A 72,089-nucleotide genomic window follows, 5' to 3' on the forward strand; every position below is an offset into this window, starting at 1 on the left:
TATAAAGTCGCACATTCTTATCTCAATGCCTGCGAACCGCCCCGTGATTAAATGGGTGTGATATGCCTTGACAATTGTACTCCCTCTCTCATTCTCAAAAAAAAAAGAAAAGAAAAGAAAAGAAAAGAAAAGAAAAGAAAACAAAGAGAGAAAAAGCCACAAGGAAACAAAGACAAGGTGACTGGAGAGAAAGACAAGAGCAAAAAATAGCAAAGTTGAAAGATGAATCTACTACTAAGCAAATTAACAAGGAGAACACTTCACATGTGCTTGCAGTTTCCCTTCATTGTTATTGTGCACCACACTCACTGCATCTAGGGTTCTCCCTAGCCCCTTCCCCACTTCACACTTAGGGCACATCAAGGGCAGGACTTTCAGACCTGCTACCCTAAGTTTTGCACCGCACCTCCAACAACGCACGAATTGGGTCCTCAAGTGTGGGACATTACCAAAGGCTTGCCCAAGGTTAGACCCATCTCCCAGTTCTGCTGGCACGGGCACCATGCACTACACAGTGAGACAGACACACCCCCTAGGAAGTGCACAACTTTTATTGCAGGTTATGTTCGTGTTTCAAGAACTGGTTGCTTGGCTGAAGAAGATCATCCACTACATCCTCCAATGACAAGGAATTTTTCCATGAGTCGGACATGACTCCATTACTGCAACTTCAGGAGCTTCGCTGCAAAGGTTTAAATCACTCAACAGATTTCATGTTGCCAATCATCCGCCTATTGATGGCTACCATGACTGAACCAAATCAAGCAGAAGGAAAACCCAGTGATGGATCTACCATTGGCTTAGATTTTGGAACCTCATCTTCCAAAGATGCATGCCTGCCGCCTCAAGATCTACGGATCGCTTATTGATTCCACAAGCTTGAATATTTTCAATGCAAGTTTCAAGATCTTCAGCTCAGTACTGAAGATCTTGAAATCAAACCTGAAGATCTTGAAATCAAACTTGAAGATCTTCAAATTGAAGACAAGGATCCTCAGGATAACAAGATCTTCAAAACAAAGACAAAGATCTTCCATGCGAAGACAAAGCAAACCTTTGTCAAGACAGAGTTCAGGGGGTTTCTCCAGGATAAATCCCTCCAACACCATTCTCCTAAGGGACTGCTTATTGATCAAGCGTTTCTGTTGACCAAAGGATAACCGACTACCTATTTTCCACCAACCAATTGGAACCTCTATCCGCCGTCCGCAGAATGGGAGCCACAACTGTGTGTGAAATCCCGAGCATTTTCATGAAGTCTAAAGCACACCGGAATCTCTCCTAGTCATCGTCATCAAAATCCATCACCTCTCATTCATAAGCATTAGTGTCATCTACCCACCAGTTCCACCTAGCAACAGCATCATCTATCCCACTACTTCCCACCACAGTGCCATGGGACTGGCACTTGGCTAGGAGGGGGTAATGTTTACCGCAGCACAGAGGAGAGGAAAATGGAAAAAAGGAAATAGCAAAAGGCGCATGACAAAAGGAAGAAAAAGGCACCTTAACCGGTAACCAGACCCTGAAAAAATTAAAAGCACGGGCACAACCCTCAGGAAGTCTTAGAGTCGCCCAAGGAAAGTAAAAGAGTAAAAAGCGCACCATTAAGTGTGAAAGCACTCCCGAATCCTTGTAAAAGAGCTCCAAGCTCACTCCTGTGCAAATTGTATGCATTAGTTGGGAATAGGATAGATTAGAACAGTGGGAAATGAGAAATGGGCCTAGGCTAATGGCCAGCCATGTAAAAAAGGGGATGACAGCCCATGAAAAGCAGGGCATGTATATAAAGTTCAAAAAGTGAATGAGAAGATCATTCTTGTGTGTGGCCAAAGCTTCTTCTTCTTCTTCTCTTGTTTCTTGCCTTCTTGCTTGTGCTTGAGAGAGGGATTGAGAAAGTGTGAGGGAGTGAGGGAGTGATTGTGTGAGAGTGAGGGATCTTGGAGAAGAAGCTCTCCATGTTCTCTCTTCATCTCCCCCTCCTCTCTTCTCTTCTCTTGTCTCACGTGTGGCTATGGAAGAAGCTCATGGGAGAGGGATTGAGGTTGCTTGAGCTTGTCTCAAGGATCATGGAGCTACCGGTGTGCAAGAAAGAGGAGGGTACTCAATCGAGCATCAAGGTAAGCTCACTACACCCGTAAGGTAGGCATTGCACGTCGGCTATGCGAGAGGTAGCCATGGCTGCTTGGTTAGAAACACTTGAGCAATAAGTGGTCCGTAGGTCTCGGGGTAGAGCTTGTAGTTCCCCTTCATGGGGGAAGCATGGGGGGGGAGGGGACATTACAATTTACCACTCTGAATATCATCCTTCTTAGCATAACAATTGGCTGCAATATGACTTGTTTTGCCACAATAATGGCGAACAATAGAAAAATTCCCAGAACCTCTATTCTGCCATCCACCTCTTCCTCTAGAGCTCCCCCTACCTCTAAAGTTTCCTCGGCCTCCTGAAACCTGCATTTTACTGAATTGCTGATTGAACCTGTTTTGCTGGTTATCGCCAGCACATCCCATACCATGGCCTCTCCAATAGGATCTACCAGGTCCCCTTCCTGAACTTGAGTAAAATCCTTGAACCTGTTCACCATTTTTTTCAGATGAGTTACCCTTCATATTGATCTCTTCAGTAATCATGAGAGAGATCAACTCATCAAAATCTGGAAATGGCTTCCGAATATATACTGAAGTAACAAATGATTTCCATGCCTTCTCATTGTTAAGGCCACTCAAAGTGGATGAAACCAAATCATCATCATTAGGCATTGCATCAATTGCTGCTAAAGCATCTGCAATGCTCCTCACCTTCAACACATACGTATTGATAGACATTTTCCCTTTCTTCAAGGTATTCAACTTTTGCTTGAGTTGAATCTTTCGTGCCTTTGTATTTATTGAAAACATGTTCTCAAAAATTGTCCAAGATGCATGTGAAGTTTTTGCATTCTTGATATGTCCCAACATCATATTATCAATGACTGCAGATAACCAGTATATCACCTTTTTGTCTTTCGCATTCCATTCTTTCTATGCTTTTAATTCATCTGCAGTTGGAGGGATACCTAGCTCTAGCTCCTTTTCTTCACCTGAAACAAACTCATAAAGGCCCTTTCCAATGAGGAAGTTTGTCACACGGAACTTCCATGAAGGGTAGTTTTTCTTGTCGAGCTTCTGAATAATGGTATTTCCACTGTTCTCTGCCAGTATCACAAACAAGGATACAACACAACAAGCTAGTTCTCTACAATCTTTCACAACACGTGTACATCACTACAGCAAGCAAACATTTTCATTGACTACTCAATAGTACATGTAATCTGCAACCTGTTTATAGATAAACCTTATGTTTGCTTCCTGCAAACACCTCAAAAATTATAGATTCGCAATCTGTAACCTGTGCACCCACTTTTGGTCAATACAGCCGAAATCACAATGTACCCCAAAACTGTTGTCCACAACCTTGCGGCTCTAAAACGGGGCCTAAAATGGCCTCAGGCACCCAAAATAACTGCGAATAAGCCCTTGCAGAATATACAATGCTCTACTCACACACCATATCTCACAGCAATCTGAGATTTTTGCTCTACCCTACTTCTAGTGCCTCCACAGGCACTATCCAAGAGAGAGATTGGAAGAATGGGAGAGCTTCTTACCCATTGCTTGCTTGGTCAAACCTTGCTTCTTCTCCTTCACTTCAGCCTTCAAAGTTAGCCTCTCTTAGTGGCATGGCTTGGATACCATGTCAAGAATCACGTGGTGGGGGGACTTGCTTGAGCTATTGCACCAAACACACACTGTATACGCAAGAGGAAGCTCACTCAAAAACACAAGAAGAGAGATGCAGGCCAAAACGTTTTCTTGCTGATTTCTTCTTCTTCTTCTATACACTATATAATATACACAAAGTATAGATAAGATACAACATAAAGGAAAGTGGCCTTCTAAGTCAAACAGTGCATAATCGACTACACTAATCGACTGCCGTTATGTCTTTGCAAGCTATAGGTAGGTGTAACAAAACTAAATATAATAAGTGATAAGTCACTGACCCTGTGAGTATCATAATGACCACCAATGTGATAAGTGTAGATGCTCAGACTCATCTAGCCAGGCAGTCCATCATCAATGTCCACACGTGTTGAGCTTTCCATCTCAACAATTCTCATTTGAGAACTGATGTCTACTAAATGTATAGATTGAGTAGGACTAAGCTAAAATAGCTGCAAATACATATGTGTTACTTGGATGTTATACATGCATTGTAATTAGTGAAATATCAACTTAGCTTGCAAGGAGTCAAGCACTGATAGTTAAGCACAACATTAATACATAGAGTTGTGATAATGGAAAATGCTGAAAAGACTAACAATATCACTCAAAGGGTGGGTGAAAAGCTAGACAATAGTAATTATGCTATCTAGAAATTCCGTATAGAGAACTTTCTCATTGGAAAAGGCTATTGGGATCTTGTGATAGGTGATGAAGCTGAACCTAAGCTTCAAGACAGACATCCAACTCCAAAATAGAAAAAGGCACATCGTGCCTAGCCTGAACGTGCTCATAGAGTCTTGCATTGGCTCTCATTCGGCATTACATATGCAATGGTCATGCAAATAATGAACTACAAGTCTCCTAAAGATCCTTGGGAAATCTTGATGAAGTAGTATGGCACTAGTTCTAGTGCAAAAAAAATTCAACTAAAGCAGAAGTTTAGCACCATGGGGAGGAAAGGTTGCTCCATTCATAATTATGTAATAGAGATAAAGGCATTGCAGATTAGTTCGCAACTATTGGAACTAAAGTAGAGGATGAGTATTTGGTTGCAGTAACCTTGAATGGTCTTGGGGTTGAATACAAGTCATTTGACACATCTATATCAATGAGATTTGAAATGTCTAATTTTAATGAGCTAGTTGCATTGCTTATTTATAAAGAGGTTAAATTGGGTTTAGATACTAGCTCCAATAGCTTGAAAGGAAGATATGCAATGTTTTACACAAATCAAAGAGGCCATGACAACCATGGTAGAGGGCCCTTTCATGGTAGAGAGACTTAGAGACATGCATCTCAAAAGATGAAAAATTAGCAAGGGCATCATGCTTGAGGTATACTCCCGAGCAATAGGGAGATCTAATTCCAGAGGTAGAGGATCTTTGTAGTCTCATAGACTATGCATGATAATTCCATCAAGGACAAGGACTGTCATTATTGTGGGGTGGTAGTGAATATGTGTCAAATGTCAAGAATCGCGTGGTGGAGGGGGTTGCTCAAGATGCTGTGCCGAACACACACAGAATGCACAAGGAGAAGTTCACTCAAGAGACAAGAAGAGAGATGGAGGCCAAAACGTTTTCTTGCTGATTTTTTCTTCTTCTTCCACACACTTTACAATGTACACAAAGTATAGATAAGATACAACATAAAAGGAAAGTGGCCTACTAAGTCAAACAATGACTAACCGACTACACTAGTCGACTGGCACTATAACTATGCCAGCTGTAAATAGGTGTAACGACCTGAATATAATAAGTAATGAGTCAGTGGCCATGTGAGAGTCATAATGACCACCGACGTGCTAAGTGTAGAAGTGTGGACCCATCTAACCAGGCGGTCCATCATCCATGTCCACATGTGTTGAGCTTGCCATCTCAACACTCCCCCTCAAGCTCAACTGCATCTCTGTAATTCCAAGTAAGCTTCGAAACTTTTGAAGCTTCTCTGTACCCAATGCCTTCGTGAAGATATCAGCTATTTGATCCTGTGTGCTGACATACACCAAGTCAATCTCACCTGCTAGTACCTTCTCTCTCACAAAGTGGTAGTGTACCTCAATATGTTTTGTCCTGGCATGGAACACAGGGTTCCTAGCCAACTGTATACTGCTCATGTTGTCACAATAAATGACAACTGGACCTTCCACCTGGACATCCAAATCAGCCAATAGCTTTTGCAGCCATACTACCTCACATGCTGCAACAGCAGCACCTCTATACTCAGCCTCTGTACTCGACAAAGCAACTGTAGATTGCTTTTTGCTGCTCCATGCAACTGCTGCACTACCAAGAGAGAACATGTATCCGCTGGTAGATCTTCTATCAGACATACTACCAGCCCAATCTGCATCTGTGTATCCAAATACCTATACATCTGTACCTGCCTCATAGAAAAGTCCATAATGTAATGTGGACTTCACATATCTCAATATGCGTCTGACTGCATCCAAATGTGGCTTTCTAGGTACTTGCATAAACTGACTCACAAGACCAACAACGTAGCTCAAGTCTGGCCTTGTAATGGTCATGTAGATCAAACTCCCCACTATCCTCATGGACATAGTAGGGTCTTCTATCTCATCCCCAACATCAGCACTTAGCTTTACATTCTGCTCCAACGGGACTGAAAGTGGTTTGCATGTAGTCATACCATACTTGGACAACATATCCAAGCCATACTGTCTTTGGGACAGCCATATACCATCATCACATCTGATCACCTCAATGCCAAGGAAGTACCTTGGCTCAACTAAATCCTTCATCTCAAACTTCATCTTCAAACAACCCTTAACTTCAGCAATCCCACTATCACTATCACCTGTAATAATCAAGTCATCCACATAGATGACTATGATGACCAAACCTACATCTCCCTTTCTCACATAAAGTGAGTGATCAACATTAGAAACATAAAAGCCAATATTGACAAGATACTCTCTAATCTTGTCAGACCATGCTCTAGGTGCTTGCTTGAGCCCATAGAGTGCCTTCTTGAACCTGCACACATACGTGGGATGCTCTAAATCTTCATAACCTGTTGTCTGATCCATATACACTTCTTCCTGCAAATCACCATGCAAGAAGGCATTCTTTACATCCATTTGTTGCAACCTCCAACCTTTGGCTGCTGCCAAAGCAATCACACATCTGACAGTTGCCATCCTAGCAACTAGACTGAAGGTTTCATCATAATCTATGCCATATGTCTGGGCATAGCCTTTTGCAACCAGCCTAGCTTTGTACTTGCTAATAGAACCATCTGCATTGTGCTTAATCTTATAAACCCACTTACATCCAATAGCTTTCTTTCCCTTTGGCAATGATACTAAATCCCAAGTCTTATTGGCCGCTAATGCAGCCATCTCCTCATCGATTGCTGCATCCCAATGAGCATGACCAACAGCCTCCTCAAAACTTGTAGGCTCAACATCCTCAACTAGTTTCACCATATAAGCATAATGGTGAGCTGCATAACCTTCAAAACCAAATCTTTTAACAGGGTATCTCACCCTGCTAGACCTGCGTACCACTGGATCACTCAATGGAGTCTTTGCATTAACGCGTGCTCTCTGCACACCTGGAGTCCTCACTGAAGGAATGCCAAGCTCATCATCCAAGCTCTCTAAGCCACTGAAGTCTCCATCAAGAACTGCATCAATGCCTTCTGACACTTTATTCTTTCCTTTGTCTTTACCTGTAGTGCTACTAGATGCACCCGAAGATGTAGAGCTACTCCTTAGTCTCCCAGACCAAGGACTACCAGATGATGTCTCTGGTTCACTAAGAGTTCGTGATTCTTGCTTTTCAGCCTGCACATGAGTGTCATGATCATCATCATCATCCAATGCATCACCACTAGATGCATACCAACTGCTTATTTCATCAAAGATGACATCCCTGCTCACTCTGAACTTACATGTGACAGGGTTGTAACAGCGATACCCTTTCTGCTCTAAAGAGTATCCAATAAAGACACACTTTTCAGCCTTTGGATCCAGTTTCTTCCGCAACTCATCTGGCACATGAACATACGCAATGCAGCCAAATACTTTCAAGTGTGAAACATCAGGCTTCTTACCTGTAAAACATTCTTCGGGGGTCATACCATGAACTGCAGCTGTGGGAGTTCTGTTCATAATATAAACAGCAGTATGAACAGCCTCAGACCAAAAATGCTTAGGTATATTCTTTTCAGCCATCAAGGCGCGTGCAACTTCTGCAATATGCCTATTTTTTCTTTTTGCAACCGCATTTTGCTGTGGGGTATATCTGCATGTGAACTGTCTCTTTATCCCATGAGACCTCAAAAAATCATTGAACTCATTTGAGAGGTACTCTCCCCCTCCATCTGACCTCAGGCACTTTACTTTCAAGCCTGTTTCTCTTTCAACTGCAGCCTTGAAAGTTCTAAAGTGCTCAAAAGCTTCACTCTTTTCCTTCATAAAATATACCCACAGCTTTCTAGAACAATCATCAATGAATGTGACAAAGTATGAACTACCTCCAAGAGATACATTTTGTGTAGGCCCCCAAATGTCTGTATGCACAACATCAAGGATATTTCTGCTTACATCTTTGTCATGTGAAAAAGGTTGTCTTGCCTGCTTACCAAACTGACATGCTTCACATACCTTCTGAAATTCTACAACTTTAAATGTAGGCAAACCTGTAACCAACCCTTTGGACTGCATTAATTTCAGCCTTTGTACATTTGCATGTCCAATGCGTTTGTGCCAAATTTCAATGTCTGCAACAACACCTTTTCCTTTGGCATACATAGCAGCATTCATAGTAGGAATTCCAATATCTAGAGTGAACATACATCCAACTCTACTTCCCTTTGCTACCAATCTACACTTGTCATTGAAGTCTTCTACAAAGCAGCCCTTTGCATTAAATCTGACTTGCAGCCCTTGCTCTACCATTTGACCGGCTGACGCCAAGTTCTTTGTAATAGATGGCACATGTAATACATCTGAAAGACTCTTTGTCTTACCATCATGCAAAGACAAGGGAACTTTTCCAATGTGTGAAATTGGGTGGCATGAGTCATCACCCGTCTGCACATAACCTGCATTCTGCAAATCCTGTATCTCTCCAAACCATTCTTCATGGCTGGTCATATGATTGGATGCACTTGAATCAACATACCAAACATCTTCATGTGTTCCCTTTCCTGTAACAGCATTCAGCATATGCTGCATAACGAACAAACGTTCATTTTTGTCTTATTCTGTCGTGAAGACGATGCATAGTTTCCTTGCTGCAACTTACCACTGCGGATATCATCTCTCTTAGCATAACATTGGGCTGCAATATGACCTGTTTTGCCACAGTAGTGGCACACAATACCAGAGTTGTTAGAACCTCTGTTCTGCCATCCACCTCTTCCTCTAAAGCTCCCCCTGCCTCTAAAGTTACCATGACCTCCTGAAACCTGCATATCGCCAAATTGCTGATTCAATCTATTTTGCTGGTTATCATTACCACGTCCTGTACCACGGCCTCTTGAAGAGAACTTGCCACGTCCCCTTCCTGAACTGGAGTAGAAAGCCTGGACCTGTTCACCACTTCTTTTAGATGTCTCACTCTGCATGTTGATTTCTTCAGTGATCATTAGAGAGACCAACTCATCGAAATCTGGAAATGGCTTTCTGACATATACGAAAGTTACAAAAGACTTCCAAGCCTTTTCATTGTTAAGTCCACCCAAGGTAGATGATACCAAATCATCATCATCGGGCATTGCATCAATCGCTGCCAATGCATCTGCAATGCTCCTTACCTTCAATGCATACTCATTGATAGACATCTTCCCTTTCTTCAATGTATTCAACTCTTGCTTGAGTTGAATCTTTCGTGCCTTTGTATTTACAGAAAACATACTTTCAAGTATGGTCCAAGCTGCATATGCATTCTCTGCATTTCTAATGTGTCCCAGCATATTATTGTCAATTACTGCAGACAACCAATACATGACCTTCTTGTCTTTTGCATTCCATTCCTTTCGTGCCTTTGTCTCTTCTGCAGTTGGAGGATCACTCACCTCCGGCTCCTTTTCTTCACTTGAAACGAACTCGTAGAGGCCTTTTCCAATAAGGAAGTTCGTGACACGAAACTTCCATGATGGGTAGTTGTTCTTGTTGAGCTTCTCAATGATGGGGCTTCCACTGTTCTCTGCCATTATCACAAAACTAATACCAAACAGCAAGCAAATCTTCTACAACCCTTGACCTGTAGTGCACAGCAATACACCAGACAGCCTTTTTCACTGTCTGCTCAACAATACATGCAATCTGCAACCAGTTTGCAGATAAACCTTGTGTTTACTCACTGATAAACACCTTTGAACTTACAGATCTGAAATCTATAACCTACGCACCCACGTTCGGTCGATACAGTCGAAGTCACAGTGTACCCTGAAACTGCTATCCGCAACCTTGCGGCTCTAAAACGGGCCCTGAAACGGCCTCAAATGCCCAAAATAACTGCGAGAGAGCCCTAAAGGGCCAATCTGCAGAATATACAGCGCTCTTCGCGCACACCAAATCTCACTGCAATCTGAGATTTTTGCTCTGCCCTGCTTTTGGTGCCTCCACAGGTACTATCCAAGAGAAAGAGTTGAAGGATGGGAGAGCTTCTTACCCGTGGCTTGCTTGCTCGAACCTTGCTTCTTCTCCTTTGCTTCAACCTTCAAAATCAGCCTCTCTCAATGGCGCGGCTCTGATACCATGTCAAGAATCGCGTGGTGGAGGGGGTTGCTCAAGATGCTGCGCCGAACACACACAGAATGCACAAGGAGAAGCTCACTCAAGAGACAAGAAGAGAGATGGAGGCCAAAACGTTTTCTTGCTGATTTTTTCTTCTTCTTCCACACACTTTACAATGTACACAAAGTATAGATAAGATACAACATAAAAGGAAAGTGGCCTACTAAGTCAAACAATGACTAACCGACTACACTAGTCGACTGGCACTATAATTATGCCAGTTGTAAATAGATGTAATGACCTGAATATAATAAGTAATGAGTCAGTGGCCATGTGAGAGTCATAATGACCACCGACGTGCTAAGCGTAGAAGTGTGGACCCATCTAACCAGGCGGTCCATCATCCATGTCCACATGTGTTGAGCTTGCCATCTCAACATCAAAGGAGTTTGAGAGGGACTTGATTAAGCATGGAATTAGGAAATAGTCGACATGCAATTATACTCCACAAAAAAACAGAGTGGTTGAATAAAAAAATAGGGTCATTATGGAAGTAGCTAGAGCAATGTTGAATGACAAAAAATAAGTCTCTTTCTTATTGGATTGAAGTAGTTCTAATTGATGTTTATATCATGAATCAGACACCTACAGCTGGCATAAATGATAAGACACTGTATGAGAAACTTTATGGATATAAACATGATATTAGACACTTGAGAGTATTTGGTAGCATTGCATATGTCCATGTACCCAATGAGGAACCAAAGAAGCTTGATCCAAAATTAGTGAATGCTATCTTTATTGGTTACTCATAGGAACATAAGGCTTACAAGTGCTATGTTCCATCTACTCATGAGACTTTGGTCAACTGTGATATTGTATTTAATGAGCTAGCATCCTATTATAGTGCTAAGTAAGCAACAAGTCATGATGACTCTTCACAAAGTCCATGTGCTGAAAATGGAATGCAAAATACTACTATTGCTAGTTGGCCTATGCATAATGTATTTGCTAGTGTGAGTCCGTAGATAGGTAGACTACATAGTCATGGATCTCAGTTCACTAACATGGATATGTCAATGAGGGGGAGATAAGATATGGATAAAGGAAAAGAGAAGGCATGATGATGTAAAAATTTTGTTGAAATTTGGACATGAATCCACTGATAGCTTGGATAGTGAGCTTGGCATACCTACAATTGTTACACTTGGTGTTAAGCAGAGGTACGTGCAACCTCATGAGAGAGTAGAATCATATAGTGCACCACAGTTGGCAAAGATCATAGACAGAAAGAAAACATGTTGAAAGATTTACTTGCAGTGGATACTCAACTAAACATTATGCATACATAACAGAAGTAATGAAGTACAAAGAACCCACGTCATTTGCAGAAACAGTTAAGGATGAGAACTACTGCAAAGCAATGGATGAACAATATGATGCTTTGTTGAAAAACAAAACTTGGGATTTGGTCAAGCTGCTTGAAGGCAAGATGTCTATTAGATGCAAGTGGGTTTACAAAGTCAAATGAAAAATAGATGGCTCACTTGAAAGATACAAAGCCAAGTTGGTCATGAAAGGTTATGTTCAACAACATGGGCTGGACTATGAAGAGACTTTTAGTCTTGTTTGCAAAGATGGAAATTGTATGGGTTGTTATTGCATTAGCTCCATCCAAAGGATGGAACCTATATCCAATGGACACAAAGAATGCTTTTCTGAATGGTGATTGAATGGAATAATTCTATATGGATTAACATGAAGGATAAATATATTCCGAATATCCATCTTATGTTTACAGATTGAAGAATTCATTGTATGGTTTGAAAAAGGCACCAGGGCATGGAATGCAAAAATCAACTCGTACTTATAGATTGAAAAAAGCATTGTATGGTTTGAAACATGAACCATGGGCATGGAATGCAAAAATCAACTCGTACTTATAGAGACTTAGTTTTTAGATGGAAAAAGCTGATCATAGCTTGTTTACTAAGAAGACAGAGAAAGGCTATGTGATTTTGGTGGTTTATATAGATGACTTGGTCACTATAGGTGATGATTCATAAGGGATTGATGAGATCAAATTTATGTTGCAGAAAGGGTTTCAAATAAAAGATTTAGGAGAGCTGAAATTTTTCATTGGTATTGAGGTCATATGGACACCTCAAGGAATCTGAATGTTACAAAAGTAGTATGCACATAATATGCTAAAAAAGTAGGATATGTTGGAGTGCAAGCCCATGGATACTCCATTAGAGGATAATGTCAAGTTGACAATTGATACAAGATATGAGATTGAGAATGTGGCTATGTATAGATAGATGATTGGTAGTTTGATTTATCTTACTATCACTAGACCTAATCTTAGTTACTCTTAGTTGGCTTGATCAATCAGTTCATGTAGAAGACAAGGAAACCTCATTTAGATGATACGAAAATGATTATGATGTATGTAAAGGCTACACTATATTATGGGTTATTTTATGAGTATGGTAAGCCTCTTGAGCTTACACAATACAATGATGCAGATTAGGCTAGATGCACATATGATAGAAGATCAATAAGTGGATATGCATTTGGTCTTGGTAGTAGTATGATTAGCTAGACTAGTAAAAAGAAACCCAATGTGGCTCTCTTGAGTAATGAAGCAGATTACAGAGGTGAAATCTTAGCTACATGTGAAGTTTTTTGACCGGTTAAGATGTTGGATGACTTGGGCATATGGGTGGATGAACCAATCAAGGTCTACTATGACAATATGAGCAATATGCTTCTTGCCAGTAATCTTGTTTATCATGCTAGATTAAATCACATAGAAATGCATTACCATTTCATTAGGAAAATGGTACTTGGAGGTAGGTTTAACCTCATCCATGTGAAGATAGAAGAATAATAGGTAGTCGACATCTTTACCAAATCACTTGGTAGAGATAAGTTCACTCATTTTATATTGCTACTACAAGAGGTGACTTGACCTTGAGGGGAAGTGTGAATAATCAAGCTCAGCTGTAGGTTATCTATCAATCATGTGTGCTTCAATAAGTGAGTCGAGACCTAACTATGGTTAGGCAGTGTGGTTATGAGTTAGATCCTGTAACGTGTCCCCCTGTCCACTTGCAGGACACATCTTAGCAGCCCATCAGGAAGAGAGTCTAGAAAGCGCTGCCCAGCACTCCGAGTATGGGATTTCTCTCAACCCCGACAAATGTGTCTTTGGTGTCTCCTCGGGAGTTCTGTTGGGCCATATTGTCTTTGCGCAAGGGATTACAATAGACCCGGTGAAGATTGAAAAGGTTGCCGCCTTAACAGCACCAACAACCCTCAAGCAATTAAGAGGATTTATTGGCCATGTGGGCTACTAAAAAAGATTTATTACACATTTTGCAACCAACGCAGCCCCTCTGCACAACCTTCTAAGGAAAGATGTGGATTTCCTTTGGACTGATGACTGTGAAGAAGCCTTTCATACCCTAAAATAGTGCCTTATCTAAGCACATATTTTACAACCTCCTAATTGGACGAAGAAGTTCCATGTGCACACAGATGCATCAGAGGAATGTCATGGGGTTTGCGATCTAGGTCTTCCCGAGTTTGTCATGAAGCGGAAGCATTCCGGCCGTTCCCACTTAGGACCGACCTGAATCAAGGTTTTCCTAATGGTCAAGTTCTTAGAAGGTAACTAGCGTCAAGCCCCAGATGAACTACTTGTGCAGAAACATCAGGGTCGAAGTGGATTTATGCTGCACTTGGTTCAAGGAGAATGGGAAACGAGAGGGATGCGAAGCTCGACCTCTCTGCCCGTAAGGCACATTCCCATTCTGTTCCCCTAAAACAACACAAACCGGGACTCTAACTCTAAAGATTCTAGGTCATTGTTTACCTTGCTGTCAATTCCTTTGAGAAAAGTTCCCGGCTAACCGGGACCACCCTTCCGTAGGACAGACCTAGGGTCACATCCTTTGCACTTTCCTCAGGTTGCTTTAGTTATCTAATTACCTACCACATTTAGTTTGACAAGCAAAAATAGCTTTCTTAATTAACCAATTAATCACTGGTTCCTTCACGTAACTTAGGACTGACATAGAAAAACAATGTCAAGCAAGTTCCTTTTCAACATTTGATCTTTATTTATCGGTCTTTGGAATACATCATATAATCCAGCTCGAAGGCTAATCCATAATCTGTCCGAAGGAAATTCCATAAATCCACACAAAGGTAATTCCAACAATCCTCAGGGATCACTATTCCAAGTTCTGTTCGTAGACTAGTATGTGAGCCTCCAGATCCAATCTTGAGTCATGACGGCCTCTTGTGTAGGGTCCAAAGGCAAGGGATTTACGTCCAGAGCCCCCCTTGGCACCCAAGCATCCTCTTGCTCCAAGTAGCATCCACAGAGAGACCTCTCGCGGCGGGTTCCGTCCACATACCCGGTGCGACTAACAACCCCTTGGATAGGGTCAAGCAGATAGTCAGGGGTAATTGATGCTGCCTCTCCCTCTAGACTTTCAACCTAAAGCATTAGCTATTTTCCAGCATTAGTTATTTTTCGGTGCGGCTAACAACCCCCTTGGATAGGGTCAGGCAAACAGTCGGGGGTGATGATGCTGCCTCTCCCTCCAAGATTTTAACCTGAAGCATTAGTTGTTTTCCAGCATTAGTTTCTTGAGCAAAGAAGAACAAACAGTGCTCCTAAGTGTACAAACACAAGCACTCTAGTGGTCATTTATATGGCCAACTGCTAAGGTGTGAATCCTTCTCTCCGAATACATCCAACATTCGATCTGGGATCAATTACAACTTGGCAAGATCCCAAGGGTTTCATAAGCTAAGTTGCTTGTTTATCCTCTTTCCTTGGGTTAGGGTTTATACCTTGTTAACCCAAATTGACAATACCTTAGGTTTCCTTGAATTAAGGTCAATACATCTTGGACAACCCCGTTGTCCTCACTTGATTGGTCAATTGCTTGCTAGGCAATTCATAAATACCCTAACTTGGAAAATTAGCCCTAAGGAAGGGTGATGTAGCAGGATGACTACTCATCCTCTAGAAAAATTAGACTTGTACTTAGAACTCGCCAACCTTGTTCTAAGGAGTGGCAATACTATTTTGTGATTTAGACACAAAACCATGCCACGTTGCACGAGATAGGTGTCACACCTAACTTGTGGGATTATTTCTCGCATCACATGGTATTCCTTGGTCAAGAATACCTTTGACCAAGATATAGGGTTTGGGAGTCCTATTGACCCAATCCAACCCTAACCCTACTAGGCCGATAACGCTTTGGCCCTAGGGTTCCTAAGTTCATATGGAAGTCTAGTATTTGGCCCAATTGATCCTTAGGGTGAGAACCTTAGATCATTCTTGCATGGGCGTTCAGATAACCCTAACATTTTCGGGAATGTAGGTAGGATCTTTGGGATCGAAAGTCTTAAATTGGCATCCCAAGTGCGATACTAGGCAAAATTTTAACGTAACTTAACCCTACCTAACACTTTGAGGTGATCGTCATATGCAATCTAATCGTACCTTTATGATTTTCATGAGCTACTCAAATATAAGTGGATTAATTAGTTAATCCATCCAACCCGCGAGTAAAGATGATCTCAGTTTAAAGATGCAAATACATTCTTCTATAATTAGCAAGTACTTTCCCCTAAAAGATGCAAGTAACTAGGAGATAGGCAAGATGCATCATTCCATGCGAGTATGCAACTTCAAACCATAGACCTTCTATTTCATGGAACTTAGAGATCATTCTTTTCCTTGCCCTAAACTATAATGATTGACATTCAGAACTAACTTGTATAAACCCTTCATTGATACAACAAAGTCAAAACTTTAATATTTTTAATGAAGATGCATTCAAACTTTGATAAAAGGACTCCATGCATGAGCGAATACCATGAGTCTGTCATTAAATTAATCCTTCCTTTAACACTTAAACCGACTCAAAATGAACTACCATCGCATGCAATTTGCAAGGTACATAAATCCTTTCCATGCATTGCAACTATTTGGACAACATTTGTAATATCCCCATACGACCCCCCTTAAGGGAATTTTCAATTTCTTTTTTCCTAAATTTTTTTAAACCCCTTCTCTTCCCTGCCGACTGCATGGTGGGCAGAGAGAGAGAGAGAGAGCCATGTGGTAAAGGGAGGGGGCATGCAGCCCAGGTGGCGGGTGGTACCACTGTGCCACCTCTCCCCCCCTCCACCTATAAATTTTCCCTCCTTCGCTGCAAGTTGGGGGCTCGGCTCCTCCTGGCTTTCACGAGACTCTTCTCCTCCCCGTGTTGGGTGCGGTCAGAACCATGTCCTTTGCACCTACGGCAGTGGCATACCTCACCAGCGACATGCTTTTTCTCCCCCATCGTCAGAATTTTTCCCCAATCGGGTTATTAAAGCACACCACCCCTATCTCCCTTTATGTCAGCACTTCCATTCTTTGTTGACTTCAACGAAACCCCCCCTAACGTGATTCGCGTAAAGGAGGTGCAAGAAGGATCGGTGGTGGCTATCCCGTAGTTCCACCCGGCCATTAAGGTGGCTGGCGATGAGGGGTTGGAGAGGTATTGATGGGGGATGGTGAGACATCTTTCAAGAGGAGAAGGAGGGTGAGAGAGAAGAGTGAGAAAAGGAGGAGAAGAGAAGAAAGAGAAGGGAAAAGAAAGGGTGAGAGAGAAGAGTGTGAAGAGGAGGAGAAGAGAAGAAAGAGAAGGGAAGAGAAAGGGTGAGAGAGAAGAGTGAGAAGAGGAGAAGAAGAGAAGAAAGAGAAGGGAAAAGAAAGGGTGAGAGAGAAGTGTGAGAAGAGGAGGAGAAGAGAAGAAAGAGAAGGGAAGAAGAGTGAGAGAAGGAGAAGGAGAAGAAGAGAAGAAGAAGAGTGGGAGAGAAGAGGAGGAGAAGAGAAGGAAGGAAAGGGAGGAAGAGTGAGAGTTATTGGGCCAGCTACTTACCATGGCTCCCAAGCGCAAAGTAGGAGTGAAGACCGCGGGAGCTACCCTAGATGCTCAAGGGACAAGTATAGATGGAATTCATGGTACAGTTGGAGCTGTTGGAATTGTGGCCAATAATGGAGCACCGAGTATAGCCAACGCGGGAATTAGCGCAACTCCAGACCCTGTCTCGGAAAACTAGGTTCTCATTGGCCCAAGGAAGATCTATTGATTTCATTCCGCCACATGAAATGATAAGGTTTTCATAATATGTCACATAAAATGATAGACTTTCACTTAGTTTGCTGCATGATTTGTTAAATATAGTCCATGGTTTACTCCCATGATTAAAATAAATACATGAAATATTAGTTTCCATTCATAGGATGCAACTGCACAGAAGCATAGAGGACTTGTCATCTATCTTGTGTTCCACGTGGAAGATAGATCCTGATCTTGTATACCACGAATAGTTTATCCTATCCTATGACAACCAATGTTTATGTTTGGGGACCGCATGAAATATTAGGGTAAAATTGCATTTAGAATACTAGCAGGTTCTTAGACTTTTATGGATCGCTTACAAGGAAAGATTTTTATACATTATATGATTATCTTTTACTTATGTTAGAGCATAGAGGCGATAAGTGAATTGAGTTTAAAATTTATATACTCAAGTCACATGAGACCCTGCATTCTAGGAACAATTACTCATTGCCAAATATGAAAAGAGTTAAAGGTTGTTTAGGTTGTACTAATATACTAAATGCACCTTGTGCATGCGAGATAAGTTTGATTAGAAAATTTTGCATAGTATCGCACTAAGAGAAGATAGAAAGAATGTATGACAAGTCATGCAATATATTTAACGTGTTTTAAACAATACCAAGTATGTTAAAAGATGTGCAAGAAAATCAAGGATTCACAACTTGGATCCTTAGAGAAAAACCCAAGGGAAAGAGGGATTTAAAAGAAGTCGAGTGATTAAACACACATGCTTGTGAGTTGTTTTCAATTATTGGAAGTGAATATCCTCCAGGCTTAAGCCAAGCTAATAAGCTAACTCTAAATGGAACATTAATCAAGGCTTATGCTTGGACGTTTCGAGAAGAATATTTCTAAGTGAATTGATTGGTTGCCTTGGTAAGAAGAGATCCCTATTGAGGACAAGTGGTTTATAAGCAAGTGATTTCTTGATGTAGAAAAATGATATTTTTTTTCTTGATTGGAAATGAAAGGGATGTTTTCCTTAGTAATTGTTTGTAAGCTGGGTGCTTCAGCTGTGATTGATTCCCTAAAGGAATAATTAAGGAAGAATGGCGCTAGCTTCCCCCCCCCTGAGTGCTGCCAAACCCTAACCAAGGGGGTTATGAATCCACGCCAGGAATGTGGACCAAACCCGCCATGAGAGGTCTCTCCGTGGAGATTACTTGGATTAGGAGGACGCTTGGGTGCCAGTGGGGGCTCTGGCCGTAAATCCCAATGCCTCGGGGTCCTAGACAAGTGTTCTACGTAACTCGAGATGGGATCTCAAGGCCTTGATACTAGTTACAAGGAGGAATCTTGGGATAAAACCTTCGGGGTTTATTACCGGGAAACGGAAGGATTTTTCTGTGGAGGCAAAAAGGAACACTTAATTCTCCTATATGGGCAGGAGGCAAACATTAATCTTAAGATAAGTTAAGGAGGTGTTTGATCTTGTTTTATCTTGTCTTCGTGTCAGTGCCTTAACTTATCTTAAAGGAACCTGTGACTATCGGGTTAATTAAGGAAGCTGCTTTTATGTGTCAAACATAACGTGGTAGGTAATTAGATAACTAAAACAAACCTAAGGGAAGCATGGTGCATGTGACCAATAGGTCTATCCTACGGAAGGGTGGTCTCGGTTAGCCGAGAGCTTTCCTCAAAATGAAATGTTAACAAGTAATGTTAGGGAAGGACGGATGATGACCTTAGAAAATGTTGGTTAGAATCCTGATTCATACCGTTTTAGGGGACCGGAATGGGATTATGCCCTACGGGTAGAGAGGTCAAGCAATACATCCCTCTCGTTTCCCATTCTCTTTGAACCAAGTGCGGTATGAGTCTACTTGGGTCCAGTTGTATCTATGCAAAGTGGAGCGGCTGACGCTAGAAAGCTGTTAAGAAGATTCGACTACTAGGAACCTAGACTTCAGGTCGATCCTAGTGGGAACGGCCGGATAAGTTCCATTGCGGGGCAGACTCGAGAGACCCTAGTTGGCAAACCCCGTGTCATTCCTTGGGAGTGTCGGTGGTATCTTCTAGATTGATCTCTCGATGGGCTGCTAAGACGTGTCCCACAAATTGAGGGATATGCACATTACAACATTTAATGTCCGTCTATGATTACCTTAATCACGAGACACAACCAATAATTAATTACATAAATGCGTTATGAGTTATATGTCCTATCCTTTGTGAGGTGCAACAAGGATGCCTTTGCACAATTCTGTCTTTTTACTTATGCATCATGCGTTCAGGATTGCAACTTGACCATGGAAGTGTAAGCAATTTCAAATGCAAGACATGCAACTAAATCTTGTAAATCGGAGAGCAAATAAATTTCCCAATGTGTTTAAACTTACCTACGAGATTCAAACATGCTTAATGCATTCTTTTCATGCGAGACTATCTAACGGAACCTGGGCATTAGAACTCGGGGCATTGTCCACTCGCGTGCTCAGGGTGGAAGCTCCCGCGTGTGCTCCTCTTGCCTTTTGCTTCGAAGCCATTTATGCAGGGATTTTGTTTCAACAACTCTCCCTTGGGTCACTTTCGTGTATCGGATCCTCTCTATCTGAGATCCTATCTTTCGCGTAGGACACGACCCTTGCAGATACGGTTTTAAGAAGAACCAGGGAAGGCACGGGAGAACAAGGCTTATGGAGGCTTTAATAGAAGCTTCTAATTAGAAGCTTCCAAGCTTCTGTCACAGGGAAGTGACGTGGAGAGAGAAAATGATGAGGGAGATGATGAGGGAGGTGATGTTGATGACGATGAAGACGACAATGATGATGATTATTATGATGATGGCGGTGATGCAGGCATCGTGGTGCTGTAGCAGGCGGCATGGCCTGGCAGTGTGAAGGCAGCGTGGCGGCGGCCTGGTTCCATAGGGGGGGCAGCAGCCTATCCTCTCTCAAGCTTGGCGAGGGGGGTGTTCTTATAGCACTAAGGTGGGGGGGTGGGTAGCCACCCAAGTGGCGGGTGCATGATTCCCTCCCCCATGCCCCTCCACCACTTAACTCAAGTATTCCTCTCACACTCCCTCTCCCTCGCCATGCAATGGCTGAAGGGGAGGGGTTATTAAAAAAATTTGCCAAAAATTTATCTATTTGCTTTTCGCGTGAAGGTTGTTCCTACGTGGAACTACGGCTTTTGAGCCACGGCCTCTTATGAACAACACGGGCTGGAGTTTGCTAGTGCACGTGGAGGGAGCACTTAGCCCAAAATTTATTGTTGCGGGAGATTGCTTTAAGTTGCTCTTGCACAGGATGTTCGGGGTCTAGGATCATTAATATTTTGTGCAGAAATATTACATTCTCTCCCCCTTAGAGGAATCGAGATGTCCTCATCTCGAGAAGATTTGGGGGTATTGTTGGTTGAGAGTACTTTCTTCCATCCAAGTGGCATCCTCTTCAGGGTAATCTTTCCATTGGATGAGGTATTCTCTCAAGGTTTTGGATCTCAAATGCCTCTCCGTAACATCTAAGATCCTGTCAGGCTGTAGCTCAAGGACTCCTTGGCTAGGCATTACAACTTGTTGATCATCAAGCACGTGACTAGGGTTAGGTACATACTTTTTCAATAGACTGATATGGAATATATTATGAACTTAGGTACATACTTTTTCAATAGACTGATATGGAATATATTATGAACTTTTAGGTTCTCAGGGAGTTGTAATCTGTAAGCATTAGGCCCTAGGCACTTGAGAATCTTGTAGGGTCCACAATACCTTGGACTTAGCTTTTTGCATTCTCCCAAGGATAGGGAACTCTTCTTTGGGCGTATGTGAATGAAGACCATATCACCTTCAGTGAAGGATCTGTCTTGATGTTTCAAGTCCACGTAAGCCTTTTGTCCATCCTTGGTGGCTTGGATGTCCTGTCTTATTGACTTGATTTGGTCATCCATGTCTTCCAGCATATGCTTTGAAGCTTCAACCCTCAAGGTTGGATCCGAAAAGCTCAAAGGACTATGACAATCGTGCCCATACAATGCTGGAAAAGGGGTCATCTGAATGCTTTGTTGGTAAGAAGCATTGTAGGCAAACTCAACCAGTGGCAAATATTGAATCCACTTTTTGGGTTCGCGACAGCAGTATGCCCTAAGCATATCTTCAATGACTTGGTTAACTTGTTCTGTTTGACTATCAGTTTGGGGATGATAAGCTGTACTGAAACATAGTTGAGTCCCAATGGCCTCGAAGATAGCCCTCTAGAAGTGTGATGTGAAGAGAGAGTCACGATCACTAATGATTCTTCTGGGTAACCCATGTAATTTGAAAATCTCCTTGATGAATAACCTCATGATGTCTAAGGCTTTATAATTTTTCTTAACAGGGATAAGATGTGCAACCTTGGTGAGCATATCCACCACAACCATAATGGAGTTGTATCCTCCCTGAACTTGGGACAGGCCAACAACAAAGTCCATACTAATGAATTCCCATTTCATTTGGGAAATATCAAGTGGTTGCAATTTCCCTGGCATTTTGACATGTTCAGTCTTAAGACATTGACAAGACAAACATTCAGTGACGTATTGGAGAACTTCATGTTTGAGTCTATCCCAATAATAGCTCTTTCTGACCGCATTGAGGGTCTTGGCATAGCCAGGATGTCCTGAGAAAGGGGAGTCATGGGCTTCCCAAAGTATCTTTTGCTTGAGTGATTGGCTTGCCGGTATACATAATCTCGTCCTATAGTAGACAAGTCCGCTATTGATAGAGAATTCTTGATACTTTGCCTATGGCTTCGGGTCTTTATCTTTGATGGGGATCTCCCTTAGCAATTTCTGATAGGTTGGGTCATGACATGCCCCTTCTCTGGTTAGCTCAAGAATTGGGTTGTTTGGCATGGATACCTTTGCTAGAGATCTTGTTGTTGATGTCTTGCAAAATTAGAAAATTTAGAAATACCTTGCGAGACTGAGTGCATCGACAACTACATTCTTCTTTTCAGGCCGGAATTTGATTTCAAAATCATATTCTTCCAGCACTTCAATCCATCGATGTTGCCTCATATTGAGCTCATTCTGGGTGAAAATCCACTTAAGACTCTTGTGGTCCGTCACTAGGGTAAATTTGTTACCCGTCAAGTAGTGTCTTCAAAGTTTGAGAGTATGGATGATAGCCAATAGTTCCAGATCATGGGTAGCATAGTTCTTCTCATGGCTCTTTAGTTTCCTTGAAGAGTATGCTACGGGATGACCTTCTTGCATAAGCACACACATCCTAAGGCAAGTGTGCTAACATGAGTTATCACTTCAAACTTCTTACTAAGATTTGGAAGTTTTAGGATGGGTGCTGATACCAAGCTTTGTTTTAGTTTGTCAAAGCTGGATTGTTGAGCAGGTGACCATACAATTGATACTTGCTTCTTTAGTAGATCAGTCAGAGGTGCTGCAATCAAAGCATAGTTTTTGATAAAGACCCTGTACCATCTTGTCAATCCAAGAAAACTACGTATTTCTTTGAAAGTTGTTGGAGTTGGCCATTCTAGAATGTCTCTGACCTTGGCCGGATCTACTAAAATTCCTTCCGTTGATACAATGAATCCTAGATATTCAATCTGTCGCTTGAAAAATGCACACTTCTTCTTCTTGGCATAAAGCTTGTGCGTTCTCATTGTTTCAAGAGCAATGCAAAGCTGGGGTTCATGATCTTCTTCCTATTTGTAGTAGACTAGGATATCATCAAAGAAGACGAGTATGAAGTCATCAAGATAGGGCCTAAAGATATCCTGCATTAACCTATTGAAGGTAGCAGGTGCATTTGTTAACCCGAATGACATGACTAGAAATTCAAAGTGTCCATACCTTGTACTGAATGCCATCTTTGGGATATCTTCTTCCTTGATCCTTATTTGATAGTATCCAGACCTGAGATCAATCTTAGAGAAGATCTTAACACTTTGAAGACGGTCAAGAAGTTCATCTATTCTTGGAATAGGATATTTTTTCTTAATGGTTGATTGATTCAACCCTTTGTAGTCAATGCATAGCCGAAGAGTTCCATCTTTCTTCTTCTGGAACAACATTGGAGCTCCCCATGGAGAACTGCTAGGACGTGGTCTAACAGTTGCTTAAGTTGCTCCTTCAGCTCAATTGCTTCCGGCATGGACATCCTATATGGTCTCTTTGCAGGTCCTGGTGCTAGCTTGATTTCATGATTGTAACGTGTCTACTTGTTCCCTTTCAGGACACGTCTTAGCAATCCATCGAAAAGAGAGTCTAGAAAGCTCCGCTTGGCACTCCCATGGAATGTTACGGGGTTTGCAATCTAGGACTTCCCATGTCTGCCACGTAGCGGAAGTATTCCGGCCGTTCCCACTTATGACCGACCTGAATTAGGGTTTCCCCTAATGGTCACTTTCCTAAACGGCAGGTAGCGTCGAACCCCAGGCGAACTATTTTACGCAGAAACGCCAAGGACAAAGCGGATTCATGCTACACTTGGTTCAAGGAGAATGGGAAACGAGAGGGATACAAGGCTCGACCTCTCTGCCCATAAGGCATAGTCCCATTCTATTCCCCTAAAACAACATAAATCGGGATTCTAGTAACCTAAACTCTAGGTCAGCGCCCTTGCTATTCATTTCCTTTGAGAAGAGCTCCTTCTTGTCCATTTCGATTGAGAAAAGTTCTCGGCCAAGTGGGACGACCCATCCGTAGAACGGACCCATGGCCACGTCCACCACACTTTCCTGAAGGTTGCTTTAGTTGTCTAATTACCTACCACATTTAGTTGGACATGCATCAAGCAACTTCCTTAATTAGCCAGTTAGGCATTGGTTCCTTCACGTAATCTTAGCACTTGACATAGAAAAACAATGTCAAATAAGTTCCTTTTCAACATGTTATCTTATTTATCTTTGGAATACATCTATAAAGTCCAGCCCGTAGGCTAATCCATAATTTGCCCAAAGGCTATCCATAATCCTCCCAAAGGCTATCCAGCAATCCACAGGGATTACTAATCCAAGATTCTGCCTGTAGACTAGTATGCGGGCCTCGACATCTAATCCCGAATCACGTTGGCCTCTTGTGCAGGGCCCGGAAGGCAAGGGATTTACGGCCAGAGCTCCCCTCGCACCCAAGTGTCCTCCTGCTCCAAGTAGTGCTCAACAGAGAGATCTCATGCGGCGGGTTCGGTCCACGTTCCCGGTGTGGCTAACAACCCCCTTGGTTAGGTTCAGGCAGACAATTGGGGGTAATTGATACTGCCTCTCCCTTCTGGACTTCAACCTGAAGCATTAATTAACTTTCCATCTTTTAGTTCTTTGAGAAAACAATGCAAACAGTGCTCCTAAACTGTTAGAAGCACAATCAATCCAGTGGTCGTTTATTTGGCAAACTGCTAAGGAGTGAATCCTTCTCTCCGAATGCATCTAGCATTCGATCCGAGATCAATTGCGACTTAGCAAGATCCCCCAAGGGTTTGTTTGTTCACCCTTTTGTCCTTGGGTTAGGGCCATACCCTGTTAACCCAACTTAATCAATACCTTAGGTTTCATAAATTAACAGTAAATCCTGGTGACCATATCACTCTAACTTGATTGATCCTTTGCTTCTAAGCAAATACATAACTTCCCTTAACTTGGAAAATTTTCCCAAGAAAGGTGATATAACAGGATGACTACTCATCCTCTTGCATGTTAAACTTGCGCAAGAACCTGCCAACCTCATTCCAAGGAATGGCAAAACTCTCTTGTGATCAAACCATAAGGCCATGCGACGTTGCAACTTGTTGCACAAGTGTCACATCTATTCCATGGGATCATTTCACCCACCAAACTGAACGGCGTTTCTTGGTCAAGGAATTATGTTTAGACAAGAAGCAAGGTTTAGGGTGTCTTCTTACCCAACCCAATCCTAATTGCACTAGGCCGTCAACATTCGGTCCTAGGGATTCCAACTCAATTTGAGTTTTAGCATTAGATCGAATGATCCTTAGGGTAGAAACCCTAGATCGTTATTTGCATGAGCATCCAATTGACCCAACATTCCGTGAATGTGGGTAGGACCTTTGGGTTTAAGGGTTTCAACTTGGTAACAAGTGTGAAACTAGGCCGAATCCTTAATGTGCTAAACCCTAGTTAGCACTTGGGGTATTTATCGTATCGACTGAACCATGCCTATACGAATCCCTTGCGGGTTAGGTGATTTAGATAATTCAATCTACTTGTCTTGCGACAAGGACGAACCTTTCCTAGAGATGACAAACATGATCTAAAGGAGAAAAATAGTTGCAAAATGTCACAATACATGTAAACATGCGATTCATTGCTTCTACGTACCACTACATTCACAATAATCCTATCCAAAACGCATGATAATTTGCAGAATAAATTTCATGGGGCCTACTAGGACTTTTATCAAAGAATCATGCCTACAACCCTTTTTTCCAAGCTTTAGAATTTCATGCTTTGACAAGCCAAGCAATCTTTTCCAATTGCAACTTGATGAAATGAAATTTACGAATATGTAACATGCGACCCTTTTCTAAATACAACTTTGTTAATAAAGTTGATGCAAAACTAAAGCTAGTGTTAACTTATTCCATTTTACAAGCACATGCCACATGCAAGTCCATAGAATCATTTTTATACTTTGCTATTTCTTTTTGGATAACATCCTATAGGTGTTAACGACTTTTCCTCATGAATCATTACAAGGAAGATATTACCTAAAATGTGACATACGCTTATTCTTTCCATGTCTAGTCAAAAATGCGCTTAATAATTTCAACCTTATAATGATAGGTAATAGGTGTTTTAGGCTTGTGAAATGCACGAAAAGGCAACATGCTAGTAAGGTCGTAAGATGGATAGACATTTGCATTCATTACGTTGAAAATGCCAATAACCCAATTGCATGTCATGAATTAATTCTAGTAATCATTCAAATAGGCAATTTTTCCTCAATTGCATTTTTGCTAGGCTAGGTGAATTTGAACATGCGTAGGTGCTTCCTATTCCATGAAAGTTATCTTGCTTAATGCATTATTTTTGCATGGAATCAAAATCATAAAACCTGGGCTTGTGGGTTCGGGGAGATGTCCACGTGTAAGCTCGGGCAGGAACCTCCCACAGCTGTGCCTTGCGATTTCTTGGGAGCCATCGTTGATGACTTGAACTCGCGGATTTCCCTCTCTTGCCCGCGTTCTCCAAATAGCCTCAAGAATTTCCTTCTCCCTCGTACGCAGGAGATTCCTTCATCAAATTAGGATCTTTAAAGTGCCGGGGGCTTGTGGACTTTGGGATTATGGAAAGGCTTGTGGGAAGGGAGCTTTTACAAGCACGGTTTAAAAACTGGGGAGGGTGCATAGGAACAAGGCCCAAGCCTTATCCCTTTAGAAGCTTCTAAATAGAGCAAGGCCGACGTGGAAAGAAGGAGGCTAATTATTGGATAGAAGATCTTGTTGACGAAGGGGGGATTATGAGGACATTGGAAGGGGGAGGAAAATGACGGTAGCAGCAGGCTGTGGAGGCGGCATATCCTCATGGTGGCGGCACAACAGTCCATCATGGCAGCAGATGGTCGGCGACAGCAGGGCTCCTCCTCTCTTCCCCCTATCCCCCAATAAGGGGTGTTCTTATATGGGCTTAAGGGGGGGGAAGGAAGCCACCACGTAGCTGGTGCATGGCTCTCCCCCCATACACCAACTTCAACACATCATCTCCTTCTCCCATTCCCTTTCCTCCAGCCACGCATCGGCTGGGGGAATTAGTAAAAAAATTTGCATTATTTTGATCATGATCCATTTTCCCCCCTTCAAAAAGGGTGTTTCCCTGCGGATATGTAATCTTGAACCCCCAGGCTTGATTTCACAATGCGAAGGCCTCTTTTTGCGCGTGCGGGGTATGGATTAAACTGCCAGTAATTAGAATGTGGGAGATAACCTTGCACAGGTTTTACGCGGCGTGTGGGGAGTTAGGTTTAGTAATATTTTCGAGTGGGAATATTACATTCTCTCCCCCTTGGAGGAATGGAGATGTCCTCATCTCGAGAAGAACTGGGGGTACTGTTGGTTGAGAGTGCTTTCATCCATCCAAGTGGCATCCTCCTCGGGATAATCTTTCCACTGGATGAGGCATTCTCTTAAGGTTCTGGATCTCAATTGTCTCTCCCTAACATTTAAGATCCTGTCAGGCCGTAGCTCAAGGACTCCTTGGCTAGGCATTACAACTTGTTGGCCATCAAGTACATGGCTAGGATTAGGTATATACTTCTTTAGTAGGCTGATGTGGAATACATTATGAACCTTTAGGTTCTCAGGGAGTTGCAGTCTATAAGCATTGGCTCCTAGGCACTTGAGGATCTTGCGTGGTCCACAATACCTTGGACTTAGCTTCTTGCAATCTCCTAAGGATAGGGAACTCTTCTTTGGGCGTACACGAATGAAGACCATGTCTCCTTCCTTGAGGGTTCTATCTTGATGTTTCAAATCCACTTATGCCTTCTGTTCATCCTCTTGGATATCCTATCTTATTGACCTCATTTGGTCATCCATATCTTCCAGCATCTGCCTTGAAGCCTCAACCCTCAAGGTTGGATCTGAGAAATTTAAAGGACTTCGACAGTCATGCCCATACAATGCTTGAAAAGGGGCCATCTGAATGCTTTGTTGGTAAGAAGCATTGTAGGCAAACTCAACCAGTGGCAAGTATTGAATCCACCTTTTTGGTTCACGGCAGTAGTGTGCCCTTAGCATATCCTCGATGACTTGGTTGACTCGCTCTATTTGACCATCAGTTTGGGGATGGTAAGCTATACTAAAATAGAGTTGAGTCCCAATGGCTTCAAAGATAGCTCTCCAGAAGTGTGATGTGAAGAGAGAATCACAATCACTAATGATTCTTTTGGGCAACCCATGTAGCTTGAATATCTCCTTGATGAACAACCTTGCAATGTTTGAGGCTTTATAGTTTGTCTTGACAGGAGTAAGGTGTGCAACCTTGGTGAGCATATCCACCACAACCATAATGGAGTTGTATCTTCCCTGAACTTGGGGTAGGCCAACAACAAAGTCCATACTGATGAATTCCAATTTCATTTGGGGAATATCAAAGTGGTTGCAACTTTCTTGGCATTATGGCATGTTCGGTCTTAATACGTTGACAAGACAAACACTCAGTGACATATTTGAGAATGTCACCTTTAAGCCTCTCCCAATAGTAGCTCTTCTTGACTATATTGAGGGACTTGTCATAGCTAGGATGTCCTGTAAAAGGGGAATCATGAGCTTCGCAAAGTATCTTTTGCTTGAGTGACTGGCTTGCCGGTATACATAACCTTGTTCTATAATAGACAAGTCCACTATTGATAGAGAATTCTTGATACTTAGCCTGTAGCTTCGGGTCTTGTTCCTTGATAGGGATCTCCCTTAGCATCTTCTGATAAGTTGGATCATGGCATGCTTCTTCTCTAGCTAGCTCAAGTATTGGGTTGTTTGGCATGGATACCTTTGTGGCTAGAGATCTAGCTGTTGATGGATTTTGCAAGATTAGAGAATTAAGGAATGCATTGCGACTGAGTGCATCAGCAACTACATTATCCTTTCTAGGCTGGTATTTGATCTCAAAATCATACTCCAGCACTTCAATCCACCAACGTTGCTTCATGTTGAGTTCATTCTGGGTAAAGATCCACTTGAGACTTTTATGATCCATCACTAGGGTAAACTTGTTACCCAGCAGGTAATGTCTCCAAAGCTTTAGAGCATGGATGACAGCTAACAGCTCTAGATCATGGGTAGCATAATTCTTCTCATGGCTCTTCAGTTTTCTTGAAGAGTATGCTATAGGATGACCTTCTTGCATAAGCACATATCCTAGGGCAAGTGTGTTAGCATTAGTTACTACTTCAAACTCCTTACTAAGGTTTGGAAGTTTCAGGATAGGTACTGATACCAAACTTTGCTTTAGTCTATCAAAGCTAGATTGTTCAGCAGGTCACCATACAATCGATGTTTGCTTCTTCAGTAGATGATGGACCTAAAAACGGGCCGGCACTAGCTCATGCACTAGCCGGACCTCGTCACTACGCACAAGATGACCCCTTGGCCTCGCGGCCAGGAGCGTCTATCAATATCTCTGCCTTCCTAAACATTGCGTTTGTAATACGTCGTTTGTAGTCCACTCTTCTCTCACCCACTACTCCTTAGAGGGAGTCCCTTACACATAGCCAAAAGGCTCGAATCACATACACATGGGGTTCCTCCTACGGATGAATGTCGTCAACCCTCTGCGACTCTCCTACACCTTGGGGATTGGCCCCTCAGTGAGCCACTCAACAAATAGACACATCGCACAAAAGTCGCTCAAGGTACCAAATAAGCGTGTCCAGGAATGTACCATTGTCCTTACTTCTCTTTTCCCTTTAGGACCCGCGTCTTCCTACAGCATGGGTACCTCACTGCCTCTCAACGTAGGTCATGTCCTCATAAACCAATTGCAATGCATGTCCAGGAGCTGATCACTGATACTTTTAAATTCTTTTCATGCTCTATGCATTTGGTGGATGCTTAGTGCTCAAACATTTAGCAAAACAGTATCGTGCACAAGTGCAAAAACATTCTTTTAATGGTTTCCAACTACCGTTCGTGCTTCGTTGCATGGGCTTAGCACCGAGGTGATCCTCGTGCTACTAAGCTCTTAATTTTAATTATTATCCGTCCTAAATGCTATGCATAGAAATCAGCCACTTTCCCATCATTTCACACAGCATTTAGACATATTTCAACTCTTCTACCCTTCCCCGTTTAAATATTGCATCGTTGGATAGATTTATGAGGCATTTTGACATCATTTTATGTGTAGAAAGCGGAAAACGACACACTAAAACAAGAAGGTGGGGTTGAACTGAGGCAAATCCTCATGCTTCAGTCCCCACAAACATTCACAAACATTGTTCTTATTTATCCTTATTTTCCGAAACCCAAAATGTATTTTTTCCCTATTTTTTAGGGTTTTTCCACCCTTTTCTTGTATTTTACCTTATTTTCCTGCATTATTTTAATTACTAAAAATTCAAAACAGGTTATGGGCTGTGGCCCTTAGTTCCTTCTTGTAGAAAAATGAAAGTTTAGTTGATGTTCCTATTTACTTCCCCATTTTTATGCCAAAAAACCATCATTTTCCCTTGATTTTTCATGTTTTTCGTGTTTTAATGTATTATTTTGAACCACAAGATGCATATTTTTCTAATTCTCTGATTATGACCAGCAAGAACTCATGAAAAACAGCAACATACATAATTTTTAACCCACATGAACAACATTTCATCAATCAAAAGCTATAGAATCTCAAATTTCCTTTGAAAATTTTAAATTACCGCTTATTTGCGTGTTTCGGGTTTCATGTCCATGGCTGCAAATTTGGAAATCAACAGCACTTCATGTCCAGCACAATCACCAATCACCATTTCCAGCCCGTGGAGCAATCCGATCCATGCCGGACAAGCCTCCATCATTCTTTCCTCTTCCTTCTTCTTCCCACATGAACTTTCCTTTAGTAGAGAGAGAGGGAGGAGAGAGAAATATTGAAATCAGAGATCTTCAAAGAGGGCATCATTGCACGAGCGAAGGGCGGCGATAGAGTCAGGGTTTAGAGGGGAATCAATGCCCAATGTCGATTGGGGGGGTTGCTCACAGGCAGGAGATGGCTCCTCCATGATTGAAGCGCATTTTTCGGCGCCATCCTGCGTGCTCTCTCTCCACGATTTGGCATCTCTCATTTCCATCTTCCTTTCATGTGACATTTAAAATTGGGCTCCCAAGGGTCACTTGCCCATTTTGGCCAAATTTTGTCCACCCCTTCGCATCTTGACCGGTTTCTTGGCCATTCCCTCGTCCGGACTCGGAATTGAGCTCTGAAAAATCCTGGGCGTCCGACTTAGCATCCCGCATTGGCCAGTAGCTCGTGTCAACCTGCACGATTGTCTCAAAAATTATGAAAAATCAACAAGTGTCGCTCGGGCGCCTTTAAAGCACTTTGGCGCTTAAAATCGTCCTAGATCGAGCCGCCGCCTTTGACATTGAATATTTTTCCCTTGATATTCATAATTTTTAGCTATTTTTAAGCACTTCCCGTCACCTAAATTCCGCTCTCATTGGCAACCACGGGATAGGGCGACTCAGCCCGTCGAATCCATGAACACATCTGCACATAAACAACCAAAGAAGCATCAAACTGATACAAAACAATTATAAAATAAAACTCAGCACAATGCTCCCCCTACCCCGGGACAGAACCAAGGCATGACATCCGCAAGGAGTAGGCCTAGCATCATCTAATAGAAGATCCGAAGTGAGTCACTAACCAGCTGCGCCAACACAGGCAAACTAAAAAAACTATCAAAGAGGTTGCCCTAAGTGGTAGTTTGCACTACTTACCAACTAAAGACAACACAACTAGGAGCTCCTACAAGGCGAGGACTCCTATAGCCTGATCAAAGAGTATTTTCTTTCAGTACATTTCTTCTTTTAGGGTTTGTATTAGATGAACATACTTGGGCATGTAAAAAGGAGGGAGCTGAGCGTAGTGACCCAAGGAGAACAGGGCATCGGCCTCAGGACCTGTCTCAGCACCCAAGAACCTACCAAGCCCTCGTAAGGCGACACTTAATCCTTTTTTAACGCTCACTTTTATTTTCGCTCCAACCATCCTTGTTTTGTCATTATTTTTGGCAAGAAGCCACCCCCAGGAAGACAAGGTATCGGCCCCGGGTCTGATTCGTCCCCAGGAGCCTACCAGGCCTCCGCAAGGCAATGATCAACTGCTTATATATTTTCATTTCATTTCTTTTCCTTGATAGGGGTTAGAACCCCTTTTTACACACCTTCATATTTATATTCATCTTTTAGGATGTTCAGGATTTCTTGACATCATCATTATTATCTTTTGGCAGGCTTCTCTAACTGCCTCACTACTAACAAGAACTCCTAGAACGGCTGCCTAGCAGGCTAGCAGAACAGGGCCACTAGGGCGTCCTTCTAAAACAGGTCTTTCGATGTCTGACAATGTCTTTACAGGAGGCAATGACTACTCCGACCTCCCTCAAACATACTTAACCCAAACCTGGGACTTCATGCCTTGGTTGCCGGTCCCCAACAAAAATGTGTCCCCTCGACAAGTACAAATACACATATAACAGGAAAGAAAGGTACTCGTAAAGGAGAGATATCATCTGCATTGGCCACAAGAAGCTTCCCTCGTAGCAAAGGCTCCTCCAGGCTCACCAAATTCCATGAACCACGAAACCTGTCCAGCACAGAACTTAAAACAAAAACCCAATTAAACGCACCCGCACTAGACAGGGAAATGGCCCTCTTGGCCTAATGAAATCAAACACTTCGCTGCAAAAGTGAATCGGCCCTCTTGGCCTAATGAAATCAAACAATACTACATGATATCCTCCTGGAAACAACTATGATCGACATCAAAGCATACCATTCCCAGGGAAACAGGGCTTGTAGCCCTAAACTAGGTGCATTAGATTATGACCTATCCCTCCTGCATATATTGCAAGAGGTATTCGTATCACATGTCGTCTAATCAGTCTATGGGTCCCAGATAATAAAGGCAAATGAGTCTCGCTTACCCTCTGCATCACCCAAATCAACCATCGTTTGCCAAAGAGGGCATGTTCAGAAAGCATACCCCACAAACGACCGGGTCCTGTCTCACCATCAATAGATATATCGGGACACGGGCCACAATTAAAGAAGAGGTCTTCTTCATACGCAAAATTAGCCAAAGAATCGGCAAACTGATTCCAATTCCGTGGAATCAGCTGAAAAGACACTCTATCGAATTCGTCTAGCAGGGCTATGACAGTATGATGGTACATGCAAAGGATGGGGTTTCGTACCATGTACGTCCCATTGAGTTGATTTAAAACCAACTGCAATCCCCTTTCACCAACAACTGGCGGATACCACCCTTCTTTGCAATATTCAAACCCATAATTAGGGCTTTGTATTCTGCCATGTTATTGGTAAAATTCACCCCGAGATAAGCAGCTAACTTCATGACAATGCGTCGTCGGGGGTCTCGGATGACAACTCCTACACTTCCTTTTTTGCATGGACCCCTGGACGCCCCATCAAAGTACAAGGTGTATGTCCATAAAGGGTTTACATATCCTGCCATCCGGAACTCTACTCGTAATTATGGTAATCAAAATTCAGCATATTCAACGGGTGGACTGTAGGCTCCATCCCTCCATCATCATTGAATTCAACAGGGATGCTCGTCAAAATTTGTAGGCAGTGATGGCAGAAGACCTTGATCTCCCATATAAATGTCCCGCCTTCTTGCTCAATCACCTTGTATCCTTTGCTCCACCAAATGAGCTTTCCCTGATGATACCTTTGTTCCAAATATGGGTGTTCTAAATAAGGGATCAGACGACCCATCAACCTCTATTACGATTTCCTTGCAGATATTTGATCGATCTCGCCTAGACCTGCAAGGTAGTCGTAGCATTAGTGCAATCAGAAGTAATAAGGTTTAATCTTATTAAGATTAACCTTATTTTTAAATTCTATCCCCTCAAGGTCAGCTAACAAGACTGTGGATTTATTCTTTCCTATTCGAACGATCCTATAGGGCCCATCCCATTTGGGCTCTAGCTTGCCTGGAAATAATTCACGTCGTGCATCATAATACAGAACAAGCTGTCCTTTCTTGAAGGTGTATTTCTTGGCTTTGAGGTCGTGTAGCTGCTTCATTCAACGCTTCGCCACCTCTTGGTGCAATAAGCTCTGCAGCTTAAGCTCATCTAAATGTGCCAGTGTCGTCAAACGCTCAAAAAGTGCGTCTTCATCGCTCAAAGAATGATTGATGGCAAACCGAATAGTCGGCAGCTCAATTTCTAAAGGCAAGACACACTCCTCCCCATATACTAACTTGAACGGGGTATGGCCAGTGGCTCGTTTGAAAGTCGTATTGTAGGCCCACACTGCCACGTATAAATTTTTATCCCAATCCCGTTTCTTTTCCGACACAATTTTGGATAGGATGCCCACAAGCTGCTTGTTGGTGCTTTCAACTTGCCCATTGGCTTGCGGATTATATGGGGTTGTCTTGTTATGCTTGATTTGCCACATTTCTATCAAACCTTTGATGACCTTATTCAGGAAATGGGTTCTGCGGTCCGACACTAATTCTTTCGGCGGACCAAACCGGCATATTATCTGCTCTAAAAGGAAACTAGTAGTTTCTTTAGCATCATCTTTCCTTGTTGCTCGTGCTTCTGACCACTTTGTGAAGTAGTCAGTTGCTACAATGATGTACCGCTTTTGCGTAGTCGACGATGGAGTAATAGGACCCACAAAGTCTATTCCCCACTTCTCAAATGGAAGTATCGCCATAATAGGGGTGAGTGGTCGTTTCCTATTCTCTCGACTATCATGTCGTTGGCAAATATCGCATCTCTTAACATACGCAAATGCATCCTGGAAGATGGTAGGCCACCAATAAACTTCTCTTAAAGCCTTTTGTGCTGTAAGCCATCCAGCAAAATGGCCACCGCAAGCAGAATCATGGCACTCTTCCAAAATGAATGGCACCTCGTCAGGCATCACACACGGGCGATAGATATCATCAACCCCTTGCCGATATAATGTACTTGCGATAAAAGCAAACTTTAACGCTTGCTGCCTAATTTTCCTTCTCTCAGCTTTAGATAATTCGGATCCCGCCTCTCCTGTTGATAAATAATGCGTTATTGCAGCATACCAGGAGGGAATAGATGCCGTATCTATTTTGAATAACAACTCCATATCACTACCTTCAGCTACAGATTCTTTCGGCTCCCCAAAGTCCACAAGACATTCCACGATGCCTTGCAACCTTGTGGCTTACTCTTGATTTCATAATCAAATTCCTGCAAAGTGATCAACCACTTTGCTAGACGATCAGGCGACTGTAGCTTATTCATCAATAATCGAAGCCCCTCTGCCTTCGTATAAAGCACGACTTTCTCATAGAGAATATAATGCCTAAATTTCTTGGTCCCAAAGACCATCGCTAGACACAATTTCTCCATGTAAGTATAATTGATTTCGGATACCCCTAGCTTCCGGCTAGCAAAAGCAATCGGGTGGTACCACTTCTCTTCCCAAATTTGGGCTAAACAGCAGCTGATACTATACATCGTGGCTGCTGAAAATATATAAAACACCTCACCTCTTTTAGGTGCTTTTAAGATGGGCGCTCTTGCTAGCTCTTGTTTCACATCCTCAAATGCTACCTTACAAGGGTCACCCCATACAAACGAATAGCTAAAGGACAATAAATTTGTAAGCGGCAACGTTCTTTCTGCTAAGGCGTTGATGAATCTACGGTAGTAACCAACCGAAGACAAAAAGCTATGAACTTCCTTCGGAGTGCGTGGTGGACCCATGGCAACTATAACTTTGACCTTCATGGGTTTAGGGCGATGTAAAATTGTCTACAGCGCTCAAAGCATTTTCTTAGAATGCTCAACTGCCTCTCTCTCACGGTGGCGGCCCCTAAGTCATCAATAAACACCTTCAACTCTTCAGGGGATATGTCACCGAATGTCTTATCTGCTGTTCGTTGCCACGAACCAGGCGCATTGCATAAACCAAAGGCCATCACATGGTATGCAAAAGTACCAAATACAGTGATAAAAGTTGTTTTCAACTTATCCTCTTCTGCAATTGCCATTTGGTTGTATCCTGCAAAGCAATCCATAAACGAATATATCTCCCTACCCGCTAATTGATCCAAAATATGGTCAATAAATGGCAACGGGTAGTAGTCCTTAATTGTCTGCTTATTCAGCTCCCTAAAGTCTACACATAATCGGATTTGATTATTCTTCTTCTTTCTTATCACAACCGGCGAACACCATTCCGTGTGTTGCACAAGAAAAATCAAACCTGCTTTCCGAAGCTTCTGTAACTCTTCAAACAACCCGTCCCTCAGTTCGAAAGGCATACGCCTTACTTTCTGCTGTACAGGACGGCTGCCCTCTTTCAACGGAATTGTATGCACAGCAAGACTAGGAGGGATGCCTCTCAACTCATCATAACTCCAGGCAAAGATATCACGGAATTCCTGGATCAAGGACACATAGTCCTCCCTTTCTGCTGAGCTGAGCATAGAACCTAATTTGATTGGCCGCGAATCATCAGGCGTACCAAGGTCTAGCTCGATAACATCTGCATCTCTTATACGATCTTGGGCCTCTATCGGCTCGTTCAAAGTGATCTGATAGATGTCCTCTGTGGTGGATCCCTCTTTGGACTCATCACTCGATGATGTCTCACTAGCAGATAAATCTTCTAATGTCTCCAATTCTGTAGAAGATAGAGGAGCTCTCTCACTCTGCGGGGACTCAGGATAAGCATCAACCACCACACGCTGGGCACCTCTGCCGAATATTAGTCGACCGACAGGTATATCTACTTGGCAATCCGCTTGCAAGATCCAAGGTCGTCTGAGTAATACTTGGTAACTTGGACGGCCTGCAAAACCAATCACTCTAAAGTCCAACAGGCATTCTACATTTGCAACAGTGACATGGACCTTAGTAATGCAACCTTCCGGCTATCTCAAACTATCATCTGCCATTCTGAGAATTGTGGAGATATCTTTCTGGATCGCAAGACCCAACCTCTCCATCAGTTCAGAACTCATAATGTTAACAGATGATCCCGTGTCGACAATGGCATAATCTACTAATATCCCATCGACATAGGCTGCAACCCTTGGGCAATGCTTCTCAGCATGCTCGAACCAGTCATCACCAACTCGCGCAATACCCAAAGGTTCTACGATATACCCGGTACGTAGGATATTTCTAAATTCCTTGCGTACTCTTGGGGAAAGCTTAATAAGCTGCAAGAGATTCACATCCGGCTTGACTTCGCAAAGAGAGCTCGCCAAATCGAATTCATGATAGTTCGATAGAGCTCGCTTTTCACGCCAAACCATCCGCTCTTTAGGTTGCTGAACCGGCTTTATTGCCTCTTTTTTAACTTTCACCTTCTTGTTTGGTTCTTTATCCTTCTTAACATCGGCTTTACTCTCCACGGGCAAAGGTCCCCCTTCCATGGAAGGGTCCAAAACTTGCGTTCCTTTGTCGCCTTGTTTAGGGTTTCCGTCGACAGGCTTATCCTTGTCGGCTTCTCTACCCTTTTGACCTCTTGTAAGAACAGCACGCAGATTAGAGGTTTCAGCATCGTTAACGCATACAGACTCAATCAAACTAACCCCACTACCACTTGGTAGCTCCTCCACTGTAGTCTTTGGTCGTTGAAGTATTTGTTTAGGCCCGTCCTCTAGCTGGGAATCATTTCCTTGGGCTCGATGATTAATAGGCCCTGGTTGCCGACTTCCTCGCTGGAGGGAACTGATCTTACTCCAGCAAGTAGCTGCTAAATGGCCGGATTTTCCACAGATATCGCACTTAATATTCGGGAAATTCCTTGGATAGTGCTGCCCACCACACCATTTGCAACTAAACCTCGAAGGTGCACCCTCCTCTGGGTATCTACTTTCTATCAAATTTTGTTGTTTTTTAAGGAAGTTGACATCAACGGCTATTTGTTGATACTGCTCCATAATCATGTCGGTATAATGCTTCATCATGTCCTTAACCTCGCCAAGAACATTGGAAGAACTCGACTCATAGCCTTGGTCATTACCCTGTCGTTCCATCGGCCTAACAATTCGATTAGGCACTGGTTGTTGAGCCACAGGCATGATATTAGAATTGACCGCCTGGCCTCCACCACTTGGAGCCATTTGACTGCCCGTAGGCATCGATATGCTAGGGGGAGCTGGTAATAAAGGCACATTCTGCATCATGTTCCCTCTTCCATTAGGGTTAGCCATCGTTATCCCTTGACCACTACTGCCATTGGCCATTGCCATATTGTTTCCCAATACTAAACCCATATTCGAATTGCCTCGAGAAGCATAGGCCGCTTGTAGTCGGGATTCCACCTCTTGTGCTCGTGTAATGGCAGTATCTATATCCCCCGAGGGGACACTACTCAGCTGCAATTGGATATTAAAGTCCAAACCATGTAGGAAATATTGCAATTGAGCAGCTGCGGGGATAGGAATAGAGTGTCCAACTTACGGAAAACCTGTTTTATCTTCTTCGCATAAGCACGAATATCCTCGTGTGGTTCTTGGCGAGTCACGTTGAGTACACGCAACCAATATTGCCCACCCCTTTCAGGGGCAAACTCCCTTCAAAAAGCTCCATAAAATGAATCAATATTCAATATAGTTTCGGCTTCTAAACCATGATACCATATAGCGGCTCTTCCTTTGAGAGTCATATTGAAGAACATCATTAAATGTCCTTCCTCTTGAATGCGACAGTTAAACATCAGCTTTTGAAACTCCCTAATGTGGAGTTCCGCATCTTCCTCAACTAGCCCATTAAAAATGGGTAGCGGGTAACCTAGAGCCGGTAAATCCGTCGTTCCTGCTAGAATTGCAATAGGCTGCGCCATGACGCAGATCGGATTTGCACTAGGAATAGGGGACGGTGGGGTTACACCTCCCGCAATTGACGTGGACTGGCTTATGGCAGGAAGGGGAGCACTAGAGCTTCCACCTTCTCCTAACTTGCTGCTTGTGGCCCCAAGATCACTAGATCCACTCCCTCGTAAGGGTTCAGCACCGCTACGCTTAGGGGAATATCTCCTAAAAATTTCAGCACGTCGCCTAGCTCTTTCGTCTCTTTCTTGCTTTTGGATTTCTGCTAGATGATGCTTATCAATAAATAAGGGATCAATCTCAGTATCCTTTGGCATAAACTGCTAGTTGGTCCCTAGAAAACCAGGATTCGAGGACCGCCACTTTTAAGCAGCTCCCGGCAGATGCACCACTGATAGACCTAAAAACGGGCCGGCACTGGCTCATGCACTAGCCGGACCTCGTCACTACGCATAAGACAACCCCTCAGCCTCGCGGCCAGGAGCGTCTAACAAAATCTCTGCCTTCCTAAACATTGCGTTTGTAATACGTCGTTTGTAGTCCACTCTTCTCTCACCCACTACTCCTCAGAGGGAGTCCCTTACACATAGCCAAAAGGCTCGAATCACATACACATGGGGTTCCTCCTACGGCTGAATGCCGTCAACCCTCTGTGACTCTCCTACACCTTGGGGATTGGCCCCTCAGTGTGTCGCTCAACAAATAGACACATCGCACAAAAGTCGCTCAAGGTACCGAATAAGCGTGTCCAGGAATGTACCATTGTCCTTACTTCTCTTTCCCCTTTAGGACCCGCGTCTTCCTACAGCATGGGTACCTCACTGCCTCTCAACGTAGGTCATGTTCTCATAAACCAATTGCAATGCATGTCCAGGAGCTGATCATTGATACTTTTAAATTCTTTTCATGCTCTATGCATTTGGTGGATGCCTAGTGCTCAAACATTTAGCAAAACAGTATCGTGCACAAGTGCAAAAACATTCTTTTAATGGTTTCCAACTACCGTTCGTGCTTCGTTGCATGGGCTTAGCACCGAGGTGATCCTCGTGCTACTAAGCTCTTAATTTTAATTATTATCCGTCCTAAATGCTATGCATAGAAATCAGCCACTTTCCCATAATTTCACACAGCATTTAGACATATTTCAACTCTTCTACCCTTCCCCGTTTAAATATTGCATCGTTGGATAGATTTATGAGGCATTTTGACATCATTTTATGTGTAGAAAGCGGAAAAAGACACACTAAAACAAGAAGGTGGGGTTGAACTGAGGCAAATCCTCATGCTTCAGTCCCCACAAACATTCACAAACATTTTTCTTATTTATCCTTATTTTCCGAAACCCAAAATGTATTTTTCCCCTATTTTTTAGGGTTTTTCCACCCTTTTCTTGTATTTTACCTTATTTTTCTGCATTATTTTAATTACTAAAAATTCAAAACAGGTTATGGGCTATGGCCCTTAGTTCCTTCTTGCAGAAAAATGAAAGTTTAGTTGATGTTCCTATTTACTTCCCCATTTTTATGCCAAAAAACCATCATTTTCCCTTGATTTTTCATGTTTTTCGTGTTTTAATGTATTATTTTGAACCACAAGATGCATATTTTTCTGATTCTCTGATTATGACCAGCAAGAACTCATGAAAAATAGCAATATACATAATTTTTAACCCACATGAACAACATTTCATCAATCAAAAGCTATAGAATCTCAAATTTCCTTTGAAAATTTTAAATTACCGCTTATTTGCGTGTTTCGGGTTTCATGTCCATGGCTGCAAATTTGGAAATCAGCAGCACTTCATGTCCAGCACAATCACCAATCACCATTTCCAGCCCGTGGAGCAATTCGATCCATGCCGGACAAGCCTCCATCATTCTTTCCTCTTCCTTCTTCTTCCCACATGAACTTGCCTTTAGAAGAGAGAGAGGGAGGAGAGAGAAATACTGAAATCAGAGATCTTCAAAGAGGGTATCATTGCACGAGCGAAGGGCGGCGATAGAGTCAGGGTTCAGAGGGGAATCAATGCCCAATGTCGATTGGGGGGGTTGCTCACAGGCAGGAGATGGCTCCTCCATGATTGAAGCGCATTTTTCGGCACCATCCTGCGTGCTCTCTCTCCACGATTTGGCATCTCTCATTTCCATCTTCCTTTCATGTGACATTTAAAATTGGGCTCCCAAGGGTCACTTGCCCATTTTGGCCAAATTTTGTCCACCCCTTCGCATCTTGACCGGTTTCTTGGCCATTCCCCCGTCCGGACTCGGAATTGAGCTCTGAAAAATCCTGGGCGTCCAGCTTAGCATCCCGCATTGGCCAGTAGCTCGTGTCAACCTGCACGACTATCTGAAAAATTATGAAAAATCAACAAGTGTCGCTCGGGCGCCTTTAAAGCACTTTAGCGCTTAAAATCGTCCTAGATCGAGCCGCCGCCTTTGACATTGAATATTTTTCCCTTGATATTCATAATTTTTAGCTATTTTTAAGCACTTCCCGTCACCTAAATTCCGCTCTCAGTAGATCCGTCAGAGATGCTGCAATCAATGCATAGTTTTTGATAAAGACCCTGTACCACCCTGTCAAACTAAGAAAACTGCGTATTTCTTTGATGGTTGTTAGTATTGGCCATTCTAGAACATCTCTGACTTTGGCCGGATCCATTGAGATTCCTTCCGCTGATATGATGAATCCCAGATATTCAATCTGGCGCTTAAAGAATGCAGACTTCTTCATCTTGGCATAAAGCTTGTGTGCCCTCCTTGTCTCAAGGTCAATTCGAAGCTGGGGTTCATGATCTTCTTCCTGTTTGGAATAGACTAAGGTATCATTGAAGAAGACAAGTACGAAGTCATCAAGATATGACCTAAAGATATCTTGCATTAACCTATTGAAAGTGGCAGGTGCATTTGTAAGCCTGAATGACATGACTAGGAACTCAAAGTGTCCATACCTTGTGTTGAATGCCGTCTTTGGGATATCTTCTTCCTTGATCCTTATCTGATAGTATCTAGACCTGAGATCAATCTTGGAGAAGATCTTCACACCCTGAAGACGGTCAAGAAGTTCATCTATTCTTGGAATAGGGTACTTGTTCTTAACGATTGATTGATTCAACCCTCTGTAATCAATACACAGTCAAAGCGTTCCATCCTTCTTCTTCTAGAACAGCACTGGAGCTCCCCATGGTGAGCTGTTGGGACGGATGTAGCCCTGATCTAACAGTTGCTTGAGTTGCTCCTTCAGCTCAATTGCTTTCGAGATGGACATTCTATAAGGCCTCTTTGCAAATGGCGCAGCTCCCGACACTAGCTTGATCTCATGATCAACTTCCCTTTGAGGTGGAAGTTCTGTCAGCTCTTTAGGAAATACGTCTACATACTCCTTTAGCCATGAAGGTTCTTCACTAGACTCCTAACTGTGATCTAGCTTATTGAGCTTAATCAAGTAGATAGGTAGTTCCTTCCTAACTCCCTTTATAATCCGAGATGCTTTAGCCAATTGAATTTTTGGCTTTCCAACCTCTCCTTGATTTGTGACCAATTCCGCTTCAGAGTTTTGAAAGGAAACTTGGCCCTTTCCACAATGAATGTGGGCATCATTGGGTTTAAGCCAAACCATTCCGAGCAACACTCATGGATACCTAAGTTCATAACCCTGAATCTGATCGAAGTCGACTTTCCTCCCAGTAGGAATTCCACATGAGGTTGTGCTTGGGCAATAAGTTTCCTTATGTGAAAACTTGCTAAGCATTTCTATTAATACTTTAGCATGCCCAGTTCAGCTTTTAGCCAAGTGACCTAGTCACTTAACCCTTTTTGTCATTACTCAGAATCAAGACAATCATTGATAATAAAAAAAAGTCTTACTTCCATTCATATGGGCATAGCCCTTTTGGAGTACAATTATCCTTGGGGCGATGGAACAAGATTAATTTGAGGAGAATAAGATGTTGTTGCATTCAGCTACGGGAACTGTGTAATAGTATGGGTTGGAATCATGGATTCTCAAAAATCAATAAGTCATTGGAAGATTAGGGTATCTTTTCCTTTGATATCAGTTCTTCTCATGACGTCCCAACACCTTAATTCGGTCAGCAGGGATTACTCTAGTCACTTATCCGTACACATACTTATTCAGATTAACCCTTTGACCTCTGACCTGTAGGGTGTGTTTACGTGAGCCTTAACAAAGACAAATAGCTTCACGATCTTTAAGTCCTCCATCCACTTGATTCTCTTCAAGTTAATTTGAAGATATGCAAGTCGGTGGATAGTTATGTAATAGATCCATGAAACACCCATCCATCTCCATTCCATGTATAGGGGTGACGGGTTATAGATGCGGTCTAAGATATTCATCATATCGAGCCTCCGTCGATAATCTAAAGCATGCATCGCGGTCATAAACATGACCTGGAACACCATGAACCTGTTCCATGCTTCATGACCCTGCAAGACAAAATCGATAAGTAAGAAAATGTTCTTAACAGCAACATTTACTTTACTTCTTCTTATTAAGTTTTCTTATATAGATAGATCCTTTGTTGGTTGGCTCTGATACCAACTGTAACGTGTCCACTTGTTTCCTTTCAGGACACGTCTTAGCAGTCCATTGAAAAGAGAGTCTAGAAAGCTCCGCCCGGCACTCCCATGGAATGTTACAGGGTTTGCGATCTAGGACTTCCCACGTCTGCCATGTAGTGGAAGTATTCTGGCCGTTCTCACTTAGGACCGACTTGAATCAGGGTTTTCCCTAATGGTCACTTTCCTAAACGGCAGCTAGCGTCGAACCCCACGTGAACTACTTTACGCAGAAATGCCAGGGACGAAGTGGATTCATGCTACACTTGGTTCAAGGAGAATGGGGAACGAGAGGGATGCAAGGCTCGACCTCTCTACCCATAAGGCATAGTCCCATTCCATTCCCCTAAAACAGCATAAATCAGGATTCTAGTAACCTAAACTCTAGGTCAGCGCCCTTGCTATTCATTTCCTTTGAGAAGAGCTCCTTGTTGTCCATTTCGATTGAGAAAAGTTCTTGGCCAACCAGGACCACCCATCCGTAGGACGGACCCATGGCCACATCCACCACACTTTCCTCAAGGTTGCTTTAATTGTCTAATTACCTACCACATTTAGGGACATGCATCAAGCAGCTTCCTTAATTAGCCAATTAGACACTGGTTCCTTCACGTAATCTTAGCACTTGACATAGAAAAACAATGTCAAAAAAGTTCATTTTCAATAGGTTATCTTATTTATCTTTGGAATACATCCATAAAGTCTAGCCCATAGGCTAATCCATAATCTGCCCGCAGGCTATCCATAATCTGCCCGAAGACTATCTAGCAATCCACAGGGATTACTAATCCAAGATTCTGCCTGTAGACTAGTATGCGGGCCTCGAGATCCAATCCCGAGTCATGTTGGCCTCTTGTGTAGGGCTCGGAAGGCAAGGGATTTACGGCCAGAGCCCCCCTGGCACCCAAGCGTCCTGTTGCTCCAAGTAGCGCTCAACGGAGATTTAGCAAGGGTAGGTGAATTTGAACATGCATAGGTGCTTCCTATTCCATGAAAGTTATCATGCTTAATGGATTAATTTTTCGTGGAATCAAAATCGTAAAACCTGGCCTTGTGGGCTCGGGGAGATGTCCACGTGTAAGCTCGGGGAGGAACCTCCCCCAGCTGCACCTTGCGACTTCTTGGGAGCCATTGTTGATGACTTGAACACCGTGGATTTCGCTCGCTTCCCTATATTCTCCAAATAGCCTCAAGAATTCCCTTCTCCCTCATACGCAGGAGATTCCTTCACCGAATTTTGGATCTTTAAAGTGCCGGGGGCTTGTGGACATTGGGCTTATGGGAAGGCTTGTGGGAAGGGAGCTTTTACAAGCCCGGTTTAAAAACCGAGGAGGGTGCGTAGGAACAAGGCTCAAGCCTTATCCCTTTAGAAGCTTCTTAGAGAAGCTTTTGAATAGAGCAGGGCCGATGTGGAAAGAAGGAGGCTAATGATTGGATAGAAGATCTCGTTAACGAAGGGGGGATTATGAGGACATTGGTAGGGGGAGGAAAATGGCGACATCAGTAGACTGTGGAGGTGGTGTATCCTCATGGCAGCAGCGCATCAATCCATCATGGCTCCTCCTCTCTTTCCCCTATCCCCCACTAAGGGGTGTTCTCATATAGGCTTAAAGAGGGGGGGGGGGGCGGGGGAGGGAAGCCACCACATAGCTGGTGCATGGCTCTCCCCCATACACGAACTTCAACACATCATCTCCTTCTCCCATTCCCTTCCCTCCAGCCACGCATAGGCTGGGGGAATTAGTAAAAAAAATTGCATTATTTTGATCATTATCCAATTTGCCTCCTTCGCTTCAGAATTTTGAAAGGAAACTTGGCCCTTTCCACAGTGAATGTGGGCGTCATTGGGTATTAGCCAATCAATTCCAAGAAAACACTCGTGGACACCTAGGTTCATAACCCTAAATTTGACCAAAGTGGACTTTCCACCTAGTAGGAATTTCACCTTAGCAGTTTGCGTGGTACAAGAGACCTCATGGCCATTTGCTAACTCCACAAGTAAGGTAGGTGCATCTATTTTGGCTATTTCTAATCTTTTTGCATAGGCTGGTGAAATGAAGGAATGTGTACTACCACAATCAATCAAGGTTTTGAAGCTTTTACCTTGGTAATCCGAAGGGGTTTGAATCACCGAGAATTGGCGATTTGGGCCTTTCTTGTGAAGAGCGGCGTGAACCATTGCCCTCTCAATGTCAGCTTCCATGGATGGATCTTCTTCATCACACAACTCCTTGTTGGCAACACTGGAGGTTCTCCCTCTGGCCCTGATGGTGGCTCCTTGTCCATGGGTGGCTCCTTGGAATGGCCCTTGATGTTGTCCTCTACTAAGCTTGGGAGACTGCCTTTTAAAGTGACTAGGCTCGTTGCAATGGAAGTAATGGAGATTGCGGCCATTACCTTGTGCAGGAACGAAGTTGTTAGCAGCATTCGCTCTAGCATTCTTCCTTTGTTCTTGGTTTTGGCCCTGCGCTCTCTTGATCTGAGATCTATACATTCCCTTGTTTTGATCCTTGTAAGACCAAGTCTTATTATTTCTTGGCTTGGTTTGCACCTCCTGTATTATTGGTGCAACTCGAATGAGCGCGTCCTGAAGGTTTGTTAGGCGCATTAACTCCAGGCGAGTGTTTATGGGTGGGTTTAATATGGCACAAAACTTTGACATCTGTTGTGTCATATCCATTTGTGGCGTGCACTTTAAAAGAGAGAAGAACTTTGAATAGTATGCATCAAGGGATAGACCAAGCTGCTTCAGTTCGTAGAATTCATTCATCTTCTGTGTGCGCTAGGCAGGTGGTAGATATCTCCCCCACACAACTCTTTTAAGCTTCTCCCAAGTAACTGACCCTTTTGAGATCCCTTGGTCTCTGCACTATTGTTTCCACCAAATTCTTGCATCGCCGGTAAGCTTCAACTTGGCGAGCATCGCTTGGTTAGCCAGTGTAGTACTTGCTGCTTTGAAGTAATCCTCCATGGATTCGATCCAGACTTTGGCGTCAGTTTGGACGGTCCTTCCCTTGCCATCGAATTCAGGTGGTTTGATCTGCTTGAGAAGGAACTTCTTCTCTTGGATTACAGCTGTATTTGGTGTAGGGGTCTGCGGACTAGGGATTTGCACTTGAGGTTGTGCCTGGGCAATAAGATTCTTTACGTTAATTACTTGCTTAACGATTCTCACATTACATTAATATGCCCAATTCAACTTTTAGCCAAGTGACATAATAACTTAATTCCTTTACCAACACTTATAGCCATGACAGACAGTGATAAAAAGTTTATTTCATTCATGTGGGCATAGCCCTTTCGATTACATTTATTTTGGGAAGGTAGAACAAACTGATTGGTACATCAATTTGGGGAAAACAAGATTGCATTACATTCAGCTATGGGAATTGAGTAATAATATGGATTGGAGTCATGGATTTTTAGGAATCGATAGGTCATAGGAAGCTTGGGGTATCCTTTCCTTTGATACCCGTTCTTCTCATAACATCCCAACACCTTGATTCTATCGGTAGGGATTATTCGAGTCACTTTCTCGTACACATACTTGTTCTGCTTGACCTTTCGACCGCCGACATGTAGGGTTGCAGCCTCAACAAAGATGAACAGCTTCATGATATTTAAGTCCTCCATCCACTTGATTCTCTTCAAGTTGGTCCGAAGGTACACAAGTCAGTGGGAAGCTATGTAATAAATTCCTTAATCACCCGTCCATCTGCGTTTCACATACAGGGGTGAAGGATTGTAGATGTGGTCTAGGATATTCATCATACCTAGCCTTCATCAATAATCCGAAGCATGCATCGTAGTCATAAACATAACCTGGAACACCAAGAAATTGTTCCATGCTTCGCGACTTTGCAAGCCAACATTGATAAGTAAGTAAGGAAATATTCTTAATAGCAACATTTGCTCTACTTCTCCTCATTAATTTTCATTGTAAATATTAGATCCTCGTTGGTTGGCTATGATACCAACTGTAACGTGTCCCCCTCTCCACTTGCAGGACACGTCTTAGCATCCCATCGGGAAGAGAGTCTAGAAAGTACCGCCCGGCACTCCCAAGGAATGTCACGGGGTTTGCGATCTAGGTCTTTCCCAGTCTGCCATGAAGTGGAAGCATTTCGGCCATTCCTACTTAGGACTGACTTGAATCAGCAGGGTTTCCCTAATGGTCAAGTTCTTAGAAGGTAACTAGCGTCGAGCCCCAGACAAACTACTTGTGCAGAAACATCAGGGTCGAAGCAGATTTATACTCCACTTGGTTCAAGGAGAATGGAAAATGAGAGGGATGTAAAGCTCGATCTCTCTGCCTGTAAGGCACAGTCCCATTTAGTTCCCCTAAAACAACACAAATCGGGACTCTAGCTCTAAAGATTCTAGGTCATCATTTACCTTTCTGTCAATTCCTTTGAGAAAAGTTCTCGGCTAATCGGGACCACCCTTTCGTAAGACGGACCCAGGGTCACATCCTTTGCACTTTCCTTAGGTTGCTTTAGTTATCTAATTACCTACCACATTTAGTTTGACAAGCAAAAACAACTTCCTTAATTAACCAATTAATCACTGGTTCCTTCACGTAACTTAGGCACTGACATAGAAATACAATGTCAAGCAAGTTCCTTTTCAACGTTTGATCTTTATTTATCAGTCTTTGGAATACATCATATAATCCAACTCGAAGGCTAATCCATAATCGCTTGAAGGCAATTCCATAAATCCGCCCGAAGGCAATTCCAGCAATCCTTAGGGATCATTATTCCAAGTTCCGCCCGTAGACTAGTACGCAGGCCTCGAGATCCAATCTCGAGTCATGTTGGCCTCTTGTGCAGGGTCTAGAGGCAAGGGATTTAGAGCCAGAGCCCCCTGGCACCCAAGCCTCCCCCTGATTCAAGTAGCACCCACGGAGAGACCTCTCGCGGCGGGTTAGGTCCATGTACCTGGTGCGGCTAACAACCCCTTTGGATAGGGTCAAGCAGACAGTCGGGGGTAACTGATGCTACCTCTCCCTCCAGGCTTTCAACCTGAAGCATTAGTTATTTTCCAACATTAGTTCCTTGAGCAAAGAAGAACAAACAGTGCTCCCAAGTGTACAAACACAAGCACTCCAGTGGTCCTAAGTGTACAAATACAAGCAAAGAAGAACAAACAGTGCTCCTAAGTGTACAAACACAAGCACTCTAGTGGTCGTTTATACAGCCAACTGCTAAGGTGTGAATCCTTCTCTTCGAATACATCTAGCATTTGATCGGGGATCAATTGTGACTTGGCAAGATCCCAAGGGTTTCGTAAGCTAAGTTGCTTGTTTACCCTCTTTCCTTGGGTTAGGGTTTATACCCTGCTAACCCAAATTGACAATACCTTAGGTTTCCTTGAATTAAGGTCAATACATCTTGGACATGTTAGAATATCAAGCTCATATTATTCTCTTGTCAGTATGTATGACCGCCATTAGCCTTGTCAAGTTGTATCAACAAGTGTGGGACATTAAATAAGTCGGTGGTCTTAGACCCAGTGTGAATGGTCCTATGGACCTTAGTACTATTGTATACACTTATGCTATGTGTGTGGTTATGAGAGAATGTGATAATGAATGGAAGAAGAAGAGAGCATGCTTGCTCCTCACTTTGTCTCTGCCTCTCTCAATCTCAACATGGTATCAGAGCCATGCTAGGCAGGCTCTCTAAAGTAGGAGGAAGTCAAGAAGACATGCAGCAGTTGAAGATCATGATTTCTCAAAGACCAAACAGGCTGCTATTGTTTCTCCAAGGTATGCATTTGTTCATGTGAGATTCTATGCTTCATGGTAGTGGTGAAGACTTGTCTGGGACTCTTTGGGAGCATCATTGAGCACATTTGAGTGCTTGATAATCATTATTACCTTCACCACATGCTGCTGGAAGAGCCTAACAGGCTGCGTGAATTGCGCCTGTTTGCAGGCTGAATGCATCTGTTGTACTCCATGCTAATGCTTGGTCACAAAACTGATCTATGGCTTATAAACAAGCCTTGGCAAGGTTGCTAAAGACTTGTGGCATGCTAATGCTTGACTGGGAATGAGATATGAGCTGTGAGAGTTGACTGCAGATCTGAAATCTATCCCAAACTGCTATAGACAGAGAGTATTCAGCAGGTACATTACTTTGGAAAGAGCCTTGAGCTCATAGAGATGCCCAAAAAGGGTCTATTGAAGTACATACATGCTAATGCAGACATATGTCTTGGATGTTCTACATGTAAGCTAAAGATTACTGATCAAGTATACTCAGATTTGAAGCATTTACTTGGTTGGAAAATTGTCATGAATCTGTACATAACAAGCATTGTTTACACTTGAAGCATTACATGACATTGCTTGGTTCATGTCAAATGTATGACTTGGGATATGTCTACTAAATGTCTGGAGGACTAAGACAAGCATTAAATACTACTGAAAACTGAAGTCTGGAGTTGGAAATTAATGCAGTTCATTGTCTTGGTTGGGTAAAAACTGTATATGCAATCTATGACTTGGATTTGTGAAGACAGGATGTCTATGGTTATGCGAATGCTCATGTATTGAACCTAACACTTCAAAGTGAATGTATGACATGATTTGAGGTTGTTTTGGAGCTAGATAGACAAGGTTTTACTAAGCATTTGCTAACTGCAATCTATGAGCAGGAATTTTGACACCTATACTTGCTGTCTATGCACTGATTTGTGCTCGTATGGTTATGTTTGGACTGCTACATGTACTAGCAGCTGTCTATGAAGGTTTGGGACATGTATGACATGTATATGACTCAGTTTTGGCTTTGAATACGCTACTGGTCCACTGACAGTTTACAATTTTTAGATTTCATGTATGAACCCTGGCAGTAAGGCTACATGTTATAGACTTGAAGCAACTACATAGCATATGTATTGACAAATGTATCTATAGGTGGGACCACATGTTTGTGTATGTTTTCAAGCAGTAAAAGGGCTGAAATACCTTGGTTTTGACAATAAATTTGTTGCATAAAACTATTAAAAATAGTCAAGAACTACAGTGAGTCAGGGACACTTGTTGGCTTGCAGGTAGTTAAACAGAGCATACGACATGGCTAATGTAGAGAGACTGACAACATAACCTAGATAGTGGGGGAAAAGCTTGACAGTAACAATTATGCCATATGGAAGTTCTGCATGGAGAACTTCTTAATAGGGAAAGGCTATTGGGAGTTGGTGACTGGAGCGGAAGCTAAACCTAAGCTCCCAGATCGACCTAAGGCTGATCAGAAATGATTACATCGAGCTTGGACAGAAAGAGCTCATAGAGTCTTGCTCTAGCTCTCTTTATGTATCTCAGATGCCATGGTAATGCAGATAATGAACTGCAGCTATCCTAAGAATGCATGGGACATTTTGGCCAAGTATTAAGGCACAACCACAAGTGCTAGGAAGATACAGTTGAAGCAGAAGTTCAACAACATGGAGAGGAAGAGCAGATCTATACAGGATTATGTCACAGAGGTTAAGACCATTGCGGATTAGTTGGCATCTATTGGTTCACAAGTTGAAGATGAAGACATGGTTGCTGTGACTCTCAATGGCTTGGGGCCTGAGTATAAGTCTTTTGACACCTCTGTGTCTGTGCAGGCTGAAATGCCTAATTTCAATGAGCTAGTTGCATTGCTTATCCATGAAGAGGTTAAGCTTGGCTTGGCTACAGGATCTAGCAGTTCTAAAAACAATGATGCAGTTTTCAATTCCAATCAGCGTGGCCATGGAAACCGTGGTAGAGGCTATGGATCTGGCAGAGGAGGCCAACAAAATGCATCCTATGGCAATAACAACTAGCAGGTATCGAATGCAAGAGGTGGTGGAAACTTTAGAGGCAGGGGGAGATCTAGCCCTAGAGGTAGAGGCTCCTGGCAATAGCAATGTCCATCTGACAATCCGAACAAGGATAAGGATTGTCATTACTGCGGAAAGTATGGGCATATTGCCAAGGACTACTAGAAGAAGCAGGGCAATCAAAAAGGCAAACAACATGGACATTTTGCTACATCTAGTCAGGCAGATGATACTTTTGGAGATAGATTGTTTGCCATGCAGTATGTAAAAGATAGAGTTGTTGAAAAATGCACTAATGATGCAATTTGGTACATTGATTCAGGGGCATCAAACCACATGACTCCTCATGGTGATTGGTTCACTGATATGGTGGCTGAAAAACATGGCTATGTGTGTACAGGTGATGACACGCAGCATAGCATTGAGCATAAAGGCAAAGTGCCTCTTGTGGTTCATGATGGCAAAAAGAAAGATTTGCATGATGTATTGCATGTTCCTTCGATTACGAAGAACCTACTGTCTGTTGGTCAGATGACGGAGCAGAACTTGCAGGTTAGATTCAACAAGCATGGTTGCTTTATTGAAGAGTTTGGCAATGGATGCAGGTTGATAGCTCGTGGCCACAAGAATGACAGAATGTTTACTCTTGATGCTACCTTGTTAGAGCTAAATTCAGCTATGTTTGCCCATGGTTCTGGCACTATCAGAGATTTGGAAATTTGCCACAAGAGAGTGGGGCATGTGAATTTGCAAAGGCTACAAATTATGCAGAAAAAATAGCTTGTTACACGTTCACTCAAGTTCCAATATTTAGATATTGTTTATGTATGTGATGCTTGCCAGTTTGGTAAGTAGTCAAGGTTGCCATTTGTCAGGCATGTAAGGCAAAGTACACATCCATTGCAGTTAGTGCACTCTGTTTTTTGGGGGCTAGCCCATAATGCATCCATGGCAGGCTCGAAGTATTATGTGACATTCATTGATAATAACAGTCTCGCTATACTTGGGTTTACATTCTGAAGACAAAGGATGAGGTGTTTGTTGTTTTTCAGCAATTTAAAAAGTAGGTTGAAAAAGTTAGCAGCTTACCTGTAGCTACACTCCTCAACAGAATGGGGTAGCTAAGAGAAAGAACAGGGTCTTGATGGAAGCTGCTTGTGCCATGATGAATGAGAAGAAGATGCTGCTCTATTATTGGGTTGAGGCTGTTATGACAGCCATGTATATCTCGAATCGGACTCCCACTGCAGGTATTCATGAGATGACACCCTTTGAGAAGCTGTATGGCTATAAGTTGGATGTAAGTCACATGAAAGTCTTTGGCTATCTTGCTTATGTGCATATTCCAGATGAAAAAAGGAAGAAGCTGGATCCAAAAGCGCATAAGTGTGTTTTCATTGGATACTCGCAGGAGAAGAAGGCATACAAATGCTATGATCCCTCTACTAGGGAAACCTTGGTGAGCAGGGATGTTATTTTTGATGAGATGGGTTCTTGGTATGTATCACCCACTACAGTGCCATTGGATATGCCTTCCACTCATGTATCTAGAGTTGATATGCAGTAGAGCACTGCTATGACATGACCTAGTAGTCAGACAGTATCCACTAACACCAGTATGTCAGTGAGGGGGAGATATGATGTCGTGGACAGCAAAGGAAAAGAGAAAGTTACTGAGGATGTATTTGGGATGATGACACCTGGTAGAAGGACTTCTGGATATGAGTCTGCTGACACGTTAGACACTGAACTTGGTATTCCCACTTTCTATACTCATGGTGCAAGGCAGAGCAGATACATTCCGCCTCATGAGAGAGGGGAATCGAGCAGTGCACCATAGCCTAGATGCTCACAGAGGGTTAGATACCCTGTTGACAGGTTGACATATAGTGGCTACACTGCAAAGCATTATGCTTACATGATAAAAGTGATGGAGATCAAAGAACCAGGTTTATATGCTGAAGCAGTAGAAGATGAGAACTGGTGTGCAGCCATGGATGAAGAAATAAATGCCTTGGTTGAAAATAAGGCATGGGATCTTGTGCGACTGCCTGAAGGAAAAAAGACGATTGGCTGCAAATTGGTCTACAAAATCAAAGAAGTCGAATGGTAGTGTGGAAAGGTACAAAGCCAGGCTGTTTGCTAAGGGGTATGCCCAATAGTATGGACTTGATTATGAGAAAACATTCAGCCCTGTTGGCAAGATGCCAACCATATGCACTGTGATTGCTTTGGCTGCTAGTAGAGGCTGGAAATTACAGCAGATGGATGTGAAGAATGCCTTTCTTAATGGTGACTTTGCAGAGGATGTCTATATGGTTCAGCCAGAAGGGTATGTTCACCCTGATCTTCAACATTATGTATGCAAGCTGAAAAAGGCACTGTACGGGCTGATGAAGCAGGGTTCGAGAGCTTGGCATGTTAGGATCAGTAACTACTTGCAGAGGTTGGGATTTACTGTTGGTAGGGCTGATCACAGCCTATTTACAAAGAAGACTGACAGTGGCTTGGTAGTGCTGGTCATATATGTTGATGATCTGATAATCATTGGTAATGATGACTTGGGCATACAGCATGTAATGAAGATGCTGAAATCTGAATTTGACATGAAAGATCTAGGTGAATTGAAGTATTTTTTGGGTATTGAGGTAATCAAGGCTGAAAATGGTTTATGGCTAATGCAAAAACATTATGCCATGGAAATGATGAAAAAGTACGGCATGTCAGAATGCAAACCATTGGATACACCCCTTGATTAGAATGTCAAGTTGGACATTAGCACTGGAGCTGAAATTCAGGATGTGACTATGTACAGGCAGATGGTTGGAAGTCTGATCTACTTGACCATCACTAGGCCATATTTGAGTTATGCAGTCGGGCTCATAAGTGAGTTTATGCAGAAGCCTAGGAAGCCACATTGGGATGCTATTAGGCGGATTATGAGATATGTTAAGTCCACTATAGATTATGGGCTGTTCTATATGAGAGATAAGCTCTTGAAATTGGTTAGATACACAGATGTGGATTGGGTAGGATGCTCATATGATCGCAGATCTACGAGTGGTTATGCTTTTGGCTTTGGAAGTGGCATGATCAGCTGGAGCAGCAAGAAGCAACCAACGGTTGCGTTGTCTAGTACTGAGGCAAAGTACAGGGGTGCTGCATTGGCAGCATGTGAGATTTCATGGCTGCTCAAGCTTATGGCTGATTTGGATATTCAGGTGGATGCTCCAGTGACCTTATTATGTGAAAATCTCAGTAGTGTACTCTTGGCAAGGAATCCAGTATACCATGCCAAGACAAAACACATAGAAGTACACTACCATTTTATTAGAGAGATGGTTCTTACAGGGAGAGTAGATCTTATGCATGTGAAGACTAATGAACAGGTTATAGATATCTTTACCAAGTCTTTGGGTAAAGATAAGTTTAGTAGTTTTAGACATCTACTTGGAGTTCATCAGATGATTTGAGCTTGAGGGGGAGTGTTAGAATATCAAGCTCATATTATTCTCCTGTCAGTATGTATGACCGACATTAGCCTTGTCCAGCTAAATCAGCCAAGTGTGGGACATTAAATAAGTCAGTGGTCTAAGATGCAGTGTGAATGGTCCTATGACTGGCCAAAGACCAAGCCACTTGTACCCAAGTCAGCAAGCCAACTCCTAAGAGTTGTTGCACTAAACAGGTGATTGTTGCTACTAACAATGCTAATTTGGTTTAGTCTTCCATTAGTTGTATGGCGTTTTGTTTGTAGTAGTCCAACTACAAATATTCTACGCTTCAGTAAATTATATTAGGCACTAGAATGCTAAACCTAAGATAACTACGGTTTCCCTCCATCTTTCAGGAGCGGCTTCTCATAAATTTCTCCTGCCAACTAGTGGCGGTTTTTTTTTTTCAGGAAATGTTTTTAAGGTTTGGTTTTGAGAAGTTGGTTTCAAAGTATAGATCTCTTAGATCTATTTTTATATCTCCGTTTAAATTTTTTTTATGTTTCTCTCCACCTGATTAAAATTAATTCTTTTTACTTATTTAAGTGATAGCAAACATTCAAATCAAATTCTCTGACGTACCATAAACCCCTAAATTTTAAACCCTTAGTAAACATGTCCCCCCCTCCGTACTGCAATTTCGTCGTTGCTTTTAAGTGTTTAAATATTTAATTTATTTTACGAGAATAACGTCCTTTCTTTCTCTTCTATTATTAAACATCAATCAGAATAAAACAAGTTCTTTCATACTCTCACGTGTCCACATTCATAATTTATTTTAAAATCCCATATCACCCTTTAATTTATCAATGATTCCTAGTAGCCCTCCACTCCATGTATTTAAGAAATTGGTTGTAAAATAAGTAACCTGTAAAAATTTAATATAGATGTTGAGGCTTTTTCCCCCATGCCATCCAATCATTAAATTATTTGATTTTATTTTGTTTTAATTTAAACTAAATTTTATAACTACAACCTAACATTATTAATTATTAAAAAGTGTTGTTAAACTTCTTATTTGTACCCTCCCATGTTTCATAAATGTTCCCACCACGTATAATCTCTCCTATCAAAACCAAAACACCATATCTTTATACGAGCATTTCTTAAGTAAAATATTATTAAATTATTATTTATTTTCTTTAACCCTTACAAAAAAATGCACTAATAAGTCAGAGATTATCTTTCCAATCTTTCACTAGGAATCTATAATTTATATCAGTAAATAACACATTTTTTAAAAAGAAAAACTATAATTTTCCTCTAAATATAACTCTTTTTGAATTTTTAAATATAACAAACTAGCTTTAAAAATTTTGATAAAAATTTAGTAAATTATCTGATTTATAAGATTTATTTAAAAAAAACAAAACTTATAAATTTTCAATTAGACATTTTATAAAAATTTATTTATGACAATTTTAAGTCATTTTTTAGCGTTTTCGACTATTTTTGATTTTTAATAAATGAAAAAAAATTCAGATAAATGCAAACAACCATGTAGCATGAGAAAACAGGTTTAAAGATATATTTTAAAAATATTAAACTAAAGAAATTATCATGCCATATCATTTACTTTAGATAAACGAATTAAGACACTTACGTATAAAACCGCGGGTCGTCGTCACGTCGTCAGGTTCCGCGTCCTTTTGCAGTTCAGCCAAGGAGAGTCTTGTGTCCCGCCAGTCGTTGCAATCGTCAGCTCGTCAAATTTTCTCTCCCTCTCCGACTCTCGCGCGACTTTTGCTTTATGACAATAGGAATGCCCCTTTTTGTTTCTTAAGTTTTAGGTTAACTCTTAATTAAGAGTTAATTGAAACTCTAGCTATGGTTTTGAATTGAAGAAGGTGTTGACTCTCAATGGCCAAGGAGACTATTGCAATATCTTTCTAATCTGTCTGCCAAATCCTGCGCGAGCCCAGGCGATAGAACGAGAAGATAATCTTCATCCAGCCTATAAGCTCAGATCATGTGGTTACATTGAAGCTGCAGTTTGGCTCTTATGAAGAAATCATGGCTATGGCTTCTGATTGCAGGGCGAAAGCTTCAATCCTTCCTTCTTGTCCTTCCTGAATGTAATCCCCAACTAATTGGTGACTTCGCCAGCGAGAAAGTGGTTTATGTCTTCAAAAAGAGGGTGTTTCATTCATTTATTGGCGCCATTTCTTCAATTTCTCCTTCTGTATGATGGCGCTCTTTCAATCTCTCTCTCTAAAGACAAAGCAATGTATCCTTAATTCGAACAGCGCATATCTCCTTCCCCAGCGCATATGGTGAACTCTCAGTCTCTCTCTCTTTCCATTTCTCTCCAGGATGGCGCCTTCTCTCTCTCAGGATTACTCCCAAAAAAAAAAAACGGCGCACACCAAGATCACACCCCCTTCCCTTTCTCTCGGCACCCTCCAAGATCCTCCTGGGCAGTTCGTGTGTGCCCCCTTTCGGTTCACGCCCCTTCCTCAATCATAACTACCCCCATCTATTTTCCACCTTAATCTCCTCCTCACGGACTCCCTAACCTTAGCACGGCCCCAAGCAAGCAATCTAACAATTCCCATAACAAATTAGGGTGATTACATATAATAATATCCTACTAATATATATATATATATATATATATTATTCATGCCGCTATATATCTAGCTACACCTGTAGAGAATCCAATCTAATATGGGACTCATCATATAAGGTCGAACATGTCCTGTTACTAAGCTTTTGATGTTTGCGTTTGGTTGATTCCCATCACTCACTCGGTTTTTGGGTTTTGAACTATTTGGGTGAAGTTCTGGAACTCCAGTCTTCTTTGATTTATCCGTTTCTAATGACATTAGCAAGGGATTTATCTGTTTTCTTACCTATAAAAGTGGTTTTACTACCACTTGTTTCCATCAGTTCATATTGAATGTCACCAACACTTAAGAATGTGTCCAATACTCTTTCCCATTTGGTAACATCTCTTAGATCCCAGGACATGTCATTTTGCACCTATATTGCCACTGTTACTATGGGTTCATTGTCACAGACTGTTAATACAACCGTAAAATATGACACTTGATATTATCATTATCACGGTTGCTCTCAATGTACATTCATGATTGCAATATATCACACTTGCACTGCTATCATGATACTGTGATCCTATTGAATCATAAAGATCCTTGGTAGCTTATCTATGATTTGATACTCCAAAGGCAACTGCCTAATCAAAAATCACGCACTTGAACAAGTAGGGTTGCCATGGAGCTTTATGGTATTGTCTTGCTTGTCTAAGAGCAAAGTTTCATTTTGCAAAGTCCTACAGTCTCTAATTCTTGGTCTCCATAACCTATACCTTGCAAATGAGATATAAGAGCTTCTTGTGGTTGTACACAGGCCAAAAGATTGAATTTTGTAACGACATTTCCTGGTCGAACTGCAAGGACACGGCCTCCAAAGACAGCAACAACGAACACCGCATCTGCATTGATTTAATGTAAAAAGTTGGTAAGAAGGTGTCACTTGTATACAATTTGGCTAAAAATTTGTGCAATGTAGGCATTGGTTTCGAGGTGTTGTCATTCTCCCCCACTTAATTGCGAAGTGTCCTCGCGAGCACAGCTACATCACGAACATTCAGCATCACGAACACAACTACCACGAGCATTGCTACCACGAGCACTGCTACGCAACTTTGAAAGAGAAATATACTCTCCTCCAATTAATTGCGAAGCGTCCTCGCGAGCATAGCTACAAGATCTGCAAAACCGCACATGGACAACTAGTAGACACTAAAAAGATAGGAAAAATACTTGTTGGTGTCATATTAATACGCAAACAATATAAATATTTCAATGAAATTATGTAAAAACTTGTGCAAACTAACATTCCCCTTATGCACTCTCCCCACTGACATGCATAACATAGCTTCATCCATTGCATAGAATATACCAACTAGGAAGCTGTCTAGAGCCGCTAAACAACAATAATCCCTCTAGGCAATAAATTACCACATTACTATCCTACTAGAAATATTGCTTCAGAAATAGCCTTACTGATAAGATCGTTACTTAACAAAGAACCCAAACAAGGCAAACTAATACTACAACACTAAATAGGACTCCTAGGGTTTAGCTGCTAACCCTCCATGTTCTACTAGAACAACCAGCCAATGGTTCGTAACTTCTAACTGTCCAAGGCTTTTCTTTTAAGTTTAAGTTTTAATGGCATTTTTTCAATGTCAAAAGAGTATATACATTGATTCTCTTTCCCAAAAGGTCCCACCCCAAAGAGATACAAGGCATCGGACGTAGGGCACCCGTCAAGGAAATCCCTACAGCCTACCAGGACCTCAGAGGCGATGGTTATCTTCTTTTGGTTGTTTTTTTTTTCAAACCCTGTAGTCTCAGGGTGTTTTTTTCTTTTTTTTCTTTCTTTCTTTCTTTAAAAGAATAAATATATAGACTCTTCTGAACTTTTAGTATTTGGATTGGATTTTAAGCAGTTTTTTTTTTTAAAGGATCAACTAGAAAGCTAAGAATACATTACTTAATTGAACGGTCAAACATTTCAGCTCAACAACTTTGCTCGAGGAATCTAGCGCATAATACTAGTCACTCTGCCTAGGCAAATGATAAGCAAAGAATACTCACCAGCTCAGCATCTCTCTTCCACGCTACTCCTAGTCAAAATTTTGTGGAGAGAACCTTGTTATTCAGCTATCCCACATATCGCTAGAAAAGTGACCAAAAGATAGGGGAAAACTCTATAGGATTCCTAATCGGACACCCATACAATGAAATTCACTATGTTATGCACACACATCACCCCCTTTTAATCACTCCCTAATGCTAAGTCCCATCCCTTGTGAGTAGACTTCATATAGACAGAATTGTGTATATATCATTCACATTCGTTTAAAATATTTATTTATAATTCCTCTGTGATTACTTAGGGTTTTTTTTTTTGACATCTCTAATTTCATTCCATCAAATTTTTATTCTTGTACTTTTTAAAAAAAATACCAAAATGAATATGAAATAAAAAGTTTAGGTATGAAACAACCTTGTGTGTTCGTGGATATTGCAACTCCAAGAATCAGCAACAGAAGCATACAACAGTGTGTAACACAAAATCATAGTCAAATCTGCACATGAAACATACACTAGCCAGTACAATGTTAAAGGGTTAGATAAATAATAAAACTTTTGCCTGTGCAAAAGAATTGTCAGATACTCATGTCAAAATCTCGATCAACTAGACTGTCGTAACGCTCCCACTGCTTGGTTGTTTTAGAAGCAGTATATTTCTCCACTTGATAACCATTCTTGCATATAGAACTGTCCATCTCACTAAAATATCCCAAACTCCAGCACTGAAAGGAATACCCTGACTGTGCGTGCAACTAACTACCTAACTACATGGAAAATAAAACTAAAGTGCATGAAAACCTATAGGATATCAATAACTCAAAGCATTGTATGTTTTTTTTTTAAACGATATATATTTGTTTGTTTGTTTGTTTTTCAAAATGTAGAATAAAAGAAAAACATAAAAGACTAAGAAAACAAAATATCTAGACTAAAATCTTCAAAGTCTCTGAGATCTTCTAGTGAAAACAATAATCCTAATCCGAAATCATCAACACTATCTAAGTCAAACCTATTAACTAAACTATCAGCTATAGGATGCTCAAGAATAGCCTCTAGCGTAGGCATATCAGAAGTCACAGATCCGCTATCAGGTGCATCGCTAAGAACCTCCATCACATCATGGAGCGAAGCCGAAGCTGCATCATCATAGTAGGGCATAGGGGCCACTGGTAAAGCATCTAAAGAATGCCCCTCGGTCGCATCCATATACCAACAAATATAATCCCAACATGGGCATGGAACACTAGTCTGCAAATCATGGTAAGATGGAGTAAGGCGGTAGACAGTGGAACGATATCACGCAAATTCTTGCTGCTCTCTACCTACCCTAGACTAACCAGTGCCACGCTCAGGAGAAAAAACACTATCATAATCATGGCGCTGGTATGTACAGCCTATCATATCCTGCATGGCAGTGGTACCATAACGTCGGAAGTATGTGCGACACTGCGAACACAAGAGCTGAGCATGCACAAATAAATGCCGCAGACAGGACCTACAACCAAAAGGTGGATGATACTGTAAACAAAAAATAATCACAAAAGAAGAACCACAACAGGCCTCCCCTCTCGGTGCATATAAAAACCTATCATGCGTCTGAAAACGCGGAATATCGTAAGGTCCAGCATGAACAGGATCAGTACTATCGGCATCAAGACGAGGGTAAAGCGCATCCATCCACAAAAAGGCCATACCTGCATCCCATTTAAAGACCCCCCCAAGAAAGAAAAGACATCCAAGGGTGGATTAGTCAAAATATTATTTTAACTACTAACCTAACTATACCTAGCTAGCCTAAGTCACAAAATGTTTAAGGCGCAGGCCATTGACCCTAAATATCTCATTTTCAGCATTAATATCCTGCACATCAAGAGAACCATTATCATAAACATTAATCACCTTAAAAGGTCCCAACCAACGAATTTTAAGCTTCCCAGGAAATTTATAATAACGACTGTCATAAAGTAAAACTAAATCGCCTTCTTTAAATTCCCGTACTTTAATATTCTGGTCATGCCATGCTTTACGACGTTTTTGCATTACTTCTAGACTTTATAGAGCTAATAATCTTTCCTCATCCAACTTTACCAATTGTAAAATCCGTTGTTTCAAAGATTCAACCTCACCTAGTCGTAATGATAGAGCTACTCGTAAAGTGGGCAACTCTTGCTCAATAGGGAATATAGCATTAGTGCCATAAACTAAATTGAAGGGTGTATTTTGCACTATCACCTTATAAGTAGTTCTATAGGCCCATAACGCTTCATATAAACGTTCATCCCAATCTCGCCTGTGGGAAGCAACCGTTTTAGTTAAAATCCCACAAATAATGCGATTGGTTACTTCAATCTGACCGTTAGCTCTGGGATAGTAAGGCATTGATTTGCGATGTTTAATTTTATAGATTTCCATTAGCTTGCTGATAAGACCATTCAAGAAATGGGAACCTCGGTCACTTACTAATTCCAGTGGGCAACCAAAATGTGTAATAATATTCTCATACATAAACTTAGCCACATCAATGGCTTTATCCGATTTAAGCGCTTTCGCTTCCACCCACTTTGTAATATAGTCAGTACAGACTAAGATATAACAATTTGATCGATATCTAGTAGGCAGATCAATTGGGCCCACAAAATCAATTCCCCACTTCTCAAAAGGTGCTAATGCCAATATAGGTGTCAAAGGCGTAGCAAAACTCTTAGAAGGACGACCAGTCCTTTGACATACATTACATTTTCGACAATAATAATAAGCATCTTTAAATAGGGTAGGCCACCAATAACCAGCTAATAGAACTTTTCTTGCAGTCAATTCACCGGCAAAATGGCCACCACACGGCTCATCATGCAATGCCTTAAGAACCACTGGTACTTCATCTTCCCTTACACAGCGTCGATAGATACCCTCGCGTGGAAAAAATTTATAAAGGTAACCCCCTAATAATCCATAGGAGCGTGCTTGCATTAATATCTGACGTTTCCTGCGCTTATCAGCACCAGGTGGATATCGAGCAGCACTAAGAAAATTCGCAATATTAGCATACCATGGAACTTGTGTCTCCACAATAAAAAGTGATGCATCCGGCAAATCATCTTCCACGCCTTCCTCCTTGTCTGATGTTAATAATCGTGATAGATGATCTGCTAGAACATGAGCTCTACCAGGACGAGTAACTATTTGAAAATCAAACTCTTGGAATAACAACATCCAACGAATCACACGTCCTGAAAGTTCTGCTTTATTAAGCAAGTACTTTAATGCCTCATGATCAACATATATAGTAAATTTATTCCCTAATATATAATGACAAAATTTCTCCACCGCAAATACCATTGATAGGCATTCTTTCTCAGTGGTGGTATAATTCCTTTCTGCATCACTTAAATTTCGACTCGCATAATAAATTGGATGATCCACCTTATTATCATCTGCTTGGCACAAAACAGCCCCTACAGCATACATAGATGCATCAGCATGAATATGGAATTCTTTTGTCCAATCTGGGGGTGCTAATACTGGTCCTTCAATTAACTTCTGTTTAAGAAATTCAAATGCTTTCTGGCAGACATCATCCCAAGTAAAAGGAGTATCCTTTCGTAGTAGATTTGTCAAAGGTGATGCCACCTTTGCAAAATTGGAAATAAATCTCCGATAATAATTTAGATGTCCTAAAAATCCACGCAATTGCTTAAGATTTGTTGGAGGTGGAAGTGCAGAAATCTTAATAATTTTAGCTGGATCCATGGCAATACCTTCTTTAGAAACGATATGCCCCAATAAGGTTCCTTTTGGTACTCCAAAAACACATTTATCAGGGTTCAAGGAGATACCTACATCGTCACTACGCTCAAACACTTACGTTAGTAGCTCAGGCATGTCTTTTGCCATACCATAGACACAAAAGTCATCTAAGAAAACTTCCATCCATTGACGTAGAAAATCTTGATAAGCTGCAATCATAACTCTCTAAAATGTTGCGGGTGCATTGCACAAACCAAAAGGCATTACTCTATAAGCAAATGTACCCCATTCAGTAGTAAATGTAGTTTTGGATTGATCTTCAGGATGAATTAGTACTTGGTTGTAACCGCTAAATCCATCCATGAAAGAATACAGCTCATGACCAGCAACCTTATCAAGTACCTGATCAGTAAATGGCAAAGGAAAATGATCTTTACGTGTTTTGCTATTCAGCTTTCTATAATCGACACAAATGCGAATCTTCTTACTATTCTTCTTGGGTACTACCACAATAGGAGATACCCATTCACTGTATGCAACAGGATAAATGAATCCAGCATCTAAAAGCTTAGTAATTTCAGCTTTCACTAACTCTGCATACACAGGGTTTGTTCGTCGTTGACGTTGACATACAGGTTTTGTGCCTGGTTCTAGATCGATAAAATGCTGACATAATTCAGCTTTGATACCCTTAAGGTCCTTATATGACCAAGCAAAAGCGTCAATATGCACTCGTAAGACTTCTTCAAATCTTTCACGATGTGGCGATTCCAATTGGTCTCCTAAATTTAAATATTTTCCTTTTGCCATTTTAAGCTTAACTACTTCAACTTCAGGCTCTTCAATAAATAGAGAGTCTATTCTTCGTGGCTTAATTGTGGGCACATCTTCGGATATCTGCATCGATACATTTTCAAGCAGGCTATTCTTAGTACTTGATTCCGATGCTTCTTCTCCCACATTCACAGAATTTACTAAGGGTAAAGCCCTATAAGGAATAATAGCCAGGTTATCTTGCGTAGCACCATCAACTTCTACTCCATAGACATTTACTAACTCAGGAAAGGATTTTTCAGTATATCCCTTCCCATATTTATCTAAACAGCCATTATTGACATTTACATCTTTATGAGATTTCATGGTAAATGAAGTTCTTACAGAGTCAATTACGCTAGGTATCTGCTCTGAATTACATGGATATTGAGCATGTAACCTACGGCGATATCGACGTAAAATTTCGTTATTCTTTTCTAGACATTCCTGATCATCTAAACTCCAAAACCATTGATTATCTTTAAGCTTGAGAATTAATGAATGTAGATTCTCATCCTCCTCGCCCTGAATTCGACAGCCCAAATAATGTATGACTTGTTTCAGTTCCACAAAATTCCTAGGTGTTGCAGGTTCAAACCATCTAAGTTGTGGCTCTTGCCCATCCCCATAAATAGTAAAATCCATTACTCTTTCTTTTGGATGAGGCAACACCACCGCTTGCATATTCTGCAATTTAACCTTAGTAGGTTCAGATTGGACTCGTTGATAACCAATTATTGGTCCCCTAGAACAACGATAAATCTTTTGCGCAATTCCGTTGGAACGCTTAAAAGAATGACACAACCAGGGAACATTTGTAGGGTTTTTCTCTTGAGTCTCTGGCTCAAAAGTACTCTTAGATTTATTTTTTTCCAAAAACCTATTAGTTTTTTCATGTTCTTCCCAATAATTCGTATCCATAGATAATGCTTGTTCCATCTGTAACTCACCCCTACTGAATTTAGATTTCTCTTCTTCTAAATAAAATTCTAAAAGCGAGATTTCATCTAGATATCGCCTTTCTCTAAACTGAAACTCTGCCTTTTCCTTTTGCAACTTAGTAATCTTCTTCATTGCTTCATTTACAGCAGTCAACGCTGCCTCACGCTCTACTTCCAATGCCTCATTCAATTCTCTAATAATCCTAGCGTAATTACCATGATGTTCACGAGAAGTCTTTGAAAACCTATTAAAAGCCGAAGCTGAATCATCCTCATCCTCACGAGATAGTGGTCTTTGTAAGGGTTTGCACCCATGCCTACTTCTCCTTTCTCTTTCCTTCCTTTCTAGCTGGTAGTAATAAATCCTTTTAGCTCTATCTGGCAGTTGTCCAAATCCAAAGGGTAAAGCATTTTCCCCATAAGGAAGAGCTTCTAAGATCCTACTCTCAGGCATACTATTATTATTATCAGTAACATCATCTTCTCCCATACTTTCTGAAGAGGTTGTTGAAATGTCAGCCACATCAGATATCATTAACTCAGGCATTTCTTTCTCCTCTAATTCATCCACAGAAACCGCTTCCGACCTGCTGTATGCAGAAAATACATCTTCTTGATTATTTCCTTCTTGATCCATAGTTAATTGAAAACATGTTTCAAGCGAATCATCAAGATATTCTGCTTCCTCTGCTGAAAGCATTAAACAGTCTAGGGTTGTATCTTCGGATGTAGATAACCACTGAGTAATATCACTGTCCGAATCATTGTCAGATGAAAACGCTACAGCATATTCACCAATACCCATCTGTTCTACCTTGTGAGGCTGATGTACTATATTGACCTCTACTTTTTCTGCTGTTGCTGCATGTGGTGTTTTAAATAACCAGGCATAAGGCCCTTCATGATCAGTCCTCTCCATGTCCGAATCATAAAACTCACTGTTGGATTTCTCATCCATTTCACTAACTGCCTCATCTCCTGACTCTTTCAAAAATCCTTTTGAAATAACTTGTATTTTGACCCTATCATTTTGAGGACCAATCACAATTGAGCCTTTATACCAGTCTTGAATGCATCTTGCTTGGTATAACCAAGGTCTTCCCAACAGCACAGAATATGATGAAATATTCGTTTGCGAACGAACGATCAAATAGTTCACATGAAATTCTAATCCAGCTACTATAGATTTCACATTTCGCAGTAACCCCAAAGGAGTTACTTTTCTTTGATCAGCCACTCGTAAAACAATATGAGTAGGTTCTAGATCCTTCAACCCTAATTCTTACATTGCCTGTTCTGTCATCAAATTAACTGTTGAGCCACCATCTAACTGCACTTCATGTAGCAAGTGGCCATTAATAGTAGTATCGATAACTAGAGCTCCTGGGTCCACAAATAAATCTACTATTTTTACATCCTTAGTTGTTTTTCCTTTGGAAGAATTTTCACTGACTTTAGAAGCATTTATCTCAATCCTCTTCCTTCGACACCGAACTAATTTATGATAAAGTTGTTTCCAACAAACATGCGCTATTTCTAGCAATTGCCGAAGGTTAATAGTCAATGATATTTCTTCTAATGTAGCCCAAAGGTAATAGGTCTTATTTACGGATTCTGCATATTCTTTACTCCCTTCCTTAGGAGAAACCAATCTTTCGGGAAAAGGAGCTACTCCCACTTGAATCTTAGGATTTGCTAAGGGCATAGGTAATAACGGATGGTCAGAGGAATGCTGTGGAGAATCTGATTCAGGTAGTTCTATATTAGGATCTATGTCCTTAGACTTATCCTTTACTGCTCCGTTTAATTGTTGACTCTCTTCCTCTAAACCTTGCTCCTTCTGTTGTTGCTTTTGTGCCCTCGTAATGACACCAATCATCGGGTCAGCTCTAAAGGTCACCTTGCGAGGTATAAATTTTGACTTGACTCCAATATCTTTCCTTATTGTTTCTACTTCAACTAAATTTGCAGCAAACGTTGAAGGTTTGTTAGAGGTTTGTTTCCCTTTGTCAGAAATTTTATTATCCTCTCGCTTAGGGCAATTCTCTTCATAGTGTCCTTCACCACTGCACCTCCTGCAAAGAGGAGTATAGTCTTGATTTTTACGCGCATTTGGACAATATGTGGCTATGTGACCTTCTTGTTGGCATCGATAACAAATTACTGGTCCCCTAGGTCTTTGTTGACCACCTTGTCCCATTGGATTACGAAAATTTCCATTATTTCTTCTAAAATGAGAATTTCTCCCTCGATTGCCATCACTGTTGTAATTGTTTCGAGGCACTGGGGGTCTACCCTGGGTGGGCAATCCTCGTGGCCTAAAAGGTTGATTGGGTGGTCCAATCTCATAAGTCGTATTATTACGATCCATGTAATTGTAATTCGTTTGCATTGAACGAGCTTGTTGTTGCTCTTGACCTAATTTATGCCAGCAATTTGTATCTAAATGACCGGTCTTGTGGCAAAAAGTGCAAAACGGTGGATGATCAGACATTAACCTTGAAGGCGTCGGACACTATGTAGCCACATGGCCGTAACCATGACACTTACCACACCAGATATTAGATCGAGGTGGGTTTGAAGTCGAATTTCCCGACGATTGTTGTGCACTAGATCCTTGTGTCGTTATCGAATAAATTTCCTTCAAAGGTGCTTGTACTGCAGTCATAATTTCCTCCTTTAATTTTCCTAGGGATTTCGCAATAATATCTGCTACTTTTGCTTCATCCAGAGGAGATTGAGATTGCGGCATAGAAGGCATTCCTGTCTGCATCATATAGGCTGGAATTGAAGTGTACGGATTTAGAGGTACACTCGACACGTTTGAACTTGCGGTTACCAAGGGATTTAAAGGAACGGTCACATAAGACACGTTCTTAGGTACCCCGCCTGAAGTGCTTGGATATTCTGTCCGAGGTTCTTTGAATAGATCTCTCCGTCGTTGTTGACTAAGCTGCACTTCTTCCCACCATCTAGCATGTGTTTTAGTATCTGCTAACGCACCTGGTCGTTGTAAACTAACATGCTGATGAACTTCAGGATTAAGTCCATCAATAAACTTACGTTTTTGTGTGGGATCGTCAGGAGCAGGATTCATCTTACGAATGATTGTCTCCATGCGCTCAATGTAATGTTCAACACTTTCGGTTGCTCCTTGGGACAAATAATCCAGTTGAAGAGCCAATCTATCTTGAAAACCTTGTCGTCTAAATTTTTCTAGAAAAGCTCTTGATAAGGCAGCATAGGTCCCTTTATGTTGAGCATCTAAATTCCCATACCATTTCGCTGCTTCATCTTTTAATGTTGCAGGGAAGATATGAAGCTTCTGGTCGTCATCTATTATCTCATTGGCGACGCAAGTCACCTCAAATCTTTGCGAATGGGCATCGGGATCTTCGTCCCATAGTCTCCCGAATTGCGTGAAATAAGCTAATCTGACTGGGTTGCGAGCCATTGTTTCTCTAAATAATAGCCCTAACCCTAAATCGTTGATAGTGTCAAACCACGTAGGTTCTTGAGGCTTCTTAAATAATTGATGCAATCCGAAATTTGACTCTAAATCCCAGTCAAAGAGCAGTTCAATACTCCCGACCGTAGCATTAGCTTCACTCTCCCTATTTTCACTATTTTGCCTACCTCTTTCCCCAGTGACACTGCTAGTACTGGAGACAACTTGATCCCATTGATATGAAGCTGCTTCACTTTCCTTTGATGGTGTTCTATCAGTTGATAAGCTAGGCTGAAGAGGTTCTACCGTTGAGTTAGACACAGCGTCTACTCCCAAGTTCAGCAATGCGTTGACCCTCTCTAGCCTTTCTAATAGCCAAGCCTCTTGTCGCACTGCTCGTTCTCTAACTCGCTGATCCCTAGCTTCGTTTTGCTGCTTCCATCTCTCTTCTGAATTCATCCACGATTACTAAACTAGCTCTTACTGTCATACTCCAAAATTACGCTCGTTTTATTTGAAGCTATAAAATTAGGTTGTCGCTTGTATGCGCGCTTAGAAGGTTCAAAATAGTTGGCAACTCTGGGTCTATTTCCCCAAAAGGTAACTTTTCTTCTTGCTCGGGGATTAAGCCTAGAATTTCAGCAACCTCTCTAACGTCTTTCATGTCGAAAGCAATTTTTAAACCTCTGGATACACGTATCCAAGGCAACACATCATCCCACACTACTCTTCTAAACCTCTGATAAGCTGTGCGGTGATACCAATCAAAGTGGTACGATACACTGATTGTATTTATCTCTACCGCGTCTATTAACCCAAAGTGTGTCGCTAGTAGAACTATGGTTTGCGCACAGTCGTTATAACCCCAGCTCCAAGAGGATAATTGTTCAACGTCCACAGTTAATTGTGGCCCAAAATATGTGCCTCCCTCTACTAACTTTGTATCCCTCGCCCAATCTAGCACTTTTCTTTGGCACTCTTGGGGCAAATTAGGAAAATAGTCCCTTAGAAAAGAGACTGCGTATTCACTCATAAATAACACCTAGGATTTGAATACCCTAGGAAAATTGATCACCCGCTAGAGCGCACTTGGCTCCCGGCAGACGCACCAAAAAAATGACTGGCCAAAGACCAAGCCACTTGTACCCAGGTCAGCAAGCCAACTCCTAAGAGTTTTTGCACTAAACAGGTGATTGTTGCTACTAACAATGCTAATTTGGTTTAGTCTTCCATTACTTGTATGGCGTTTTGTTTGTAGTAGTCCAACTACAAATATTCTACGCTTCAGTAAATTATATTAGGCATTAGAATGCTAAACCTAAGATAACTACGGTTTCCCTCCATCTTTCAGGAGCGGCTTCTCATAAATTTCTCCTGCCAACTAGTGGCGGTTTTTTTTTTCAGGAAATGTTTTTAATGTTTGGTTTTGAGAAGTTGGTTTCAAAGTATAGATCTCTTAGATCTATTTGTATATCTCCGTTTAAAATTTTTTTATGTTTCTCTCCACCTGATTAAAATTAATTCTTTTTACTTATTTAAGTGATAGCAAACATTCAAATCAAATTCTCTGACGTACCATAAACCCCTAAATTTTAAACCCTTAGTAAACATGTCCCCCCCTCCATACTGCAATTTCGTCGTTGCTTTTAAGTGTTTAAATATTTAATTTATTTTACGAGAATAACGTCCTTTCTTTCTCTTCTATTATTAAACATCAATCAGAATAAAACAAGTTCTTTCATACTCTCACGTGTCCACATTCATAATTTATTTTAAATTCCCATATCACCCTTTAATTTATCAATGATTCCTAGTAGCCCTCCACTCCATGTATTTAAGAAATTGGTTGTAAAATGAATAACATGTAAAAATTTAATATAGATATTGAGGCTTTTTTCCCCATGCCATCCAATCATTAAATTATTTGATTTTATTTTGTTTTAATTTAAACTAAATTTTATAACTACAACCTAACATTATTAATTATTAAAAAGTGTTGTTAAACTTCTTATTTGTACCCTCCCATGTTTCATAAATGTTCCCACCACTTATAATCTCTCCTATCAAAACCAAAACACCATATCTTTATACGAGCATTTCTTAAGTAAAATATTATTAAATTATTATTTATTTTCTTTAACCCTTACAACAAAAATGCACTAATAAGTCAGAGATTATCTTTCCAATCTTTCACTAGGAATCTATAATTTATATCAGTAAATAACACATTTTTAAAAAAGAAAAACTATGCTTTTTCTCTAAATATAACTCTTTTTGAATTTTTAATTATAACAAACTAGCTTTAAAAATTCTGATAAAAATTTAGTAAATTGTTTGACTTATAAGATTTATTTAAAAAAAATCAGAACTTATAAATTTTCAATCATACATTTTATAAACATTTATTTATGACAATTTTAAGTCATTTTTGAGCGTTTTCGACTATTTTTTATTTTTAATAAATGAAAACAAGTTCAGATAAATGCAAACAACCATGTAGCATGAGAAAACAGGTTTAAAGACATATTTTAAAAATATTAAACTAAAGAAATTATCATGCCATATCATTTACTTTAGATAAACGAATTAAGACACTTACGTATAAAACCGCGGGTCGTCGTCACGTCGTCGGGGTCCGCGTCCTTTTGCAGTTCAGCCAAGGAGAGTCTTGTGTCCCGCCAGTCGTTGCAATCGTCAACTCGTCAATTTTTCTCTCCCTCTCCGACTCTCGCACGACTTTTGCTCTATGACAATAGGAATGCCCCTTTTTGTTTCTTAAGTTTGAGGTTAACTCTTAATTAAGAGTTAATTGAAACTCTAGCTATGGTTTTGAATTGAAGAAGGCGTCGACTCTCAATGGCCAAGGAGACTATTGCAATATCTTTCTGATCTGTCTGCCAAATCCTGCGCGAGCCCAGGCGATAGAACGAGAAGACAATCTTCATCCAGCCTATAAGCTCAGATCATGTGGTTACATTGAAGCTGCAGTTTGGCTCTTATGAAGAAATAATGGCTATGGCTTCTGATTGCAGGGCGAAAGCTTCAATCCTTCCTTCTTGTCCTTCCTGAATGCAATCCCCAACTAATTGGTGACTTCGCCAGCGAGAAAGTGGTTTATGTCTTCAAAAAGAGGGTGTTTCATTCATTTATTGGCGCCATTTCTTCAATTTCTCCTTCTATATGATGGCGCTCTTTCAATCTCTCTCTCTCTCTCTCTCTCTCTAAAGACAAAGCAATGTATCCTTAATTCGAACAGCGCATATCTCCTTCCCCAGCACATACGGTGAACTCTCAGTCTCTCTCTCTTTCCATTTCTCTCCAGGATGGCTCCTTCTCTCTCTCAGGATTGCTCCCAAAAAAAAAATGGCGCACACCAAGATCACACCCCCTCCCCTTTCTCTCGGCACCCTCCAAGATCCTCCTGGGCAGTTCGTGTGCGCCCCCTTTCGGTTCACGCCCCTTCCTCAA

This window comes from Lygodium microphyllum, chromosome 21, assembly GCF_053477565.2.
Source record: "Lygodium microphyllum isolate KBCC chromosome 21, Lygodium_microphyllum_v1.1.10, whole genome shotgun sequence".
NCBI classification, from domain to species: domain Eukaryota; kingdom Viridiplantae; phylum Streptophyta; class Polypodiopsida; order Schizaeales; family Lygodiaceae; genus Lygodium; species Lygodium microphyllum.